This window comes from Argiope bruennichi, chromosome 2, assembly GCF_947563725.1.
Source record: "Argiope bruennichi chromosome 2, qqArgBrue1.1, whole genome shotgun sequence".
Classification (NCBI taxonomy): domain Eukaryota; kingdom Metazoa; phylum Arthropoda; class Arachnida; order Araneae; family Araneidae; genus Argiope; species Argiope bruennichi.
The window spans coordinates 44316971-44378409 of NC_079152.1; the positions used below are offsets into that span (position 1 = coordinate 44316971).

Here is a 61439-nt window from a genome sequence, read left to right on the forward strand (position 1 = left end):
ATAATTTAATTTTTATAATACGTTCAAAAAACTTCATTTGTATTTAATAACAGTTTCTATAAAAGTATTTTCTCTTTCCCCCAATGGGAAAATATCACTTCATTCATTCTTAAGTAGGAAACATTGAAGGATTTGACTCCTGTTCTAAGATTAATCCATTATGAAACTGTTTTATGATCTCAGAAATTAGAAAATAGCAGTTTGTGTTTACAAAAATATTGTTTTCATAAAAATTCTATATAAATTAATATGTTTGAAAATTTATTGGTAAATAGTTTATCGTTTGTAAATCGCATTGCAACGGAAACGCTTGTTATTAAGCTTCCAAACGTGTCATTCTTTTTTGTGAGAACATGATGTTTTGGTTAAAGGGATTTGAAGCTCGAAATCGCGTAGGCAATGAATAAAGCATAAATGGCAATTTTCATTTTCAATTTTTTTCTTGGCTGGCAAAAAGGTTTGATGCTCTCGTAAACCGGTTTAAACTGGTTAATGACTTAAATTAATTAAGACAAATAATGACTTAATAATAATGTTCTCACATGATAACTTGAAATTTGCGATCGTAGATTTCATTTTTTTATTTTTCAGCTCTATCTGTTTCAAAACAAGCATAATTAAATCTTTCTTTTTCCATTTGTTTATTCCAATGGAATTCATTAGTTCTCAAATTAAACCGGAGAGTAACCTCCTGATTATAGAAATAATTTCTTCTTTCTACGTATAAAACAACATTTTTCTTTGTATTTTCATCCACTTTATTTATTTTTATATAATCACGCCATTTATATAAAAATTATATATATAAAATATATATTATTATATATATATATATATATATATATATATATATATATATATATATATATATATATATATATATATATATATATATATATATATATATATATATATATATATATATATATAATTAAATCTACATTAACCAGATAATAACCATAAGATTATTAAGAATGAAGGTGGTGCGATGCAAATGTATTTTAAGTGAAAAATTCTTATTACTAAATATTGATAATATTTTGAATAATATTGATATATGATATTGATATTGATATAAAAGTAAATTATTTTAACAAAGTTAAGAAAGAAATTGTGGTGTAGGATGATTACTTCAATAGGATTTTTTTTAATTATGAAAGATTTAATTTTTTATTTGAAGATTGAAATCAAACTAGCTATGAGTGACACTGCAATAATATATTACTTTAAAAGTATTCCATCATAGGAAAAGATAAATACATCCTTTTTTGTTATGATTTAAAACAATCTTCTTAAAATGCTGGTTTCAGAATATTTCATCGTTTCCTATAATTTTATGAATAACAAATTGCTTGTTGTAAAATAAAACATTTATTTTAAACGATGTATTAGAATAGAAACATTGGAAACAACTCACAATTTAATATAAAAGGGAACAGAATGTTTTACTTCTGGATATTTTGATCAAACATATATTTTCCATATCATCAACACGATCTGAATTGCAATTTTGTTTGCCTCAAATACGAGGAAACGAAACAAATACGTTTTTAAAAACATCCATTCCTGAAATTGTGAGTTGCATAACAAATAAGGAGAAAAGTGTTAACATAAACGTCATTTTCAAAAATATAATCTAAAATCATTTCCTATAAAGTTTCTTTTTTGTACGTGAGGGAAATACTTTACTTTGAAACCAAGAAAAGGAATATAAAAGTAACAGGTGTTTTTTTTTTTCTGTAACAAGATGTTTTGCAAATGTTATAAAATATTTCATGCTTAAAATACCATTTTGATTCAATTTTTATGGCCTGAGCATCCAATACATATATAATTATTCAAAGATAAAACGTCATATTTTGTGCTTTCATAAACCCAGACAAATCTTATAATTTAATAATTATTACAAAAGAGTTTGTAATTTCCAAATTCATACATGAAGTAAATGCTTTTCTTTGATGTTGGATTTTAAAAAAGTTCACAGTTCTCAAAAAAAACTTATTTTATTGATGTTGGTGCATCTGCAAAATATAATTTCCATAATTTATTCTCTTTTTACTTCGTCTTATACGATTAGAAAGTCAAAACTAATCACCAAAGTATTCTACCACTAGTTTATGATGAATTCTCATTTTATATTTCTCCGAGTTCTCAAGACACAATTCTGAGTAGAATTCGCCCATTTTAAATACACATTAAAAATGCATTAAGGTTGATGGAAGAAGCTTGTATGCTATAACACAAAATTCGTAGGTGATTTTTATCACATTTTAAACGAATTTTTTTTAAAAGAAGTCCGATTTTTTGAGTACCCCTCTCCGTATGAAAACGATGGAAAAAAAATTTTACAGAGCTGAATAGATAAAATTTGGTATATAATTTATCTTTAGAATTTCAGATTTATATAAAATCTTGAGCCAAGTCCGTTGTACTAGTAACCGTCGGTCCTAATAAATAGTAATGAATGTATGGATAGTACTGATATAAATTAAATTTAGTTTGTCATCTTATGACTAAAAGTGATGAAAAAAAAGGGATAACTAAAAATATATCATCTATCCAATCAAATTGTTCTTTTCTGCCTATATCTGAAATTTTTAAATGGCCCTTTTTTCTTGCAATTTAACTTCAAATCCTATCTGATAACATCTTATTTATTGTTATTGATTAACACTAACTGCGCCAATTTCTTTCTTATGGTCTCAACGGATATTCCAAGTTTTATTCTTCTGTCATTAACTAGTTTAATGTATTTTTTAAACAAACTCACATTTCCTTGCTTTATTTTCTCATTAATTTGTTTCTTCATATTATGTTCATTCTTTATTTTATTTTCATTCCCTAGATTCAGTCTCATTTCCATTTAACAATCGTACAAGCCCTGAGTCGATCTTTAATAATCTTTTATAAGAAAAATCAAGTCGTGTAATCAGAATTCATTTTGTAGACGCCCTATTTAACATGGTTATATTGACGTCTCGCTTCCAACCATGGGCACATGACAAGGACAAGAGCTGAGTCGACATATCCCCTCTTTAAATATCTACACTGCACCAGAGGGAAGTGTACTGTACTAGCTTATACGGTGATTATGATTATTCTGCGAAATCCAATTTCAAATCGACACCAAGCCACCAAGAATCTTGTGAGTGTCAGATCTTTTCATTCTACTTCATTCTCTACTTCTTTTAATAAAAATTTTATAAATAATACATTACTCACAAGATCATTTTACTAGCCAAGATCAAATCTTCCGGGAGGAGGCACCTCGAAATCAGGATGAGATGCTTCCGGCATGGTGGTTAGATCTCGCCACCTGGAGGGTACACAAATAGTTGGGGGATCTGACTCCTCCCATCGATGACGGGATGTTCTTCCTTTGGCGAGGGTTGTACCGTGGCCCGTGATGGCCATTAGGACTCAACCACAGTTGCTGTTGCGGCGGTCCGGTCATTCAGTTTTATGGTTTAAATCCGTGTGCCTTCGTGGCGGGTCGGAGAGTCAGATGGCTGACTTACTAGCCAAGATCAGCACCAACATTTTTTTTTTTTTTTTGTTAATCAAAATTTCAAAAAGAAATATAATTTAATGGATTAATTTTAATAACCAACAACTTTCTGAAAACGGAAAAAAGTTATTAAACTTCTTAAATTAAAAGTAAGTGAGGATACCTTGTTTATATTATCCGTCTCATATGTGTACATATATTTTTAAAGTCTCATACTGCTACAATAAGTTTATATATCATTATTATAGGAATACAGGATGTCCCAAAAAAGTGAAACAAGCTTTTATTTCCTGAACTATTGCAATCAATCATATACTTCCAGTTGCAAAATTTTATAAAATAGGATACCCAAATGTATGAAAATCTTTGACTTATGTAGAGGTTGAGAATAAAAAGTTTCAAGAATTAAATTTTTGTACGCCCCCCATAGGAATAAACTATCAAAGAATAAAATGTTTTTCTTACACTCGTCTATAAACTCACTCAATTTTTTGCTTGTTTGTTTATAAAATTTACTAACATATTAATAAGCAGTATTATTGACCTAGACCCTTTATTCATACCTCAGGTGTTTGAGCGAATCCTTCGAAATCCCTTTACAAAGGATAATATATGTATCAAAAATTATTATTAAAACAGCGGAATCATAATGTATCTGCATAATAATGAATTTATTAATTTGCTTAAATTTTAACAAATATTAAAATAAAACATTAATCGAAATATTTTTTAAAATCTTGTTTAAAATGAGTACCTCTGATATCTAAACAAAATAGCATTCTTCTCACAAAACTTGAGAACACGCTATCGAGTTTATTACTTGCAATATTAAGACAAGATAAGATATTCATCGGCAAAGATTTGCCTCGAGTACAGGAATGTACTATGCACAGAATATAAGTATTCCCATAAATTAAAGTCAATAGGAATCAAGTCAGATGATATAGGTGGAAATTGAACACATGGTTTTAAACTAATCCACCTATCAAAGAATTCAACAACCATCCGCCGTTTTACAGTTGATGAACACGATAAGATGGAGCACAATCCATTTGCAATTACATCTGTAGAAGTGCAATCAAACATCAAAGAGTTTAGACATAATGCCATTCAAAACTGACTGAATATATCGGTCATCTTCAACATACTATTGTACAAATTGGACTAATCAAAAAGTTTTTCAAAATTCCACGCCACACATTTATTGAAAATAATTACTAATGGTGAATCTTATGAAGAATTGATTCTTTTTTCGTTTGAAAAATGGTCATTTTGACGATCGAATCTCCCATCTCGATTAAAGCGCCGTTCGTTTATCCAAATTATATTTCTGAATATAGAAAAATTATATTCCGCTTGAAGTGATTGATCTGATAGTCTTGCCTAAACTGAGGGTCCAGTTGTGATCTTGATCCGATAGTCTTTGTTCATAGATTCCAATAATTACGATAAAGTATTTTCTGCACTGTTGCTTTTTACATGATAATTCCTCAACTGCCTATTCATTGACTAGCGTGAGGGTAGCTTGAAAAATAAATACAGGCAAATCCCATTTAACTACCATCTGTCATAAAAAGTGATTCATAAAATGCAAAAAAAATGACTTTCTTAACGAGCGACGTTTCACAGAACGAGTGATGAAGACCCTATAATGTTACATTCTGGATTAACCTGAATCAATTTGTGTTGAACGCGTGTTTAAAGAGAACCTTTATACTTACATGGAAGAATTTTTGGCCGGATAGCATTGTCGAATGTGACTTTGAGGGATTTGGGTAATTGGCTATGGATTTAATTGAATTAGAGGTGGATACCAACAACATGAATGAGCTGGTGAAATACCGAAGAACTTAGGGAACGGCATTTTATACCTGAGAAAAATGATCAAATGAGATTTGGTCAGGAAAAAAATTGAATAATAGCTAAGAAGAAAGCTAAACTCCTAGAAAAATAAGGAAGATAATGAAAGCATGGGAAATTATTGCATCTTACGTTCAGAAGCATCGCCTTAATAAGGCATATCTGTGCGCTATAATTCATTTAGCGATAATGCTGTGTATAATTTTCAATAAATTTCAAGCGTTGTCAAAAGAAAATGAATTTTGACAGCTTACTTGTAAATAAAAAAGCATACATTATAAATGATAAATTATAATAAATTTGTATCAGCATTTCTCTTCGGAAGGGGGCCCATCGCTCTATTTTGAATGGATTCTTACAGATATAGAAAAAGTTGTTTCATATTACGAATAAGATTCGGGAGGAAATTACGCTCGTTAAGGAAGGTTTCACTGTAAGTCAAAATATTACTTTCCATATCACTTGTATAAGGCTCACGTCTTCCCCGGAAAAGTTAGAATCTTGTAATTTGTAATCACTAAATTATTCTGTAAATATATTTTCTAGATTGATGATGTAAATATGGAAAAACTATGTTAGCACTCTTCTGCAGCCAAACCGGCATGACGATTACTTACAATATAAATCATCGACGTATCAAAACATTTTTCTTTATTAAAATATATCATTCTATTTGAAAAATAAAATCCCATGTATAACTGCAAGCAAAACTTTTCCTTCTCTTTTTTCGGTATTCCACAACTTTTCCGAGATACATTAAAATTCTATTCCTAAAATTTCGATATAACGAATGTTCATATCAATTTTTGAAAGCTGTAAAATATAATGTATAATTCCATCTAAATGTTTAATAAGCCCCTCTAAATTTTTAAATAAGCATATCTCAGCAACTTTCTTAGATAGAAACTTGAAACCTTGTATATGCATAGAAGAATGTAATAGATTGCATCTTTTACACTGTGGGGGCCATATAAAAATTTAATTTTTTATCTTAAATTTAAGTCTGCACAGAAACCAAAGGGTTTTCATAGAATTACCTAGCTTCTTTAAGGAAACTTTGTAATTGCATTGCAATATTTAGGAAAATAAACGCTTTTTAAATTTTTTGGAACACTCTACATAGAGCACTTATTAGAAATAGAATAAAGGCTACACATGTCTAGAATATAAAAGGATCTGCGATATTTATATCCATTTTTGAATTCTGATTAAAACAACAGACGTAGAAAAGTAGCCGGTAGGCTTTTATGCGGAAGAAAAAGATTAATAACAAGAAATGTTTCTAATACAAAATTTGTATGAGTATAATTTACAGAACTATTTTAATAATCTTATTAAAAACTGGTATACGATTTATATAAAAATTAATTTTAAAAATTCAATTTTATATTAATACATGTTTCGTTCCGCTTTTATCTATATACTATGCCTATATTTATATCATTTTTCTACTGCTTCGGGAAAGGAACTGTAGAAAGACATAAGTTTACAATAAGCCCTTTTATTCGGCAGAATTCCGAGCCTAATGAAAAAGAATATAGCAGAGTTTCACGTTTTACTTCCAGCCAAATATCGCAGTTTGCCAAAACGCAGAGCCAAGATTTTGATAAAACTGCCTCGGGTTTATTCGGGTTGGTAGCCCGAAATTGCAAGCGAAAATTCACGCTGCTTTAGAGCTTGAATCTCGGAAGAATCTCCACCCATGTGTTTTCATGGCCACATTCAGGCTCCCTGTTATGTTAAATCAGGTGTGTGAATATTTTTCTTATTCTGAAATCAGAACTTCGCAGAATCATGGTCGCCATTACGTTGCGCGGAAACGAGACGTCTTGTTGCATTTTCTGCTGATATAATAGCCATCGGGGAAGCCAGAAAACGTTTCTGTATTCTTCAAAAAAAATTGTTTTCGGAAAGCAATCAAAATCCGCTACGAATGGGAATCGTTTTGTAGTTAGTGGAATTTTTTCATGTCTGTTTCAAATGTCAAAAGATTAGTTTATTATTTCACTGTTCCATATGTGTGTTATAATACTGTTTCAATTTTTTTTTCCTCTGTTCTATATGAGCGTTATTATACTGTTTCAAATTTTTCATCATATGCGGTTAAAAGACAGAATCTTAAAGAAAATAGAAAGAATCCTAAATAGGAAAGAACTAAATTTAAACACCACTGCTTTTCTCAGAAGTTAATCAAGGAGGTAAATGGGTAAAAACTCATTTTAAATTAGATCAAGTTAGTAATAAGATAAAATTTATTTCAAAATTTAATAAATAAATATTTTATATAAATCCTTATTTTAGAAACTCTTTTTGACTATCATAAACATTATTGTTTTAAAGCGAAATTACTTCCCTGATAAGTTTAAACTGGAACAACAACAAAAAAATACTATATTTATTTTTTCTATTTACTTTGAATGTTTATTTTTTTTTTTTAATTATTTAAGTGACATAATTCCCTACTGAAATGTTTCAACTTTATTCCTCAATATTTTACCGAATTTGTATTGCCCTCTTTTAAATTAAGACCTAAAAAGATTTAATTCAGACATACATAAACCTTTCATCTTTCTAAGAATTTTTTGTTTGCTTTAGTAAAATTGGAAATTACGCTTTTTTTTTAAATTTTTGATTGAAATTTCTGAAAACATTAGAATTCCTGTACAGAATTTTAATTGACAAAATTTAAAATCATACCTGCTTAACTTTTTTTTAATAATTCATAAATAGTGAATTGAAATGTTCCTTTCAAATCCAACTACATGATAATTTAATGTCTAGAAACAAGAACTTGTCAATTAGCAATTAGCCTATTAATTAAAAAATATATTTCTTCTTTCCAATGTTTAAGAGCGAATATCGGGTCACAAATTGTATGATTAAGTTTAATTTGAGTGATTAAGTAATCTTACGAAGCACTCAAGTCAGTAAATAGTCTTCTTCTATCTCCATCATTTTTTAATACTCACGATTGTGGTAGTAAATATTATATACTAGATTATTTCGGAAATTCACATAAAGTGGATGATTTACCTATAGGTATATAATAGACAGTTCGCATTTTAAAGAAACTATTTAATTGATGAATTCCTTTTCACATTTCAATACGTTTTTAACTTAATCAACACACTGACGATTTATTTTTAGTAGTTTTTTTAATATAATTTTAATATTTTTTAATTTATTTAATATGTTCAGTAGCATCCACACAATATACAGTAGACACTCAGTATTTGTAAATAAGATATTATCAAAGGGAACATATTGAAGTGTACGGGAAACTGATTAATTATTTTTGTAAAAATATTAATATTGGCCTAATATTTTATAAATTTCTAATTGTTGTCCTTTTCAAATTTATTTACTTATTATTAACTTTATTAATAACATTTTTGAACGATTTGTAATTGGACTCCCTTTAGCGTAGCGGTCTTAGGCAGTTATTCAAAATCTGCCAATAAGTGTTTGTAGTTATTGATGAGAGAAAGATGTTCTGCAATTAGCTTGTTTACTGGATCAATTGCAATTGAGCACTGAAAGAGGAAAAATTGCAAATAAAAAGTGTGTATTGTAATATGACTTTTATGTGTAAAAATTTTTTCGGAAGTTTGTTGTCATAGCGATCTATACGAAACATTCCAATCAAACGCCAGAACAAGATAATGTAGGTGTTTTATTGGTTTATAATAATGGCCGCGTCCTCGTAATTTAGATTGTCGTAGAAATTCTGCTCTGTTCAAATATATTTGATCATTCTACCTATAGTTATAATTTGTTATTAAGTGACTACCTTCTGTTTGTGAACATAGAGCTTGAGTAATTTTCAAACCTTTTTGAAACCTCTGAGAAAAATCTTAATTTAAATAACGATTAGTCTAAAAGTAAAACCCTACTTTAATTAATGTCCTTAGTGTTTGGCCTTGACTCTCAAATGAGTTTATTATCTCCGAATTACCACTCTGTTCGCCATATAATTATACGGTCTCGTCACTTGCAAGATCATATTATATTTTTACCAGCATTTCAACTAAGAATATATTTTTACCTGTACATAAGTCGTTATGTATGTAAGATCAGTGTTTATGAAAATATGCTATACTTGAGACAATTACGCACCGAATAGAACTCATGAAACAAAATTATATGTCCATTTACAATTTGAATTTCAAGAAGTTAAATTAAAAATTTTCTTCAAATTCATGCTCTTTTTTAATAAGATTAGAATATTGATTCATCTTGATTGACGTCTTTCAGCTGGCAAGTGCATTTATATGTTTATATTACACTTTTGGTGAATAATAGGTTCATCGGGAATAATGGTTTTCTTTTCTTTCAGTTAAATATTTTTTGCATATCTTGATTTTCATAACTCCCTCAGCTAAATATTTCTGCCATGAAATTGTGTTAGATATTGAAGAAAAGTTATTTTAGCACATTTATTCTATTTTCAAACATTGTGTCTGTGAATCATCCTATTGTAATTAACCCTTAAAAGGATAATGGGTAAAAAGTCATCCCATGTAAATTGTGGTTTAACACTAAAAACATTGCATGTAACTCTGATTTTTCATGTTATCATTTATGACGATAATACGCATAACGTTATAATAACAAAGTTCACTTTTGTTATGTACTTCTTTAGCCGTGCAGCAAAGAAAACTGATCTGGAGTGATACCTGATGGGCAAAAAGTCCATAAAAACTTTAAAAATGCATAAAACCCTTAAAATTAAACAAATTTTTTTAAAACGGATTGCAGATTTAACATCGATAAGTCACGAGATTTTTTTGGTAAAAAAAATCAATTCTAAAAACAGCCGATAGGTGACGCTGTCTGCAGTTGGAAGTATGCAAATGAGACAGGCGATTATAAATACTTACGCTCTTCATCCAGAATCAGTTCTCCGTTGCATGTTATATAAGTAAACAAGGATGCTGTGTGGAAAAGTTAAAGCTTTGTTGGTGAAGCTGTTTTACCTGAACCAGGAATCAGCGACTGTTTCATTACATAAATTCCGACTTCAGAAAAATGTGAAAGGACCTTGAACAGTGGCAGGCCTCATAAAGTTTGTTCAACGATTTGAGGAAACTTGATCGTTGAAAGATCGTGTAAGGTCCGGATAATCAAGTCTAAAACAGACACTTTCGGAACGCGTTGCAGCCGAAATGGAAACATTTTCGTCATAATCCGCTATTCCAGGCAAGGAATTCCTGATACAGACGTTCAGGGAAGAGAGAATCATTAGTAGACGTTGCAAGTTTTCATGGCCTTCTTCACTACCGGATATGGCACCAGTAGACTTTTTGCTATGGGAAATTTAAAATCTCAGGTGTATCGATCCGTCCACCCAATTTGTCTGAATTGAAGGATTCAACCCCCCGAGAGATGTCATTAATATAGCCGGACATGTTGCATTCTGCCGTTGCTGGATTTGTGACATGCCTGCAATGGGGTATCACTTGTGGTGGTGGACATTCTGAATACATATTGCAATAATAAATTATTTGATAACATTATTTTTGTTATTTGCGTATCTACTCTTTCACTTCTGTACGAAACGTAACCTATCGGCTGTTTTTTGGATTAATTTTCTTTTCTTGCCTAAAAAATTCCCGTGACTTATCGATGCTAAATCTGCAGACCGTTTTTTAGTTTGGTTAATTTTTAATTTGGTTAATTTTGATTTTATGAAATTTTAAAGTTTTTACGGACTTTTCACCCATGATACCAAAATTGCAATTTTTAAAAAAAATTTTAGTGAAGATTAAATTTGCTGTTAATTTAATTGCAATTATTCTAGCATCATAATGGCAATTTTTATTACTAATGGGACAGTTATAATTTGACGGATAAGGAGATAATTACTTCAGAAGTATTTTTATCCATTCTATTTTATTTATTTTATTGCCGTGAAAATAATTCTATGATATGGTGCCCCCCCCCAAAAAAATTACATGTGAAACGGATGGTTTTAACGATTATGAGGACAACGTAAGCAATAATGAAGGAGACAATGTAGAGGATGATAGTGTGGAGAAAGATAATGACGTGGGAGAAAGCTCTTAAATTTTAAGTGATGAAAAAAATGCAAACTGAAATGACTATTGCATGCAGCGAATATGAACTCGGACATCATTCTTGCATTGTGCAATGTTACAAATGGTATTGAAAAAACATTACAAGGCAAGATTACCTATTAAAATTACGATTTTCTCTCATTGAACCATTTATTAAAGTGGGTTTAAAAACGACGAATTTTTCACAAAAATGAAGAAAACAATATTAGAAAATAATTTAAAAAAAGGTTGAGGTAACAACGCCATTATCAGTATCAACATTTAAGCAAGATATTGTATATGAACAAGGAAAGAAGATAGAAAATATAATGAGACGTAAAATATGTACCAAGTTCATTCGTTTCACAAAAGGCATCGCAACATTATTTGCAATGACTGCCAAAAAAAAAATTAAATTTTCTTGAAATACGTATTTCTTATAATATATCTAATTTCAGTTACAAGTCTTTATTAAATGCATAAATTAAAATCCATTTAAATCAATTTTTCAAACTTTTTTGATAAACCTGGCGCCTCTAAATAAAGGAAAATATCAAAATGTGTTTATATCCAAATAGAAATGAGGGACAACAAACAGTTGACGTGAATCAAAATATTGTTACAAACCTGTGAATTTGCTTCCCGGCACGAATAGTGTCATCGTGGGAAAAACCGTTGTACGGTCTGTCCTGATCAGATGCCTCGTCAATTGGCGACTTGGCAATGAATTTGGCGACTTTGGCGATAAAATGGTAATACTGGAACGTTTGAGAATTTTCACGATCCATCCAGTAAGAACCGAGATACACCCAAATACGCCCTGATTGGTCTGGAAGATACTAACCCCGCCTCCCGAAACTATAAAAGACAGGCACTCTCAAGGTGTGGAAGTCTTGTGTGAGAGTAGTCTGCGTCGGAGAAGTAGTGAGTCGGCAGCTAAAGCGAGAGAAGACAGCGAGAAGTTCAGCCGTTGGAGAGACCATAGAGCGAATCTCCGACAATCCACTCTCCTGCTGGATTCTGTCTGGCTGCTTCGTGTGCTGTGGACAATTATTACTTGTGGGCTACTGCCGTCTGTGGTGTGCTACTGTGTGCTGTCCTGTGTTCGTCTCTGCTGTAAATATTGTCGTCTGTTCGCTGTGCTGTCTTCGTGTAAATAAACGTCGTTGTTTTCCTACTGAGGCCTGCTCATTGTGTGTTCTCTTCACCATACACCCACTATCAAAGCGAACCCGTCAATAAGAAGAGAAATCCGTAACAATATTTATAATGAGTCCAGTGATAGACATTCAATTAAAAAATATCGGATAGGCCTGCTTAAAAAGTATATGTTTATAAGTTATTTGAGAATACCCGAAACGTAATGGTGTTAGAATAACTAGAATCACTTAGTACCTAGTATTGAAGTAGTAGCCATAAATTTCATTTCTTTATTACATATTTTATTAATATATTGTCCTTACAAGACAGAAACCCCAAAACCCCAAGTATATGCATATTCATATTGTCATATGAATGTACATATGACAATGTGACTGTTTTTCATTTATCTGAGCTAATGAAGTTGTCATATTTTAATAGATACTTTGTCTTATACTGAGATATGTTTCTTTATTTATAAAACTATCATCAAATAAAAATGAAAAAAATTCATTTTTATTTCCTATCCTGAACTTCAAATAGTCAGAACAAGGATTTTACTATCAGACTTAAAACGAATTTTCAGAAACTCAGTAAGAAAAATACAAAAAGTCTCGAGAATAATATTTTATTCAAGAATACAAAAAAATCATCTAAGCTAAGAAAATTTTCAGTAAATAACACATCTCAGAAGATAGAGAAAAACCTTGATATGTTTTGAAGAGTAAGAATATGATTCGATTATATCAAGATCAAACTGCGAGAACTATTTTCTGTTATATAAATGATGAATAATAAATTAAAAGAAATGAAAAGTCTTGATGTTGCATCTTACTAAATATTTCTGTTGCAAGAAATTCATATACAAAATTCCTTCTGATTTCTATGCAACACAAAAGAAGCATCGCATCCTTTTTTCTTTTCAACGAAAAATGTTGAAAATTTGTATGTAGTTGTATTCATTAGCGATATCAGTTTTTCAGTTTTCGAACTTGTGATCTTTTGTTTCCGGAACGATCTGCTCGTTTCCTGCATTTGGGCTCGGTTGCTTTTCCGTCTTTTTCACCATCCAAATCTCATTGATTCTATGGAAAAGTTGGTAGGGAGGATCATACCAAGCAGTGTAGTAGTAGCTTTTATCTATGCTGATGTCTTTTTTCACCAATTCGGCCAATTTGTGCGATTCCTCCAGCCAATCAGTTTCTGTTGCTCTGCCTTCGAAGACTCTAAAAGAAATATATCCCGTGAATATATTTGAAAAATCTGAGTATTTCTTATTATTACAGAAATTGCTATTTCTACAGATACTAACGTGAAAGTCAAATATATATGTATATCAGTGTTTTCCCATTTTGCAAAGTAACATTATAAATTGAAAATTATTTTAAAATTCCATTATTCTTTTCTTTAAACCGCTATAAAATAAGGTCTGTTGAATAATTGTTTTATATTTAATGCAATTTATTATCTCAAAATTCAATTAGGATTTAACTATAATAAGCATGTGATAAGGATTAAAGATTTATTTTAAAAGCTCATTTAAACACTGAGTCACATATTATAACTTGTCAACATATATATATATAGTCTGCAAAAAAAACTATCACAAAAATAATATGACATTAAAAATAAGATCAAATAGTAAAATAAAAAAAAAACTATCATTTTTACGGAAGTAAAATGACGAGGTTGGAAAATTTTAAGAAGGATGTCTTTTAGAGTTTTTGATAAAAGTAGCCTTAATGCTTTGGTTACTAACCAATTGCGATAGAAAGACGTGCAACGCACTTCCAAATACCTTTGTCACAGAATCGCCAATGACGAGCTACACGCAGGCAATTGTCAAAGAAGTACAAAAGAAGTTCACGCCCCATCCATTGTGATTGTTTTCATAAGCACAATCTTACAACGAAAATGAATTCATTTAAAGATATAAATCTTTTTTTACGATTTCTATAAGGTATCGATATTTTGTGTGACCTCTCCACGAATTTCAGCAGACTATTTTGATACGCTCAAGGACCGCGGTGGCCTGGTGGTAAGGTCTCGGCTTCGGAACCGAAGGGCTTCAGGTTCGAGACCCTATTCCACTGAAGAACCGTCGTGTAAACGGATCTGGGGCATGTTAAACGTCCTCCCACTAGTGTGGCGTGGTGTTGAGAGGGGGTACCAACTCAGGTGTCGTCCTCGTCATCTGACTGCGGTTAAAATTACGAGGTCTGTCCCAAAATAATCCTAGTGTTGCTCTAAAACGGAATGTTAATATAACTAAACTAAACTTGATACGCTAACCTCGAATTTCTAGCCATCGCATGTGGTTAATCCCTTAATTGTCGTATGTTTGCCGTTCTGATTATCATTTCTTAAATTTATAAGTTGAAATTATATCGTTAAAAGACGTTACAACTCGACACAAAAATTTTATATTATCCTCAAACATCTCAAATATTCTGTGGATTTTTCGTTGAATGAGTAAAAAAACTTTTTCTCGAAATAGGAAGAGTCATCTAATTAGATAACAGAAAATCAAAACAAACGGAATAAAATGTGGAACTAACAATGGCAGAACAACAAAACAATGAGCAGTGACATATTTTGAATCGAGGGATCAATTTCCTCAACAATAAATGCTTACGTGTGGGTCGATTGGGATCAATTTTTAATTGTATAAAAATTGAGTCAAACTTTCTTTTAGGCATAGTAGGTCAACAATTAGATGTTTAGATTCAAAAAGTTTATTTATCTTTTCAAGGCTCCATTGATTTGCCACCTCGAGAGAAGGTTGGTTTTAGCGTGCTTTTTAATATCGTTGAAAAGAACAAAAGAATTAGATCCTTATATTGTGGTACTCCGAGACTGAAAAGAGGATCAAAGATTTTACTCTGACATTGACCATAAATAAATATTTAATTTATTTTGTTACGAGATATTTCTAGATGATTTCGATTGTTTTTATATTTATGCTTCATAAAGTTAAGATGATTAAATGATGACGCCGACCATGACATTTTTGAATATAGACATGAAACAGATTTTTTTTTAATCAACTGTTTAATTTGTAATAAAAACAATCCGTTCCATGAATGTGATTAAAAATAATGGATCTTTAGTCAAAATCAGAAAATACTCTAAAATTTCAGAAAGTGTATTCCAAATCATATATTTTGAAAGTTGATATTTGTTTTTGATTTTTGAACTAGCATTGCGCTTTTACTGTTTATAATTTGTTGCTCCTGCAATGGATTTTCCTCGGATTTATGCTTGAGTTAATTAATATTTTTGAGTTTTCAGTTGTAATGCATGTTCTTGCGAATCTTTTCCGCCTACTTTTATACACTTTACACTCTATTCTGTAGGTTAAACTGTTAAGAATTAATTAAATAAGGGAATGACATTTGATGAAATCTATTCTCGAATCCAGTTCCAAAATCGATACTCCTCCACTATGGCACTGAAACTTTAACTGAAGAGTAGATTAGGGTAAGATCAATTTCCAATAAATCAACAAAGTTCGTTTTCCGAAAAAAATTGTGTAATGTTTTAGTGCCACATTTTAATTTCTTTTTATTTTCAATATTAAAGCTGAACAAAATCTTGATCTTAGCATTGGTGAATTATTTAAGTAAGATTCTGTTAATGAATCGAAGAAATATTAATGTCAACGAAGGAACAATTTCCAAATAAAATCGAAAATTACGAATATTGTGTACTACTCTACGTTCAATCAAAAACTAGTGTATTTAAACTTTCGTTGATTTGCTGATGGATCTATCTAATTTTTCGAATATGGACCAGTGGCAGATATCCAAATAGGCAGTTAGATAGCTACCATGAGCCATTAATCTGAGAAGAGACCGTAAGTATGCCGATTTTTTAAAAAAAATATTTTCTTATTTATCATATAAAAAGTTATTTGTAAAAATAATCTATGGAAGATAAATTTCTCGATAATATTAACACTTTATCAAGCATAATTATTTAGGTACCTATATGTTCCATTATGATTACTTAGTTATTGGAATATTTATAAAATTAGACATCAGCTTCAGTAATATTTTGTAGAAATGTAGATGCTGTACAGTCTGGAGTCATAATAGATAAATAAAAATAAATGCATATTCACTATGTTAATAAAAAAATGTATATTAAACTAAAATAAAATAAAGCATTTACATGTTAAAAATGCCCTGAAATACGAAATCAAATTAACCGTCTTATTGAAAGGAGACTTCATAATATTAACTGCATAAGCCCACAAAATAACTAAACTCTCCTTTAATATGAATTTTATTAAAACTCTACTGAGCATATAAAATCCACTGATTATACTATTAAAAATCTAATGATATATAGTATAATACAATCTCCTGTTGTTTGGGTTTAAAATGAAAGTATTGTCATGTTCACTGAATATTGACTAATTTTCTTGAGTAATTAAGCAAAAGAAATTATAGTAAAAACTATGAATAATTTATGTATGTTGTAAATGTATTATGTTTACTATGCATTAAGCTTATAAATAAAATGCATAATACATTTTCATGGATTATTCATTTTATATTTATTTAATAATACAAGTGATGTATATTATAAAATGTTTGTAATTCCAGCATGTAATTTTATGAAAGAAAAAATAATAATATGTACCTAAGAATATTTAAAATCATTTATTTTCCTGCTTTGATATGTTTTTTTGATCATATTTACTAATAATGTGACAATCGGTAATAAATAAATGATCAGCAAATGTATTACTACATGTTTAAATAAAGCAAAAATAAATTATTTTAACAAATGCACTCATTTTAGGCTAAATGCCTGAATTTTCACAATTGGGTTTGCAGATCTATAGTCCTAAGTCAGTAAATATTGTTTTAGAACAGGCTATTTACGGAAAGAAAGTTGTTTGTCAATGTGCTAGATTTTTGAGATTTTATACACTTCTGAATAATCGATGGAAATACAGTATTTTAATATTTTTAGAATTTAATTATCTCTTATTCGATTAATTTTATTAAATTTCCATAATAAACCAGTGGCGCCACCTTGTAGTAAATTGTGGAAAATTGAATTTCGAAATTCAATTTTCTAGTTTATTTATTTACGAATTAATGATAAAATTTTTAAAAAATAATTTAATCAAAAAATTATCTTTTTAGTAATATTGTTTTATTTTTATTATTTTTAGAGATTTCTTTATCACATTTATTTGAAATTGAACTCACATATTACATGAATATAATAATCTTTATAATGGCTGAATATAAATTTATTTGAATAGCAGAACCACTAATGCAGCTAAAGTAACATCGATTATTCTTGTTATAAACCAAAATTATCAAAATATTAAATATTAAACGAACGGCTCACTTGGATTTAAATCGTTTTATTGCTGCTAACAAATTAGAAATCGAAATTCGAAAACAAGAAAATTAATGAATGTTGATAAAATATAAATTAAAAGATGATATCCACTGTATCATCATTCATCGCATGATAACTTTGACTAACGGACAATTATCTCTTGTGAACTCTACTAATGGAAATTCTATTTAAAGGACAAAATCAAAATCTATCCAAACATTGCCTAACATAAAAAAAGCATTTGCTCATAAAACCACACAAAAAAATAACATGCACCGACTTTTCCAATGCCATTCATCATTTAGATTAACTGTTCGAAGTATTAACATAATAAATCAAGTCTTTTGATTACCACGGATGGAAATTTTCATGTTTTACTATTTTTTTTTATTTAATAATCATTTGCTCGTAATTTTTATCGTCATCTGAGAGTGCTTCGTATTAATAACTGAATGAATGAATGAATAATTGCTTTTATCTTGTGGTCGGAAGTGATTTTATTCCATTACTTCGTATGCATTGTTACACGAGAGGGTATCATCAGTTTTTCATAAGCAGTTCTTTACTTGATTAATTTATCGAGCAAGGAATTAATCAGTTACTCAGTGGCAGGTGTATTTATGCAGATGACGCTGATAACATTCATCTATTTTAATTTAAAGTGAAAAACTGATCAAATAATGATATTTTAAAAGAATACGTTGATTAATGAGATTTTGTTTTAAAATATGTATAAATTAAATAATTCAAAATTAATGCAAAAAAATCTCTAGTGCTGGCTATGGCCTAGTAGGAAAATCTCGGCTTGGTTACAATTTCGGAGTCCAATTCTATCAAGTAACCTGTCTTCTAATGTCTCTAATGTTAACTACATGTCTCTAATCACGCACGTTAAAACTTAAGCCGTAGTCTAAACGTCTTTCCGTTAACGTGGTGTGGAAATTTTGAAAGATGAGTGCTATTCAGGCATCCTCGATATCTGACCAATACTCAAACTTATAAGATCTATACCAAATTAGCTCTCTTATTATTTGTAAATGGGACGTTAAAATAAAAAGTCTAAACAAAGCAATAAACATAAGCTAAATATTACTAAGCCTTTCATTTCGAAAACGGATCTATAACTTGGTTAATTTCTAATTTCCGACTTTTGCATTTCATAGAAACTCTGTATTTTATTTATCACGTCACAAAAGTATATATATATATATATCAGTATAAAATAGAAGTGGCACATTTCGGTGAGTTTTGAGAGGCAGTCCATTCACTTGCTTAAGTGAAGTGGTTTATATTTTGGAATAGAATGAGATTGTGTATTTGGACCTCTTCCCTTTAGGTCAGGTATCAGCAATTTGTGGTTTCAAAATCTCAAGAGTCCTTAGGTTGATGTGGTGCGGAAGTTTGAAGAAAGAGACCGGGTCTCAAAATTACAAAACTGGTCGCAAAATAGTCCTTATGTTGTTTCCAAATAGGAAGTAACTGAATTAATCTATACCGCAGCCGTATCATATGAGAGCGTAAGTGCAGCTTTTCTTTAGTAAATAATATGCATATAATAAAACATTAATATTAAATATAAGAAAATTTTATCGTATTATTTGGTGAATATTGTTTGAATACTTTTCTATCTGCCCTTAGCCTTGTTCTCTTTCTTTTGTTGTCAACAATTACCTAATTTCCAAAATCATTAATTAAACCAGCAGGATAATGTAGCAGATTGTTATGAGCGAGAATAGAACCTGGGACCTTTTGGTTCGCAGCCGAGTAACAAGACCACAAGACAAAAGTAATTACTCGTGTTTCGTAGCTGTTATCTGGCTTATAAGCTTTTCACCACAATAGTCTCGGATTGAAACTTTCTTGCATGTTCTCTGATAAAGGCATCATTCCCTTCCCTTCATAAAATTTGTGAAGATTTAGCAAGGCCGTGGAAGTGCTCAGAATTTTATTTTTAGAATCCAACACATAAGCGTATGCATTGAATATAATACGATGAGCATGTATTTTCAGATTTAGCACATGAGTGATGTATATAATAAATATAGCATAGAATATTTACTGTATCCAGGTTGCCTTGGTGATACGGCCCAGGCTTTGTCTCCGCTTTAGGTTCAAAATCCGTATCCACTTAAGATGTGTCTCGTAAAGATTCTGGTGCACGTTAAATCATATGTAAGTCTAAACACGGAACGAACATAACGTCTAAAGGCTTTCAAGTTTGCATTTTAGACGCCTTTTTTTTTTTTTTTTTTTTTTTTTACCGACTAACCATAACTACAATCACACATCAGGCTTGATTTACCTAAGTTGCTTACGCTTAACGAATGTACAAAGTGACAGACACAGACGGATCGAGTTCAAAATTTGATTCAGACATATACAACAGTATACCGATATATGGGGGCCTATATATTTAATTAGTTTTGATTGGCGCTATGTTTCAACTAAGGGATGAGTTAGCTTTGCAGTACACATTATGTACAATTTTTGCCAACGAACTCGAAAATTCTGGCTTTCATTCACAAGTGATACACTTGATCATATAAGCACAAATCTTGTATCAAATCACAATCTTGTTAAAAGAATGCAAATTTGTATAGGTGTTGAGAATGAATATTTTACAGAATTTAATGAAATTTAATTAATTCGTTATTTCCCGATTCTGTCTTTTTAATAATCATTTGTGATATGTATATAATCTTTAAAATTACAACAAAAATCACACCCGAACACTAGTAAGAGGTATGAAAAACTGGTTTTGATCAATAAATTCGCCCTTTAATATTCCAAAATAATTTCCAAATAGAAGCATGAAATTCCTTATAAATGAATGTAAGAAAAATATTTAATTCATTGAATTTTTTTTCTTTATGAGAGAAAGTATAAAAATTTAATTTTTCTAACCTTTAATTATCCTTATATGAGGAAGTTAAAGCATTTTGCACATTTGAGTGTCTTATTTGATGAAATTTTGCAATAGGACGTATACGTGTAATTACAGGGAAACGCTATTCTAGGGAAATAAACGGTTATTTCATCTTGGGGGGAAAACCCAGTATAATAGGTAGGTAAAACAGTTTTGATTATTTAAATAAACATACAGTTGTTTTATAATTGTTTTCTTTAGAATTGAGGATTGTGAATACTTTTAGCTTTTAAACCAAAATAGTGTAAATACGAAGCATAAATATTTGACAAATGGGAAATCGATAATTATAAATTTCTATTAATCCCGGTATCTAATATATCAATATTTTCCTAATGCTCTCAGCCAAAATACTGCCACCCCAGACAAAGGGTGGCTCTAAGGGTGACGATTAGGACAAATGTTTGGTTTTGCTGTCCCTAGAATGGGCCCTGCATATAATAGCTTAAGACGACATTAAATACATTTTTTTTGTGTGCTTTAATTAATTTTTTTCAATTTAGACAAATATACAAATCAAGAATAAAACGTAATCAATTTTTTTTATTTGGGGAAGGATCAGAAAATCGAATCTTTTATTTTATTTATTTGTATGTTTTTTTACAGAAGTTTATTATGCTATAGTTATATATCATTGTTAATATCATGTTTTGGTTTTGGGTAGGATGATTGAAATTATTCTATTAGAAAATCCAACTCTAATAAAAGATTTTTCTTTAAATGGAGGCCTGGTGAAGATTTGATTCATCGTCGTACATTAAACATTCACATTTCATGTGACGTAAAAGTCTGAAGAACAATGAACCGGTTCAGGTGTTACTCCTGTTATTTACACGACTGAAAATAAGGAAGTAGTAAAACAGTCATTATATTTTTTTTAAAAGGACCCTTAATCTAACTAAACATCTAAATTAATTTCTGTGGCTCTCTTATCCGAAAGAATTCTTGTGGTTTTAATCCTCATCTTTAATTTTAAACAAAAAAGAATGGAAAATAAGTATTTCAACTCATTTTTAAAATCATTTGCAATCATTACTGAGAACATTTACGAAAAAAAACTAAAACATTTTTTGTGAATGTTTTCATTCTCCCAACTAAATGCAAAGCATCTGAAAATGTAAACAAAAATAATATGCGGAATAAAATCCAAAATAAAAATAATAAACTGGATGTTGAATAAAAAAAAGATCAAAACATTCTAACACAAAAGAATGGCAAATATTTCATAAAATGAATGTGCGGTGCTTCAATTGCTGAAAAACGTTTCTTCTCTTGTAATCCTATTAGCAACAATTATGCAAGGAAATATTTTCATGTTTTTCGCAACAAATATATTTACCTTCCATAATAAATTTCTTTGAAGTCTGCTTCACTTATTTCTTAGCTTTGAAAAGTATAAATTCGCATGAAATTACAGAGGTGCATCTTTTTTAATTACTACCATTTACAACTTTTGTTTAACAAAAATTTAATATTACATCAGAGTGCATTTTAAAGAGTAATTCGAGACTTTTACAATAAATAAAATTCGTGAGAGCTTAAAGTAAATATCTAAAACGGCATCTCAAACATTATTCCGTTTTGAAATAAGAACTGGAAATATGATAAGGAAAAAAGATAACTTTTCGAAAATATATTTTATTTCTATCAATATATATAATGTAGTGTCACTTATTTGCAAAGTTTGAATCTAATCTTTATAAATATTTAAAGGGAATTTTTAAAATTCTTATAAAATATTAATTCAAATATTCATTTTGAGAACTCAGACAAAACTTATTCAAAAAATTCCATTCACATATATCTAGTATTTCAATCAGTTTTCATTATATTATTAGAAATTTATAAGTTATTTTCATTAAAAATTCCTTTTATCCAGCGTTTGCCAATATTTACTAGATATTATATTGTAATAATATTTCTTAAAACAATGTTTTTTCTCTAAAAATTAATTTTAGTTTATTTTAAATCGCTAGTTATTTTCTGTAAAATAAAAACTGGTAAATTACTAGTTCTAACTAGTTAACTTAGTTTACAAGCAATAAACTATAAAAATTAACTAGTAAAACTATAAATTATGCATTAAAATACTGTAGAGAATTTAGGAAATATTTAAAAGCCAAAATACGAAAAAGGAATACGTTGAATGCCATTTGACTATCTTTTAATGAACTAATTGGCGAAAAAAAAAGAAATTTGAATAAAAACTTTAAATTGTATTTTTTTAAATTTTGAGGAAAATATGTTAATTGTCAAATAAAGAATTTGCACAATAGTTAGTGAAGAGTCTTGGCTTTGATAAGAGTTACATTTCATTTGAGTGGAAATTTCAGGGATTTATTTCGAATGAGATGATAAAAGAAATATTTGCTTCAGTATTTTTTTTTTGTTACTCTATACGAATAATACATCGAGATGTTTAAATGTTAGAAATTTTGCTATAACGAATAAGTAACTTGCAAAAAATAATGTTTATAAAAAACTGAAATGACGAATTTATTAACAAAATGAACATTCTAAATGTAAAAATCATTCATTTATATTCAATCCTATGGTCATAGATTGCTGGGTTGGTCTTGTTAAGCCAAATATAAGAGGCAAAAGTGGAAAGAGCACATATTTTCTAACTTCTAATTAGCATTCCATATATTTGCTCCAATTGTTCCATTTATCATGAAACAATTTAAGCCATCTGCTATGAAATATTCTGAAAGTACATGAAATATTCTATAGTTTCATATATGAAACTCTATGTGAACGTTTCATTCTATGATAAGCGAAGATTCGCAGAGTTCCATACGCCAACAATGCTCTATGAAACGCTCTTGGCGTACGAAATATGGCAACCTGTTTATCAAGAGACATCCAAAACATGTTCCTTTAAAGCAATATGCTACTGTTTTGAATGAATTAAGTTTTTAAAGGGCAGCCATTGTTTTAGTAAAAGTACACGAAAATATTTTTTCAATTCAGGTTATTTTCAGAAAAAGTGATCTATTTAAAGCTTATTAAGTTATTATTATATAACTTCCGAAAGCAAGGGTCTTATATTCTTAACCTAGGTCAGAAGACAGCAAAATTGATGTATAAGCTCAAAATTTGATATTAATATGAGCTAAAACGGAAATAAAGTAAAAGTTACTGTAGTAAATCAATTTGGCGCAGTTTCCACGAGATCTTATTGTAGAATATATAGAAGGCTAATCGCGATATATTATGCTCTTATAAATATTGGAGTCATAATTATCCGAATTGCCTCCTATATTTGAAGGAAACAATTTTCTCTCCAGATCATAGATGATTTTTAAGGATATAGCTATTGCATTCAAAATATGAATTTCACCAATGTCTGTAGAAATATAACGCTTTATTTTCTGAATTTTAATTGTTTCATTAGGTTTTAACGATAAAAAATATTATTAATGTATATCATTTATTTAATATAATAAAAATAATATCAGTAATAATATAAAAATAAAATTGTGTTTAGTTAAATAAGCATAGGGTTAGGTTTAGTTTGGTTATGTTAACGTCCCGTTTCAAAGCAACACTAGGGCCGTTTCAGGACGGACCTCGTAATTTTGAACCACGGTCAGATGACAAGGACGACACCTGAGCTGGCATCCCCCTCTCCACACCACACCACACCAGAGGGAGGACGTTTGGCCAGGACGGATTTAACGCTTACCAGACCCGCTTACACGACGATTCTTTGGTGGAATCGGGTCTCGAACTTGAAACCCTCAGGTTCCGAAGCTGAGTCCTTACCACCAAGCATAAGGTTAGAAAAAAAAGGTATGTATAAAAAGTGCGCTAGCTTATCCTGATTATCATTCCAGTGACTTGTTCTCAGAGGGTTAATAAACAATTACTTGACTTTAGAAACTTGGCAGCATTTAAAATATATCGCTTTAAACGTTTTCTTTCGGATTAAGATTGCATTAAACAATTAAAGTCAAGGATGTCATCTAAAGTGCTAATCAGGAAATCCATTTTCCTCTTTCGGCAACCAATGGATGGCCGGATGTATTTTTACTTCCTTGTGTTTGAAGGGGAAAATATTGTATTCTTTAAAAAAATTTTTTCTTCTAGAGTGTGACGGATCTCCAAGTTTCCGTCATCCCAAAGTCAGAAAACCAAATTTTTTAAAAATTACATCTGTCTGTTGGTCTGCTTGTGAACATGATACTCAAAAACGCTTTGGTGTCAGGAAATGAAATTTGGTATGTTGGCTTTACACCAAATTTCAAGATTTCTGTCAAATTTTGAAAGAAATTTTTTCAAAAGAAATCCATAAGTATAAAGATCTAGATCTAGAAGTTACAAAGTGTAAAGATTTAGATGGATAAAAATTGGCGTTTAAAATGTAGATATGTATATAATTTTGATCTAAATATATCCAAAACGTCTGTCTGTCTATATTTTCTCGTGAAAGCAAATGTGACAACTTAAGACCCAATGATTTAAATCGATTAACTTGGATCTGTGCGACTATCCACATCAATTGTAAGGGCAACAACTTTATACAAGGGGGGGGGGATAGTACTTTTGTTAGAAAATATGCTAGAAAGTTTCGGGAGACCATTCCAGCACGTTCTCTTTCAAATTTGACATTTGCGGCTGATAATACGGCTGATATGTAAATGAAATATACAATGGATAGGTAATAGAATTCCCATTAAAATAGTTCTATAAAGATTGCGGACATTTTTTAATAAGTGAGTTGAACTGTCCTGGTATGTGCAAGTTTCCTGCTGCAGTAGATTTAGTAGTCTGCTACACAATGTTAAAACAACAGAAAACAATGTTAATAAATGTTAAAAAAAACAATGTTAATAAGCTTTACCTGACTGCATAACGCATCGGGGGATCCTTTTCAATAAAGAGGGCTGTGTCCAGAGGATAGGGGGCAGTTTCGGCCATATCAGCAGGAATGAGAAAAGACATAATGAAAATGGTAGCGCATGTAGCCCCGTGGCAAGGTACTATGCGGGTGCGAATAGGAGTCGTTGTATTCATCTTCATCCCTATAATGAAAGCAAAATTTTAAGAATAATTTAAAGTAATTATTATCTATAATATAAAAACCCAGCAACGTAATAATAATACCCAAAGAGACTGGGTATTAAAAATCCTTTAATCTCCATTATAACTGGATGCTCAAATCCCATAATTTATGTTAGCATAAAGCAGCTCAGATATATTTTTTAATTTTAAATTGATTTATTTGTTGTTATGCAAATAAAGCTAAGCATGAATAAAAATTTGTTACGAGATCGTAAACTTCTCATTTTATTTGTATTTTTATTTATTTTATGAAAGAGCAAAATTTAATAAGCTTAGTTCTGCAATTTTTATTGTTTTATGTTTAAGCTGATTCATTGCGTTCTTACTTTACTGACCAATTGTAGATTTGTATTAATATTTTAATTTGCATTTGGAATTGCATTTTTTTTTCTGTTAGTGGATCACTAATTACATGAAGCTTATTTTTTGTGATTAATTTTGATATGAGTGCGCGTGGACAAAATGGCCATATTAGAAAACGTTTTGTATATTAAAAATATATAAAACTATAAATTTACATCCAGAGTTTACTGAAAATATTTTTTTTTATTTCTTAAGCACTCTGCAAATATGCATGAGAATTTCGAGTACAACTTTCTTTAGTTAATTGCGATAATCAGATTTGAGATATTATTAAAAGTATAACAGTCTGTCTAAACAGACACGTTTTTTAATAATAAACATCTGAGTATGAAAAATAATTAATTTGGTGATAGTTAATGATAATAAGAATACGCCACATGATTTTTATTGATAAGGAGAATTACACGTGATTTTTTTAAAATTTCACCTCAACGACCTCAGGGTTGTGAAAGTTTTGTGATAGTTTCAGTTTCGAACACCAGAAAGTCGCATAGAGGAAAATGCAAGGCTATTATCTACGTCATCCAAAGTTAACAGAATTGGTTAGAAATCCATATAGCATTAAAGCACGACTTAAATCTAGTTTAGTCAAATTGATCTATTGACAGATATAGAAAATTGTGTAATTTTGGAAAATATGTTCAAAATAACTTTTTCAACTTTTATTTCTGTAAACCAAAAAGTATAATTTTTTTATTATCGTTATTTTCGACTTTTTAATCTTTATGATTCAAAATTGTGAATAACATGTAGTCTTGAAATCATTTTTTTTCTGAATTTCAATATCAGATTTCGCCGTGTGTACTAAATCAAAATTTTAATCAATCGATTAAATGATTGTTAAATTCTGAAAATAATAAAATAAAATGATGTATTGTCATCGACAACACACATCTATCAATTACAGAATTTAATCATACAAATAAGCAAATTTTAGCAAAAAAACAAATAGTAAAATGATATTTTATTTTTAAGAAATAAATAATATTTTGGTGGAATTTGTTTCCATAAAACATTAATTAAGGAACAGTTTTCACCAATATTTTTGTTCCTATAAAATAAAATAGCAGCATTTTATAATTATAAGTTAAAAACATCATACAAGGCCAAGTATTATAAACTGATGCATAATTTTAAAAAGACGAGCATGTTTTATTTAGATGACCGAGCATACATAGTTTCTACAAAAAATATGCTTTACTGCCTGTTTATCAAAAAGCATCAGTTTCGAAGGATATTAAGTACACATGAGTGATCTTTTCCAAATTTATGGTATGCTGCAGATTTCTTTCAAACTATTCTCCTGAAACATTTTATTCCTTGGAACTTTTCCCTGTACTTTTGTTACTTTGTTCAAACTGTTCTTTTGTAGACGTAAAAATTCGAAATTGTTTGATCTTTCCACAGCCATTTTTTTTTCTTTCTATGTTTTGAATTCCTAATTTCGTTTTGGAATCCTTACTATTTCAACAACTTATTTGATTTTTTAAAAAAAGAGTACTCGTGATAAAATATAAATATTTTATCATGAGAATAAATACTGAAAGCAATCCATTGGTAGAGGAGATATTAAAATTAATTAATTTTTTTTCTCAATCAGTAGGAATGTTTATTTTTCTAGAAACAATGAGGGTTGTTTTTTTTTTCAAGAAAAAAAAAGCAACACACAATCAATGCTTTTTCCAACCCAGTGATACCATTTGAGATCATCATAGTATTCTGTTTTTAATAATCAACAGATATCAGCCCTTGTATTTAGATACTAGATCAGTATTTGAATATAAATAATTAATAAATGACTAATTATATATAATTTATTTGAATGGTAGTAATGAATAGATCTTATGAAATACATATTTCTACATGAATTATTGTGAATTGAAGTGAAGTTTTTTGATAGTAATTTTTTTAATAATAAATAATTTTGACTGGAAACACTTAAGGATTTGGAATATTAAAAAGATCTGAGAAAATAAAGTGTTTAAAAGAAACACGATTGCAAATATTTTAATGAATGAATATTTTTAATTATGAAAGAGAAATTAATTTTCAGTATACCAAGTTCCAATAAAATGTATACCCACTGAAGTGAATCGGGGCATATTTTAGCTTTACTTTAAAGTTTAATTTCATGGTTACTTCCAAAAATACTACACGTATTGTTTCTTAAAGAATGGGTGAATTCTTACAGCATCGAAAATTTATCATTAAAAAACATTGATCATAGTGATAATCTTTTGAATTTTATGCAAAATATCTTCTGGAACTTTTCATTTGTTGCCGATTACCTTTGATATATTGCCTTGCAAAAATCAATTGCCGAAAATGAAATGAATGATGCCGAAATCATTGGGATTGAAATAAAGTGACCACACCGTCTGTAGATTTGCCCTTAAACATAATACCCCTTTGGACTTAAACAGAAGTAATACCATTTAGTTGTAAATGATACTGAAACCGTACTACTGTTTTGATGACGGATGTGTTACAACAAATCTTGAAGACTCGATGCCGTTAAACCTTTAAAAGACCATTTTTTTTCTAGTCATGATATATTAAAATACTTTTAGGACTTAGATTAGCTTAAGAAAAGTTATTCATTTCAGCTTATGAGATAAATTTAATTAATTAATTTGGTTAATTAATAATTAAATAACAAATCAAGGCTCACCATTTTGAGCGAGATAAGGAACTGAAGCATCTAATTTTCTGTCTGAATCAAAAATTTGTCAGAGTTTACACCAACCTACAGAACTGCATACAAATATTGATGAATTTGATGCGAAGTATACCACCCATGACCCTAGAAAAAGTCATCTCGTCGGATTGAGAATTTTTTTTGTATGATCGCTCGATTCTAGCTGAACAACTAGATGCTCCGGCTCTGTTCGGTTTACAATTGCAAAATCTTTACATTATTAACAAATTTTGTCCATTGTATCAAAGTTTAAACTTCGGTATGCATTGATGTTGACCGCTGGTAGTACGCCTTCGTTTGATATGGTGAAAGCTTATAAGTCAGTTAACAGCTACGCTACACGAGCAATTGCTTTTGTAGTGTAGTCATGTTACTCGGCTGCGAACCACAAGGTCTCAGGTTCTATCCGGAAACCACCACATTGGTGACCTTGGACGATGAACCTTCAACCTTCGTACAGCTGTTGTGGCGCCATCTACCCACAGCAAATCAAAGTCGTCAGATTCACTTGACGCAGCAACACAAAAGTCGTCAGACTCACTTGACGCAGCAACAGCAACCACTCACCTACACACGCTCTCCGTAACGCTTGGCGCTTCTCAAATGGGCATTAGATTCAATGGCTAATATATCACCATTCAACAGCCATATCGTTCGTCTCACCTCCGACTCACTGAAGGGAGAGTCTGTGGTGAAAGCGTATAAGCCAGTTAACAGCTACGCTACACGAGCAATTGCTTTTGTATTGTGGTCATGTTACTCGGCTGCGAACCACAAGGTCCCGGGTTCAATCCTCACTCATTCCAACTCACCATAGTATAATCGGATTTACATTATCCATTCGAGAATTCGACTTGAACAGTACACTTCTTGTCTTCCAACTTTTTGAAGTATAACAAAAGTCAAACAGGTAAGTATGTTTAACTAGAAAACTTACTGTCTATTCATTTATATCATGCTATTATTCTGTTGACGGATATGTTATTTAACCATGCTTGATCAAGCAAGAAAATATTAAGTCAATTTCGTTACCTTTCACATTATGTCCTTGTATGTAACCAAAGAGCTTCTTATACATTTCTCTATTGGCTTCAGACAGGGAAGGGCCTTCAGTTGACGTACTCACCCATGCAGTGGCCGGATATTGTCTTTCTTCATATCCCTGAAAAATGAATTCCAGTGAATCGATACGCATATTTCAAATTATACAAAACTGAGTATTCAGATCTTAAGGTAATGTATTCAAATCTTTAGGTACATTATGGATTAGAAATTGCTATCGCATCTATAGACATATATTTCTATAAGAATAGGTTAAAAATTTCTCAAATATTAATTTAATTATTTATTAAAATGCATTCCTACTGTTCCTCATATAAAGTTCTTTTCATGAAATACTGCTTTTCGTTAATAATACAAAGATAAATCTTCTTGATTTATAAATATTTTAATAAAGAAAATAGTTCATCATCAAATAAGTTGTTTCTTTTATTTTAAACTTTACAAAATCATTGACGCTGCTTTAAAACTATATTTTCATTATTGTATTTATGTCATCCCATATATTTTGGATATTTTAATTTAAAATATGTAGCCAAAAGCATGTTATATCAAACATTTAAAAAAAATGACATTATGTTGGCATTTTTATTTTGTAATTTGTAACAAATTAACTGTATTATCGTGCCAACTGATGTTTCAATAGTACAAACTTTTACAAAAAGCAAGATTTTCTTAGGATTTTTTTTTCTCGCTTTAGTTCAAGGGATCAAGTCCAAATTAACATGTTGCAAAATAAGGAACTTTTTTCAAACAGTAAAGTTAGAAAAATAATCATTTTATTTGAAAAATAATTGTAGAATACATATTCATCACCTTATGACCTTACGAAATTATTTCTATTTTACAGAAAAACTTGATTATTTGTTGTCAATTGAATTACTTTTTTGTTATTATTATTTTCGAAAGCGAAAATGGAACATTGCAACTGTGTTTTCCCTAGCTGATATTTGAATAACTTAACGGGGACTAGTAATACTTTCTATGTTTATTTGTAAATGCTTGATTCATTTGTCACTCTAAGGCGAAAAATAGAATTAAAATCTTTTGAAACTTGCGTCGTTTATCATTTTAATCAACAGTTATTGTAATTAGAAAAGTTTACTGCAAAAATAAAGTAAAACTTCGTACCCCTGTGTACACATATTAAAGTTAATAATTTATGATATATGTCCCACCACGCGCGACTCCATTCATTCAGAGTAATTATAAACAAAGAACGTTGAAGTAAGATAAACAGTAGAAATTATAGAATAAATGAAAGCTGTTATCCATATATAAATATCAAAATACAATAAAATTTCTTGAACACCATGACTCTGATAAGAACACTTCTTAAAATTGCTCTTCTTAATAAGGAGTTGTCATCTAATTGGCATTTGTTAATTCTTAAAATCTAATAAATAATGAAATTCCTATATAAAGTATTTTTAACAGAAAGAAATTTAAAAAATCGGTGTTGAAATTTAATGAAAAACAACTTTTGAATATCATATTTTTAACAAATAATTTATTCCAAATGAACGATTAGAGCCTTTTCTTTTATTTTAGTTAGTATTTTTCTTGACTTTCAAAGTATAGTTTATATAAAAAGCGAGACAAGACTTGTTTGACTTTTAAAAAAACGTTTTTTTTAATTGAAAACTGTTTTAAAATTTCCTATTGACTTAAAATTTGATTTCAAACTTGATTACTCATTTTTAATGGCTGTCCTTCATATTCCAAGATATAAACGCATGTTTAAGAATGCCAATCATAACCTTTGTATCATTCTTAAAAAATCATTAACTAATGAAAAAGTTAATTTTCAGCGTATTTTTAAAATTATTTGAAAAGAAGCACAACAAAATTTAAAGCGCTTTTGGCGCCTAAGGCTTACTAATTTCAATTAAAAATAAAGTTACAGATGATAGAAACATTCTAAAATAATTTTGTTTCATTAAATATTAATTATTTAAAAAAATTGTTTGTTTACGATATCATCGGAATTCCGTCGAGTATTAACATTAAATAAATTTTCATCTTCTCGTGCGGCATTTAAATAAAATACTTTATAACGACTGATACGATATTTTTTTATTTTAACCTTTGATATAAATATTTGTCATTTATAAGTACTTCATATCTGGCTCTCAAAAACTGGTCTAGTAAATGTTTAATGAAGTTTTTGTAATATATAAAAGGTTAATTTTTTAGTAGGGAAAATATGAAAATTGCATCTCAGGGTAAGCTAAGTATATCAAATAGTATCATAGTATCTAATAAATTTAATTCGGCATTCTTTCACTCAAATATAAATTTGTGTTTTAACCAGGAAATTCAAAGGATCACTATCTCCAGAGATTGCAAGTTGATATAATTAGTCTTAGGGTAGTGGTGTCCAACCTTCTTTGATTCGTTGCTCCTTTTTTTGAATACATATTTAACCATGGAGCCCTAAGTAAAACTTCAAGGGTTTTTTTTTTTTTTTTTTGCGAAATTATCGACAAATTTTGAATAAGTTAAGTAAGAATAAATGAAACATATTTTAGATTTCAGGAAATAGTATTTAATTAATAAAATAAGCTATGAGCTGGATAAGCCAGTTGATTATTTTATATTTTCTCAAATCGTCGTATTAAATTAAATATGGCTACCTTCATTTATATTTCCACTTTGATTTTTGAGGGATATTTCGAATTTAATTTTTAATACCAATTCAACTTTGCGCAGATAGGAAATGGAGTTAAAGTTTCCTAAACTGTAGCACTTACGAAAATTTTATAATCACTCAAGAAGCTCCTGTGAGGAAGTCTAGGATTTCTGCGTTGTATACTTTGGGCTTTAATTTATTTCTTTACCTCAAAGAAAATTTTTCCCAAAAAGATTATTTCCAATACAATTAACTGAAAAACATTTTCAGATTCTTTTAAGATAAAATAAAAATTTATTAAAGAAATTTTATGTCTTTTTATAAACATATGTAAATTTAGAGCAGATAAAAGAAATTCATCATTGATATCATATTTTGCAAGTTTTTCTAAAAATAAATTTAAAATTGGAATTAGCTTTTGGATTTCAAAATATGCTGTGATCTATATTTTATTCATAGTCATGAAATAATATTTCTGGCCCAAATTCAGAAATTTCGTTTTAAACTAATAAATATTTATAAGAATGAATCAAAATTTCTCCATATTTAAATATAAACAGATCTCAAAAAAAAGAGTGCAGAAAAAAGAATATTTGGTTTTTATAATTCGAAAGAATAATAAAAACCAAAGTGCATAATTTATTCTAATTTCTATGCAACATGATTTCTTTTGATGAAATTTTCAATCTTCGAATTTGAGTGTTTTTAAAGGCGGAATTTGAAAATAATGCAGTATTTCATAAATATTAAAATGTAGAAAAGTTGATATGATAATATGCCAGACATTAAAAATGCTTGCGATAAAACTTGAGTGAAACATTATATGCATTTTAATAAATAAAAATTTGCTACGGAAATCTAAAATCAAATGCATCTCAAGTACAGATAAATGTTAATGAATTTTCCTTTTCAAATGCAGTTTTAAAGAAATTATCTTTTTTCAAAGACAAGTTAAATAAAAAAAATTCAATAATTGGTCATAATATTGTAAGTATACCTACCAAATGCCTGCTTACAACTTGATATTCTATACATTCAACCCCTCTTCTAATGCATCCGCAATAGCAGCCTACAATCTGCAAAATAAATATTATAAATGATAGAAAACAAATCAATTTTAGAAAAAAAAGTAGAAAAGCAGAAAATAGAAAACAAAACAAAGTAGAAAATAGAAAATACCTAATACTTAAAACTAAGTAATTAACTAAAAAATAGAAAACAAAACAAAGTCGAAAATAGAAAATAACTAATACTTAAAACTAAGTAATTAACTAAAAAATAGAAAGCAAAACAAAGTAGAAAATAGAAAATAACTAATACTTAAAACTAAGTAATTAACTAAAAAATAGAAAACAAAACAAAGTAGAAAATAGAAAATAACTAATACTTAAAACTAAGTAATTAACTAAAAAATAGAAAACAAAACAAAGTAGAAAATAGAAAATAACTAATACTTAAAACTAAGTAATTAACTAAAAAATAGAAAACAAATTAATTTTGCAAAGTATAGGGAAATACTTTTTAAAAGATGCAATCGATGCATTCCATGTAGGGATTGCAATACCGGACCAACATTTCAATACCGGTATTCGGTATTTTTTAAATCTTAATACCGGGATACCGGTTTTAATACCGGTATTGGAAATTTTATAAAAAGAAAGAAAACACAGGTGTTTTTTTTTTGCCAGATTTATTAAAGAGTGTAAATATCACAAAAAAATTGTAACTTATAAATTATAACAGTATATAAAGAATCCCAAAAAAGAAGTAAAGGGACATCTTATTTATTTAAATCACAAAAAAAAGTGTAAATATCACTATTTAGTCTGTGGTACTATTACAAATTTTTGAAATGTGATCTTAAAAAACATAACGCATCAATTCAACTGTCATTAAACCTGAAAAGTAATTTTGTGTAAAAATTACCAGCTGTCGAAAACGCTCTTTCGGCATCTACTCTAGTTGGTGGTACTGTTAGCAATGCGTGATATACTTTTTTCAAGTATTTACTTCTAAATCCCTCATCTTCAAATAAATCGATTCCTCGTCGGATGGTTTTGGATATAGCTGATTTCTGTATTGTATTTTGGTTCATTGATTATTTTTTTTTATTTCTCTCTAATTCTAATTTTTGTTCAAGATAATTCCTTTTCACTATCGACATTAGTGACATCATAATCTTCGATAACTGAAAAGAATTCTTCTGAATGTGGATAGGTTTGTGGGTAAAAAAAAATTAAGAAAATTTACTCTAAACTGAATCAGATTTGAATTGGTTATTTTCTTTTCTTTTTCATTTTCATTTTTAAAATCATTATAATTATGTAAATACCATAAAACATTTTCTATTTCGGTATGCCTTTCTTCTGTGCAATTTTTCAATGTAATATATAATTCTTCAGATAGTGACGTGTGCTGTTCTTTCATAGACTGCAACATGAAATTTATTGTTGCATTAGCTGTTAAGAAATTAGAATCTCTTTGACATAATGCCTCAATTGTCAGTTTTATTGGAAGTAGAGCTGATATAGTTCTGGATATTAAGTCGAATTCACTATCCGAAAAATTAATTTACAGGTTTAAGTCTATTATTGCTTTTTGGATTGGATTTATCAGTTTCAAAAATCGTCTATAGTTAGGAGTAAATTGTTCCAACGTGTTTTATAATCTAATATTAACATACATTCTGTTTTATTTTCAGTTAGTATATATTTTAGTAATATATCATTTTTTATAGGGAAACGTTTAAATATCTTAACAATTTTTTGAACTTTATAAATTATAGGAAGTAATTCTTGATGGGTTAATATTTCATCCTCATTAGCAACATCTTCTTCAACAATTACATTGTCATTATCTTCATTGTCAATATCACTCTCACTCTCTTCAAAGTTGGAATCCGAAGCTTCTATATATCCAGTATTTGGATTCTTCTGTTCTTTATTTTTTTGGTATAATACATCTATTACTCCTAATTAAATTCCATGTGCATAGCACAACTGCTGATATGCACCAATCAACTTTCCAACTTTTTTCATAATTGTTGCTCCATTAGTCGTTATGGATACAATATCTTTCGGGGATAATTCATGTTTCGCTAATTTAGATATAAACAATTGATTAAGACATTAATTATCTAATTAATTTCGCCCGTTAAGGAGACATAAAAACAAAAACGTATACTATTTTGCCATGTTCGCGATCCCTGAACATATAGTAGAGACAATTTTAAAATTTTAGTAAATACCGAAAAACCGGTATTTAAACTTGTGAATACCGGTATTACAAAATTGTACAAATGGCTCAAAATACCGGTATTCGGTATCCCGGTATACCGGTATTGCAATCCCTAATTCCATGGCTTTTATGAGTTTCAACTTTCAGTCTATTTCATGGATTATATCATGAAATACATTGAGCGACCGAAGATTTAAAAGCTCACCTATCTCAAAATTTGAATTGTTCTTGCAACATTTGTCTTGACATAAAGCACGTTTGTGCAACGATTTGGAGGTTTAGGTGCTGCTTACTTCCGTATCGTTGCTGACTTTTAGAATTTGTTCATCGCCATAAAATTTCTTGATGAGCATGGCTGTTTCCAGCAAAACTATGCATTCTGTCACTAGGCTGGATTTTTAAACCAATTTAGCAAGATTTTTAAACCAATCTTGCTATATTGGTTTAAAAATCATGATTCCGAGTTTTAATTATTTCAGTGGTCTTCTCGGGCGTTGAATATGAATTCAATGGAGCATTTATGGAACGAAGAAGAATCTCTATTCATAATTCGGAAACTTCGCCATTCGAAAAAAAAAAGGAATCAACTGCTATCATATTTTGGTACGAACTTACTTCTTATAAGAAAAACACTTACTATAACGATGTAAAATTAATGCTTTTGAAATGAATTCGTAATTATAAGCTTTGCTCAGACTATGAGGATGATATCTGAGCCGAAACTTCCCTTTCCAGACTTTCGAACCCCTCCAAAGAGAGGATGTCAGATGTCCTACCCTCGATGTCAGATTTAATATGCATCAGATCTTAAAAACGGCAGAGGTTTTGGGCCTAGACCCCTCTGTACTTGAAGCCAAGACCTTACCATGAAGTCACCACTACCCTGTCAAATTTCCAAATAAAAACTGATGTGACAGTATAGAATTATACTGTTATAGAATTATAATCATCTATTTGTATTAAAATTCAGTGGCTTCTACCCAAACCATAAGGGACTGGTAAGAGAATATCTGGATTGATATAATGAATTATGAATAGGATAAAGAGAAGAAGCAATATAATTGCAATACATAGCATTAATATATAAGTAATAAAGTAAAATAAAACATAATATTACATGTAGATAAAGAATACTATTTTTGAAAATTCTGAAAAACATTGATAAACTGTTATCTTTACTGAAAAATTCTTATTGAATTAGAAATACTACTTTGATTTCTAAAACTCTATTTAATTTTTGAAAATAATTATGTAATTGAGGATCGGTTTCAATATATACTTTTTAAAATATGACTGTTCGAAAAATATACATTTCTATAAGTTGACTACTGGATTATCAATAATCTGTTGGTTAACAGTATAGATTCGTTTTGAACAATTTATAATAGTGAACCCGAGATCAATTTACCAATCTGTAACTTGAATTGATAAAAGTGACCCAGAGTAACTAAATAGTACCTCATGTAGACTAGCAAATATTTATGTATTTTTACTTGGAGGAAGACTTCCAACAGCCATCCGGATCACAGTGAACAATTATTTGTAACAGTCTCTCATGAACTGAGAAAAAAGTGAATAATCCTAATCAAGAAGCTTGCCTATGAATAGTACTAAAAATATAATACTTGTGTTGGTTTTGTAGATTGATTTAGATGTAGTGGACTGGTCTCATGAGACTGGTCGAGAGTGATAGTAATTTTTCTATTCGAAAGAAGGAATAAGAATATATCCGGTGAATATATTTCTATCCGAAAACATAAGCCCATATATTGTATATTCTTATTGCAAGAAATAATAAATGTATCAGATTATAAAATAATTGTAAAAATACATAGTTAAATTCATACAAACAGAGTCACTGGCTAAAGCAATAAAAATAGATGTCAGTCAAAATATTTACTAAAAATATATAAATATCCAATGTGGTATTTTATGAAAATCATTGTTACAATATACTCCCGAGTATCTGGTTCACAATTATCCGGCTTCCGTATTATCCGGCCTAGTTTCTTTTATCGTAAATAAGTTAACATTGGCAAGGCATTGGAAGCGAGCGTCTGATACGATCCTCCTACGTGTCGTATGCAAAATATAAGTTGTGACAGGAAAAGAGAAGCGTTCAGCTCGTTGGTTCATTGCTTCATCAGAGTGTAACGGACCTCAATTGTTGTTGCTCTTCCTGATTATAACTGCACTGTACGTACAGTATTCGTAAATTGTTCTTGGGATATGCTTAATGTGTTTTTAAGTGTACCACAGTGAAGATTACAGAATTTATGTTAAAATGTGAACAATTTATGTGCTTTTACTTTCTCTCTAATAAATTCTTGAAACGTACAGTGCAATATATAAACATATATGAACTACCAGTACAGAGCCTTCTATTTTAACTGAACACGTTACCGACAACTGCTTTTATGATTCACCAGACCGAAGTCATGTCCACGTTCTATGTGGCTTAAGATAAGTAGACGACTTAATACTCAATAAGAAGTGAGAAAATACATATTGTAACAGTGAGTTGTATTTTAAAAACTCAGACTTCTGGTATTGATAAGCAAAGAAATGAATTCATAGAACTTCAGCTGCTTTTTTTTATTATTATTATCCGACCTGAACTTCCACCACATTAAGCTGTATACTCGAGAGTGTACTGTATTTGAAAAATATGACCTTTTCCCGTTGCAGGTAAGTCATGAAGCATCTTTTGGAACGAGAATTAATGCAGTATTCGAACTTTTATTTCATGGCAAACATGATATTCAATAGATTTAGCTTCAGTATAAAAATTCAGTATTCAGAAGAACACAGGAAAAGAATGGACACAAATTTTTATTTTTTCAAAAGGATGAGTCAAAATAATAAAATTAAGAAGGTGTACGATATTGCTTTAATTCGCAAAAAAGAAATATTGCAGCTTCAGAAATTTTCTTTCTGATACTAAGATCCCTCATATAAAACAAGAATAATATAATCAAAAAGACTTCAAAGAGTTTTTTTAGAAGATTATCGACAGAGAAAATTAGCCATAAAACCATATTAAGAAATATTTAATTTCTTTTGTCATTCTTGTGGAGATAATTTCTGTCTGCGAATGGCTTATTGCAAGTGAAGCCATTTTCTTGATTAATTTAATTTTCTCACTCTTCTGTTATGTGGATTCTTGATGAAAAAAAAAGTTGTTCCTCTCTTTCCGGAAGAGCAGCCAAATTATTCGCTTGAATTTGCTTTTGAAGAACGAAATGATGCATATATACAAAATAAAATATTAATAACTTCAAATGAAAAATGGTTATAGTATTTAAATAGAATATATATGATAATTAAATATAAACTGCGAATGTTAATAATTTTATAAAGAGAAATGAACTGCCATCTTTATTATTTCTTTTTCTTTTATTATTTGCTTTGATTTTCATATTTCAGATATAGAAAAACTTAATTAAATTAGAAATTAATTAGATATAGAAAAACTTTATTAAATTAATAAAAGTATATTTAAAAATATATTTATGTGCGTTTTCAATTTCTTTTTGTCTTTAATGAGTTTTCTTAAAAAATAATTATAAAAATTATGGAATTCTAAATCTTCTTTCTTTAAATTCATTACCAGATGGTGCCATTCATGTGAAATTGGATTTTGATTAAAATTAATCCTTCAACCGAAAACTAACTTCTGAATACATTAAATATTATATTTTCATTTGAAACATTCAGTTGAACAAAATTCTGTAAGTGTAATATGTTATTTAATGAAATGAAAAAAAGGGATACAAAATTGCATTGGTTTTCCATGTAGATTCAGAGCATGTCAGAAGGAACCTCACTGTCAGATATCATTCAGTTGAAATGATTTATTTATTTATCAACCACATGCTATCCAACAGTTTACGATTATTTGATATGAATTCGAAAATTTTGGAGAAGAATTGTCATAAGAAGAGTTGTCTTGCTTATAATTAAACATAACTCAAATCGGAATGCCTATTCCCCAATAACCCTACAATGGCTTCAAAATAGAATGTAATTTAATTTGAAACATCACTGCGACAGAATAAAAGCAATCTATTTCCATTCCTCTCATATTCTCTTACATCATTTGTTAGTCAACAATAAATGCAGGGGGACAAAAAGAAAAAGCTTCCCGAATGTTTATAAAAATAAATAAATTTCTATGAATATCCTGTAGACGACGCGATTACATTAACATTGAATGAGGTTATATGCAAAAATTTTAATTAAATGCTTTATTGTAAGAACGATGTATTTTGGGGAAGTACTCAAAATATATTATTTTGTTATGTATATCGAATGTACACTGGTCAAAGCTGTATATTAATTCAACGAACGCTTAAATGCAGTGCTGAAAGTTTTTCCAGAATCCTACTATTTATAAATAGCATTTTTTTTTTTCGTATTGTAAATTCAGAGTTCAAGAAGAATGTCAGTTGAAATATGACAGAGAGATCAGGTTAAACCATTAATTATTAGACGTTTAGAATAACAGTCTTCAAATATCACTCAGATGAAAGGAAAAAAATATTTCACATATTTCACCGAATTTGTAATACTGCTTCTTTCGCAATATGTTTCCTGGTAAAGAAAAAAGTTTTCTAGGTGTTGTAATAATAGTTTTGCTAAACAGATACTTCGTCAATGATTCTCGGCCTTGGGTGAAAAGTTGGCGACCATTTGGCGAGAAAAATGAAAGTCCCTGAATATTCGGGAATTTTTATGATATCTCCATTAGAATTCGAGTTCTATCGTTTGTTTTATAGTATTGGATACCCTCTCATGGGTGTTATAAAAACACAGGCAAAGAGCCAATAGTGAGTAGTCGAATATATTCTGTTTTTGGAATATTAAGCGTACTATCTGTACGCTGTGTGCTGTGTGGTTGCTTATTAACATTGAATGTGAAGTTGATTTCTGTGAGTGCTGTTTTGTGGATATTTCATCGATGTTTTGATACCTATGTTTCGTATAAATTAAAGATTCACTATCCACTACTGTTGATTTTGGCGCCGTACCCTCACAGGAAGGACTTTTCCGTAACAGTATTGCTCCATTCGCTCAGAGATCTTATAGTATATTACGAATAGAAAAGTTTACAGAGTACGCAAAAGTGTACGCATTTCTCGTACTTTTAAGCCTTTATCATTTAGAGAATGCCTCGTACGCATTAAATGGTGTGTCTTAAGTCTATATTTGTCGTCTGGCATGGTGGGGAAGTTCAAAGGCTGGAGGTCGACTAAGTATCACTCTCACTATCTTTTAGCACATTTCAAAAAGTTTAGTTCTGTACCAAAATGTCTTCTAGTTTTAAAATTAATCGTTGATTCAAATTATCTTAACATTTATGAAGACTTCAGTACATTAAAAAAGTAAGATATTTCTCTTTCTGATTTAAAAGGCTGTAAATAAATTTAAAACAAAGGAAACTTTGAATAAATTCAGTTATTCCGAGATAAATAAAATGAAATTTGAAAGTTAGAGCATGTAAATAAGAGATAATTTACAAGATTAGGCAATACTTACCATTGCAGCTCCTATCAAAATGAAAGAAATCGTATTCTTCATGACTGGAAATCTATATTTCCTGAAAGAAACAGTAACAATAAGTCATAAATTAAGCCAGCCTCTCATAGATACAAATTCATTTTATACTGCTACAGCGGTTAATTAACGCTGGAGAGAACTCCAATATCATCGGCCGCAAAATAGGAGAAATAATTCATTGCTTTTAAGACAAAAAGTACGCTTGTTTGTTTTTTTTATCTAATTCTCATTCTCTGCGTACTTAAAAATTAAAATGAAGATTTTTTTACTCACTTTAGCGTTTTTAAATATTCAATTTATTTGGAAATTTTCAAATTCATTGCATCCCGTAAACTCTGTCTTTGGCATTGGTAATTTAGTCATGAAGGCCTGAACATATTTTGTCTTTCTTTTTGATAAATAATCTAAATCAGATGTATCGTCATAATATAAATAAAGCATGCGTGTAATATAGGATAAAACTAGATTTAACTAGATTTTTCGGCTTTACTATTAAGAGAGAGGGGGGAATTCAATCTAACATTGGATTTAATGGGAGCTCAGATGCAGACATATTTTTATTCACCAAATATTTCTATTAGTCATCAAAAATGCGATTGGTGTTTGGAGTTAGATAATAGATTATTTAGAAATTCTAGACAGTAAACTGAATGTGAAGAGTCTGGGGTAATAATTTAAATCTCTTTAAAAATAAAAGTGCTAGGCGCAGAAATCATTAGCAACGAAAATTTATATATATATATATATTAATTTTTGCTTTTTCATATACGAAGTTATTGAGAAAGCATTATAATAAAAAAAAGATTAAAAAATTCGAACTCGAGATTTGACGGATTTCTACATTTCTTACTTCCCTAAGTTCGAACAACACATTTTGAAAAAATCTTTTCATCTGGCTGTCTGTGACAATGATAACTCAAAACACGCTGTGACAATGATAAACAAAATGGCTGAGAAGAAGATACTTTTGAATTTTTATCTTCGAAAAATTCCATCACGGGAGGCAAAATTTGTGTACAAGAATAAGTGATAACAAATACGTCAGTCTACATCGCGACACAAGAGCAAAAGAAACCGCGATGATTTTTACAATAAGATTTTGATAGGAATTTCTTTGACACGTGTTGATTTAAAGTAGGGAAATATAGGTATCTTTAAAAGAGTGTGCTAAGCATTAAAGATTTTTATCCCTTTACTCAAAGCGTGAGAAAATACAGAAGTAAGCATTTTCATTGCAGAATTGAGAATTAATTAAATGAAAAAGAAGAATTGTAGACTTAATTAAATAAAAAAGTGGAAATTGGATCAGGAAATAAGAGAACATTTTAAAATGAAGTTAATATGGGTAAAATTAAGATAAAAATTAGGAAATTAATTAAGATTTAAATTAAATTAAGATATATATATATTCCACTGATTTCAATAGGGGCGAAATAAATTTGCTGACAGCCCCTAGCGCCTCTGTTTTTATGATTATCTTTAAAATTATATAACCTATATCACGCTTTTCAATTAGTTAATTCGTTAGATAAAATTTCAAATGTTTTTACATACTACTATATTTTTATTGATATTAATTGACTATTGATATAATTATTACATTATTATTTACTTTTTATAGTAAGTTTAACCCTTTCTAAGGCCGTGGGAAGTATGCTTCCCACCAAATTTATCAATCTTTGTATGAAATTATATAGGTTGGCATAAATTCTGACAAATTTTTTTAGAAAGACAGAAACTTAGATGCTTCAGTTCTTTATCTCACACAAAGTGATGTGTCTTGGTTTGTCACTTAATTATTAATTAATCAAATTAATTAATTAATCAGATTAAATTTATCTAATAAGCTAAATGAATCCCTTTTCTTATTCTAATTCCAAGCCTAAAAATATTTTAACATAATATGACTAGAAAAAAATTGCCCTTTTAAGGGTTAACATATCTGATTGATAATTAAGATAAACTATATTATAAAAAGTGTTTTTTAATTAATTATTTGTATTTAATTGGTTTCCAACCTCAACCATAATGTTTTGGGAATGGATGAAATAAGAACACTGTAGCTTTAAAAAAAACAGGAAGCTCTGTTTAATGTTGATACCCATCTATATTGCAATGCCTATAACAATTATAAACTTATGCAAAACAAATGCTACCGGAGAGAAGTATCTGCCTGCTCTAACTTGCTGGGGGGGTTGTCTCAGATAAGTGCCATAGCAGGTAAAATTCCTCTTTATAAATAATTAAGATATACTCACGTTTGGTCTTAAGTATACACTTAGGTCGAGTGCTCTACAATATCTTTTCTGATTAATTAATTAATATTAACTTAGATTAATGAATTATGCTATAGATTAATGATCGAAGGAATATTCTAAACTGCATACTCTAAAGCCTTTTAAAATGATAGACTTTAAATTATATTAGGATATGCTTCAATGATTCATGCTTCAGAATTCAATTTACATAATTATTTAAAGTAATTTTTGAATATAGAATTTTAAAAGAATTAAAAAATTATATTTTAGTGGAAGGATATAAGTATTTCAAAGGAGCATTTTAATGAATACGAAAAAATGTATAAAATAAAAATAACTTTAGATCCTAATTATAAGAAAAGTAAGCGAGTAAAACTTTTAAACCGATACTTTTAAAAATAACTATATAATATTCCTTCAGACTTCTTAATCAATATGGAAAAAAAGGAAGCCAATTATCTGAAAAATATGCAACTTGGAAATTTTCAATTAGAATCCGTATCTTCAGTTCCTGGCTTTATTCGCTTAAAACACATTTACTTAATACATTTTAAAGAAAGAACTGACTTTACCGGTCGAAAATATTTTGAAGGGAAAAAAAAACCCTAATTGTTAAGAAATACCTGCAAAATCGACAAGAATGAAAAATGGTGAGGAAATTACTCGCCCGATTATCGATGGAGTTCGAATGATGCGATAATAATGATATCAATTAGCGAAGCTCCGAAAGAAGGTTTTGATGCAATTTAGCAAATTTTTCTCTTGAGATGAAAAAACAAAAGACTCAAATAAAATGCACTCTCGCATTCATTTAAAAAGAAATAAGAAACTTTAGATTTCGTGCGACAGAAACTTTTTTTACTCCACTTCAAAATTTCTTTCCTTGTAATTAGAGAATTATTTTGAAGATACGAGCAAAACGCGATGCAAAAGTCTCATATTTCGGAGATATGGAATGTCTCATTAAAATGACAGTTATGAAACACTTTTTTAAAATTTAATTTGCAAAAAAGCATAGGAAATATTTGGTTTCGATAATCAATAAAAGCAATGCAACTATTCATTACTTCTCAACAATCAATGCTTGCAATGCAAAAAAATAAATTGATCCATTCAATTTTATCAAAAATATACTACATATTTCCGCAGTAACATTTTTTGAGCATTTCCTTTTTTAATATGGCATCAACTAATCAATATTTTGACACCGATAATTCCATGAAAAAAGATTTAATGAATCATTTTTAATATTAATTCGAGTTTGTGAATTTATAAGTGAAATTCCGTTAAATTGAAATAATGAAGAAAATTAATGATTTAATCAATTTGCCTGTGCAACACAAAATTAATTATCATTATTTCAAAACTTTTAAACTAAAATTAAATCCTCAATAGTCGTCTAAATTCGACGCGAAAATGATATAGAACACAAGCATGTTTATTTTTCTATTGCCTCCAAGTTGAATAAAAAAATAACGAATTTCCGAATATGTCATCTAATTATGTAGTTAAAAAATTAAGATTCAGGTGGTTAATATATAATTCGATTTTTTTTAAAAATTAAGGTTGTAGCGGGTATATAACTCTACTATCTCCTCTTTCGATACAACAGATGCCGTTACTTTATTAACATCTAGTATATTCCCCATTATTCTTCTTGGAGTCATTATTATATTGTATTCTAAGTGAGTGCCGTGTATTTTCGTGTTCGTGTTTGTTTTATGAAATGCAGAACTTAGAAAATAATTAAATAACTGTTCCTGAAACTTGATTATTATTTTCATCTACCTCATAATAATAAGTTATAAAGAGTCCCGTACCTCTACAAGATTATATATTATTGTTTTTTTTTTTATATTTCACACTAGGCACCTTTGGCGACGAATTTAGCGACGAAAAATTTCAAATAAATCTTTGACTGAGCCTGTCGTCCTCAACAAGGTATATTTGAACTTCAAAATTTCATCTTATAATGGAAGCACACAAAGCACCTTTTTAGGTTTAAACTCCAAATTATATGTTACCAAAATCCATATGGATAGTACAGATAATCCATAAAATAACCAAAAAGAGATAACAAAAATGCTTTGATATTATTTTTATACACAGTTAGGGAACAACAGCCTAACTATGGCTTGATAAAGAGTACATTTCTGTATATTCAAATTAGCAAAGTTATTTTTTAAAGTAATTCTCCATTTTTTGCTTTAGAATATCTTTGTTTTTATTTGTGATGATTGAATTCTCTTAAGAATAGCTTGATATCAACAATCGTTGATTATCCAGAAAGCAAATAATCCATTTACGATATTCGAATCTAAATAATAAAACATAGAAGATAAAAATTCAGGTTTCGTATATCAAAGTATAAGAAAATTTGTGACACTTTTTTGAAATTTTTTTTAAAAATTTAAAGTTTATGAAGAAAAAAGAAATTGAATAAGCAGAAACGTTTCTTCCAGTATTTAATATATCTTTAGTTTATTAAAGAACCCAAACTCTCAATTACAAAAATTTTGAAGTTATTTTTCTCATACATAAAAAAAAAATGTGGATTTTAATTTAATTATATCAGGAAAATATACAAATCACTGTTTCTGATTTATAGTTGAATTTCGTAGCTAAAAGGGAAAATTAGGAACAATTCACATATTTAAGAATTTGGAGAAAAAGGAAGAGTTTAGCCCTTTTATTAGAGAAAGAATAGAGAATGCCTATTTTACCGAAAACGTGGCATAAAAAACAAAACATTTTACTTAAATATATGGAAAGAACGTTTCAATAAACATAACCGGTTTATTATAGAACATTTAGAGGTAAGGCACGCGTGAGGATAGAACCTGGGACCTTAAGGTTAGCAGTCCAGTAACTAACCGATTTTGCTAAAACAGCTGTTCGGGCAGAAGCGCTGTTACTGGCTTATATGCGATTCACCACAAACATTACTGGTTTATCATAGAGCGGAAATTTATACAGAATTGCGAAAATAATTTTTTATTATGCAAAAGAAAACTAATTTTTCTTTCTAATAAATATAATCCAAAAATTTATCATTATGACCTTCAAAACATAGAATCCCATAAAGTTACAAGCGATCTGGCATACCTCAACATTTAACATCGCATTTATGTACAAAATAAGATAAGCTCAACTCATGTGTTAGGTTAACCACCAACTGTGAAGACAGCTGGATGTTTATTTTTTAAAAAATAAACCGTGGTCTGAAGACGTGGATGCCACTTGAATCAACATCCCATTCTTTATAATTCCGTACCACTCTATTCTGAGGATTTTTAATCATCGGTAACGATTTGGAAGAAATCGGGTTCCGATTTCATTCACAATTTTTAATTCGCAAAGCATTGATTTTATAAAATCCTATTTCTACTGTATCTTTTTGTTTATTTTTCTTTCTTTCGCCTCACAGCGAGAGACTTTGACCACAAGTCAAAATAATTATAAATTTTGAAGATTGGACTAAACATAAGCAAAAGCCATTTAGAAGATAACTCTTTTGAACTTCATACAGTGTATTTTTCTATGATTCTTTCCAAAGTTATTGTCGAAAAATAGCTAAAAATGTCTGAATTCAATTTAATTTTTAAATAATTAAAATTTGAATTAATTTTTAAAAAAAAACTCTAAGAGTGTACATTCACAAAGTACATTTGTTCCATATTTGGTAGTTTTTTTATCATGGTATGTTTCTGTAGTTCGTCGACAGATCGATTTTCATTTTTATTAATATTACAGATTGATTTATTTTTCAGTTCTACATGCTAGTAATGTCGGTGTCCTTTGTTTTACGAAGGTCGTGCCTTAGCTAATTGTAAACCTGGAATCAGGAAATTCTAAAACCTTAGGCGTCCCTGTTATTTTGTCAGTCCAGTCATCCTAATGTTAATACCATTAACTCTGTTTTTAAAATGTTTTTAAAAGCAACGGCCTCTGTTATTTATCCCCAGATTCAGGGAATTTTGAAACGATGTACCACAATTACAATACCCTCTCCAAATTAAGTCATATAAAAACATAATTTAAATTGGATAACAATCTTTTTTTCGTCATAGGGAAACTACATTACATATACATAAAGAAGTATCAACATGTAACATGATTTATTTTTAAATACTCTCAAATAGAGCAAATTAATTAATTAATTTATAAATACGAATTTTCATAAATTTTTATTATACCTTTTTTTATTTCTCAAACAATCTTTCCATTTAGCAAAATTGGAAATTTACCCAAAGTTCTCCATAATCACTTACCAAATTTAATACAATGTTATATTTCTGAAAAAAACATCATGCATCGCAATAAACTGTAAATGGCGATATAAAAAAAAATGCTTTGTTTTCATGCTTCTTTTACTTCTAACAGATCAATAAATTGTTCCTATTTCTTTTTATTTGCTTAGCTTATGTTTACACTGTTGTTACTTTCTCGTTTTTTGTATGTTTGCTCAAGGCTAAAAGGATGAAAAACTTTTTCTTTGGTTTATATGCTTTTTTTAAACTTTCTTTAGTGCTTCAAAAACTGTTCTTTTTTACGTGTATCTACAGAAGAGAAAAAAAAATGGCGCTCCTTCCGGCGAACATTTCTTCTTTTTTTTTACAGAAGAAAATGCGCCAATAAAAGAAACAGGGCCTTAGAGAAGCATTTACAAATACTGAATTTGATTTAAAATATCATATTTTATATTAAATGCCAAAAAAGAATTTTCTCTAGGATCATCAACAATCTTCTTACCAATCCGTTAACAGAATTGTTCTCCATAGCTGCAGGCAAATTTTAGATACGCCATATTTCATTATAAAAGCTATTGAGTCGGTAAATGAAAACTGTTGATAATGTCAAATCCAATATCATTCTAACATGTAAACAGCTTTGTTAGCTGATGTTTAAGAGAGAATAAAAGAATTTCTTATTTTACCGTTTAAATCCTTTTAAAATGCTTGATAATTTCGTATCTAAGCAATTGATCGGAGTTTTGAAGGATTAATTTCATTTTTCGTTTGAAAATGACAAAGCAAAATTGTTTTCAAAAATTAATGGCCTCTTTTTTTTCGTTAGAATCTAAACAGTTTTTAGTAAAGTAAAACAGACTGAAAGCTTACATTTTAAAAATTCATGTTACTATAATATACATTTTTAGTTAATTCATGTAAAATTTTCTTTAAAGAGAATGAGTTATTAAATTAAATTAAAAGAAATCAGTTATTTGAATAAATTTTTAATGTTACAAAAATATTATTTGAATATGAATGAAATAAGCGATAAATTATCGATTATGAAAATTATTAATACCAATAGTTATCTTCGAAAAAAAAGGTAGTGAATTTTAAAATATTTTACAAAACTGAAAGATTTCTTCCGATAAAATATGTAAGAATAATATAGTTAAATTAAAGTTCTTCTTTACTGGTTGAAAATATAATTATTTGATTACATTTGATATTAAACAATATCACCAACGATAAAAAAGAACACTACAAGAATAAATAATACATATTAACATTCATTAGATTATTTTGAAATAAGTAATCTTTTAACTTTACAAAAAATTTTTAAAATAATTGAGGTTATCTGACAGGATAGTGAATTCATAAATTATTGTAAATATCTTAAATGATTATAAAATTTTCAAAACTATAATAAAAAATGCATCGGAATAAGCAACAATCAACTGCTTTTAAAATGATAGAAAAAGAGACACTTACATGCAAAGGAGCAAGCAAGAACCGAATCGACCGAGGTCTGTGTCCCATCAAAATTCTAATTTAATAACCGACTCTTTATATAGAGCAGAATGAAGAGGGAAAGAGAGGGATTCGGACGATGAAGGTCAAGCTCATCTTTTCCCTCTAACAAGAAGCCCAGTTCAAGTTGTCGACCTGACCAAGTCTATAACATAGCCTGCAAACAAGTTTGTGATCTTTTAAACTTGAGAACAGGTCGTTTCTCGAAATAAAACTAATTTTTTATACCGAAAAACGAATTAAATACTACAGAGAAAGAAATACAATTCAAAGAACTACTTAACGATCGTAAATAATTTACGATTGTTTTCGTTCTGCGAATGTTCTTTTTTTTTTAGAACTTTTTTTATTAAATGTAATTAAATCGTAAAATGTTTCCTTATACTTCCGCCGAATGTAGATGGCTTCTAAATGTATCCAAAAGAAAAGAACTGTTGCAATTAGTATAATGGAAGACGGTGGTTAAAATAAATTGCAAGGTATACAAACGTGTAAACACTTTCTAAAACCTCGACTGAAATAATGATGTTTAGACATGAAAGAATATTGAACTTTGAGATTCCTTATTCTATAAAGCGATGATGCAGCAACTTTTTTTTATCTGAATTTTGGAATCTAATTGGGCGAATTACCTTTTTCGTTGCTCTATTTTTCTTTCTAATGCATTATTATTCGAGAAATAATATAAACTATTTTTTAGAATCCAAAGAATTCACTTAAAGCATCTCGAAATTTTCCAACATGTCATTGAAATTTTTTTTAATAATAATAAATCGCATCATTAGAACCAAAACTTTACACACACACTCATACTCATTAAGATATAGGACCGTATTCAATAACACAACAACTGGTTGTTAAAATCTATATATATATATATCTAGTAAAAAGAAGAAATCGCCAATTATGCTATCATTCATCTTCATTTAAAAGATAATGGGTCCTGACTCATTACTTGAATAGGTTTTTAAAAGGTTATTTCAAATTTTCGCAGTGATCCATTTAAAAAACGTCATCTTTTCGACCATAGCTGTTACATTTCTGGAGCAAAATTCAAAATCTTTTCTTCAAATGTTTTTTTTTTAATTTAGGAGTTATTTAAAAGTTCTATAATGTTATATGATATATTCTCTTTTCCTTCTTCATTGCTCGCCCTTTTCAAATGGAACGAACATATCACATAATGTTCATAATATTGTCCAATATCTTATCATACATCTTGTGTTCTCGCATTAACGTTATATGCCACACAGGGTGAAACAAAATTTTTCCTCAAAATACAGACAAACCAGAATTTAGTTCAGTATAATCAGTCTGTTTTTAAGCATCATATGTGTTTTTGAGAGAGACATCTTAATTCCAAGCCATTCATGAATAGAAAAGAAGAAAAAACATAAATTGGCTATTCCCTTTCTAAATTTTCAAGCGCACCACGCTTACCTTCATATGGTCACATATCCGAAGATCACATATTCGGATTTCGAATATGTGACCTTCTTGACCAGAATGAAAATCTTACACGAGACCACCGTGGCCCTGCATCAAAGAATCATCTGCCGAATGGCTTTTTATATACTATGATTACAAAGTCTCAAATGCAAAGTTTGATTGCTGACCAGAATGAAGATCTTACACGAGACCACCGTGGCCCTGCATCAAAGAATCATCTGTCGAATGGGTTTTTATATACTATGATTACAAAGTCTCAAATGCAAAGTTTGATTGCTATAGGAGTAACTATGATAATGACTCGTTTCTACGTCACAGCTATGATTACTCATTCCCATATAAAAAAATTATTAATGTAAATAGACCTAAACTATATTAAAGTTTAAGACTTTTTTTTGCTTTTTTATCCTGTGTGACTTTTTTATTTAAATGCCTTAAATTGTATTCATAAAAAAATTATAAATCTTCTTAAAATAGAAAAATTTTTTAATACGACATAACAAATTGAATATAGTAATATGAAAAATTAGCGACTGACTTTTAAAATATTACTTAATATTTTAAAATAATCATTAATAAATGCTTAGTGATCAATGAAAATAGTGAATAAAACTGTTGTAGCAACTTTTTTCTGGGCCTTCTAAATTAGAAAAAAAATCGACATTTATAGGTAATGTATTTCCCTTTTGATTTTCCTTGAAATTAGTAAACATATTGATTACTTATCTTTATTTGTTATTAATATTATATGAACATCGTCTCTTACGGAACAGCACGACATGAAATGCTTTTTAAAATATTTGCAAATTCGCCGAATAAATTATTTATTTTGTAAATGATTTTCTGTTGAAATCAACCTTTTTCTTCTTTGCTCTGCGGAGAAGATACTTCAAGGTCATCAAGCATGACAAAAGAAATTCACTGGCTCTACTTTTATTTCGTCCTGAATTTTAATTATAGTATTTCGTGTTCCGGAAAATTACAAATGGCACGGCGTTTCCTTAGCTTTTTTCTTTGCGTTATGTGATAGGGAATGGAATTTAAAATAATTGTTTGCTTTTCTTGAATTAATTAACATATTTTACTTGCATTTCAAATTTAGTTATCGTATGCATTCATGAAACAGTCGACATTCATTCATTCGAAAATATTCATAACAGAGTATAACTTTTTAGAATAGAGAATTGTTCAAAATTTATATTGTTCTGGAGTCGATAAAGTCACTCTGCATTATGACTATATATCTGTACAATATCCGTAATTATAATATTAAGGTAATCCATATCATTTCACTACATTCGGCAAGCCCTATCTTTTGCAATAGAATTTTCTTCCATTATTAGATAAATCAGATCATAAACTTTTATCTTTATACCTTGATCGACGCAAAATTGTTCCTATGCCTAATTTATCTGCAAAAAAAGTTCCTCGAACACTAATGTGCAGGATGGTTTAAATTTAACTCTCGGTACTTAGAGACTCGTAGTTTCATTTCTATTGAACGGATCCGAATGAAACTTCATATTTTTATTATTTAAGTAGTGGTGCTGAAACTTCCGCCAAAAAAAATAATAATTTGAAATTTTGCCAATTGATAGCGTTGTACTGCTTAAAACCGTGAGCTAATGAGTAGCTCATTTAATTTCATCATAAAAGCAATACGTATGGTAACCAGCGAATGAAAAACTTAAAGAAAAAATCCCATAATAGTAAATATAGTTGAAGACCTGATTTTTAAGTTTAACCCTTATGTTCATTTTGTATAGTATACCATACATACAACTTTATAAAAATATACTACCATTATAAAATAATTTCTTCAAAATTTTCAAATTCTGTGGAGGAAAATTCTGATAATTAACCCTTATGTTCATTTTGTATAGTATACCAAACATACTACTTTATAAAAATATACTACCACTATAAAATAATTTCTTCAAAATTTTCAAATTCTGTGGAGGAAAATTTTGATAATTAACCCTTATGTTCATTTTGTATAGTATACCATCCATACAACTTTATAAAAATATACTACCACTATAAAATAATTTCTTCAAAAAAGCAATCGTGCCACGATAAGGGTTAAAGAAACCGTTTCTCTGGTTGTTCCTCATGCAATGAAGACAGAAGTGGTGGAGGAATTGCAATTGCAACAGCTGAAGCATCTGCAAGTTCTGCGAATGCCAGTGCAAGTGGCCGCTCGATAGCAAGAGCACTGAACATTCCATGGACAAACTTGAGCATGATTTTACACAAAATTCCAAAGTTGTACTCTTACAAGATATTTTTAGCACAACGATTGAAACTGCGAGATTGCTCTGTACATCTTGATTTTCTTTTGCATCTTCTTTCTAGACTGCAAATAGATCAGAACTGGCCATCATATATCTTATGGACATACAAGGTTCATTTTCACTTAGCTGACGCTTTGACCACACAGGTCTGCCGCATGTAGATCCTACCTACGTTTTACGAATATTTTCATAAAATGTTGTGCTTACAGTAGAATCTGAATAATCCAAGATTTTCAATTTGAATTTATTGGACAATCAATTTCTTTTCCTTAAGTCTTTTTTTTAAATTTCATTGTTAAAATAATGTTTAAATATCGTCTACAACTCGAATTTCTTTTGTTGAGTTAAAATACAAATTTAAAAATTGTGACAGAGTTATTTTTTATTTTTGAATTAATTACGTCTATATCTCGTGTTCCCAACAATCGTAAATGGATTATTCTAAGGTTTTTTTCCACTCGAGAACTTAAATGCAGTCAGTGTAAAGTGCATTAAAATGCATGAAACGTTAAAAAAAGGTTTCTTACATTTTTAGAGTATGTTAAACTCATTAGATACGAATGTGGGCGTACAGTTTAACTTTTCAACTTCCATTGAATTAAAATTAGATATTTATTTATTCGACTGAAGGAATACTTACAAATGGAGCTGGTATCTACAATTTCTATGAAATATTACATTGTCACTCTGACCTGTAAAATATTTATCTGACATTTTTGCCGATGTGCTACATGCAGGTACGTCCGTTCAATACCCAGCTCCTAGAAGCCATCTGAAAAGTATTCTAAATGAATTCAGCCTACAGCGATGGCAAGAAGAATGGGACAATGGCTCAACTGGCAGAAACATCCATCAAATCATCTCGAAAGTGTCCTTTAACCCATCATCTTGGAATAGGCTTGACATTATCTTTGCAACTGGCCATGGCCCTTTCCCTTCATATTTCAAGAGATTCCATATCAAAGGATCGGATGAATGTGGCTGCGGCGAAGCAGGCGATCCCCTTCATTATGCCACTACCTGCCCTCTTACCACATCTTTTCATCTCAAAAAACCCACCCACGACCTAGGAAATATCTGGTGGACCAACGTTATGAGAAACAAGATGTCCAAGATTAAAATTAGAAATCTTGTGCGGTTCCTACAAGAGAACGAGGAATTGATTTCTCCAGACCCAAGCCCAGTATAAATTTTCGTTTCATTTCTCAACCAAGCTCTTCTCCAGAATATATTAACTTCAATAGATTTCATCTATTCATATTCCCCACCGAACACCTCCTTAATCATTATAATATTGTATATAGTTACTTTTTATGTGTATTGATGATATTTTATGTCTTTTTATGTGTATTTTTTTATCTTAATAAATACTCCCACGTATATCCTTTCAACCGACAGGGAATCCTAGAGATTCCAAGTTCGGGGTTATTCTGTGGCGAAAGAAAAGAAAATGGTTCGTGTAGTGTTTGAATTAATCTCCGAAAATTATTATTGTTTGGAGAAATGACACTGCAATTCAAATACTTAACAAATAGGGAAGCTATCCGATATTTAACAGGAAAGAAATGCCCATTTGACATTATTGGGTACAATAAATTCTATTATTGATAAAAAGTAAGAGTTTATAAGACCTGAGATGGTCACAATCCTCTCGGTTACTGTATCTTAAAAAATAGAGAGAGTCTGGTTTTTCCAGCAGAGAGAAAGACAGATGCGTTACTTTCATTAAGAATCTATGTTAGTGAGACGTTTCTATTGAATACCAGAATTATACTCTTTAAATTTTGAAATCTTATCATACTTTTGTAGATTCAAAGTAATTGCGTGTTTGTTTGTTAAAATTATACATTTATTAGTAATATTTTCTATTTTTTTAAATTAGTCAAAAATATTGATTATAATTATTATATTCCTTAAAACTATTTATTGTCTATTTATTAATTTTTTAATTGTTTAGAAATTGTTACAAATAAAAAAACTCTCTATTGCCATTTTCAATTTAAATATTTTTTCGTTTTCATACTAATTTTTTATTCGAATTTTTAAATTTATCAAATTTTTATTTCCCAATTAGTTTTAAATTACTCTATGTATGAAAACTTGTAATAATTTTTAAATAATAGAGTACAGATTTAATCATCTCATATTTGTTTATCTATTGAACATTTTTTTTTGTTGTTTTTTTATATACAAAAGAGAATATTGTAGTAATCAAGAAATTCCAATTCCAGATTTTGATGAATTTCCATATTTCAGACGTCTCTGAATTCATATATGTTTGTCTATGAGCACGATACTCAAAAACACTTTAAGCTATATGAGAGAAATCTGGTGAGTGGTTTCTACTCTAAATTTGTAGAACTCTGTTGAATGTTGTACGAATTTCATTCACAGAAAGTCTGTCTGTCAGAGTGTTCGGGTGCAAATGAACACTATAACCACAAAATTTAAAGGGCTAAATGGATAAAATTTGGCACAAAGTTTCAGCATCTAACATATAGATTCTTGTAAACTTTCCAATCAAATATATAAAAAAAAATTATCCGTCTGTAGTTTCTCATGCATGTAAACACAATGATTTAAATTAATGAAATTTGGTATATGAACTTGCTACTGCAATTGTAGCTTAATATCCAATTTTGGTTCCAATCGTTAGAAAAAGGGACAAGTAGAATACAAATTAGATTTTCGAGTACTTGTATATTAATCGCATGTTAATATACAAGAAATATCGTCAAATTTCTGAATCTCTCTAAAAAAATATCGCCAAATATCGAACAATAGATTCGCTAAAAATGCTAGATTCAACGATCTATATTTTGTAAATATTTTTCGCCACTATCGTGCAAGTTATTCGCGGCCTTATTCAAGGTCTTCAATTTTATGCAGGAGAGGCGATTAATACCTATATTAGAAAATATGCGAGGAAGATTTTAGGGAAAGCACTCCCATAACTATGTATTAATGCGATACTGTATTATTATATCCGCGACTATGTATTATGTATTAATACGATATTATATTATAATTAATTGAAAGCTACCCTCAGAAATTAAAGTAGGACAATGAATAGTCTAAGGAAAGATTCTGATCATTGCTCTTCAATATTGGTTTTTGCGGAATGAACATTTTACAAGACTATTTATTGGTCAAGCCGGTAAATCCACAGTAGTTCAAATGCTTTTCTAGCCCTCTTTCAGTTTTATTTTATCATTTGTTGAATTTATCAAATTATATTATGCTGACAAGAAATTTCCTATTGATCGTAAAAGAAGACACTCCAAGACTTGAGAATATCTGCTATAATCATAGACGTCTCCATACTAGCTGTTTTCATCTTAATGCAAATAAAAGTCATTATGACTATTTCTGTATTGTATGCATCTTCTCTTAACCCTTTCAAGGGCCGTACAAAGTATGCTTCCCACCAATGTTATCAATCTTTGTATGAATTTATGTAGGTTGGTATAGTTCTGACAATTTTTTTTTTAGAAAGACAGAAACTTAGATGCTTTAGTTCTTTATTTCACACAAAATGACGTGTCTTGATTTGTTACTTAATTAGTAATTAACCAAATTAATTGTTTAATCAAATTAAATTTATCTAATAAGCTAAATTAATCCCTTTTCTTATTCTAATTTCAAGCCTAAAAATATTTTAACATAATATGACTAGAAAAAAATGGCCCTTTAAAGGGTTAAACGAGAAAGTCGATTTCAACCATACTTTGCACACTTATTGTTTAAAACGAGAGACAAAATACCGTAAAATTTCAAAAGTGCAAAGGTTAATTGAAAATTCAATTAGAACTTAATCAGATTACCCTTTTTGTGCAATACCTATGATACAAATTATCTTATGAGACATATTTTAATACCATCTTTAACTTCAAAATTTTATCTTTTCAGTGATATGAAATTCTTTTCTGTGCAATTTTTTTTTTTTTTTTTTTTTTTTTTTTGCTTCAGTCTTTACTGATTTTTTTTTTAATTTAAGCAAACGATTTTCAAAAAAAGTAACAATAAGAGTCAGTTCTATTTTACCATTGTTTTTGATATGTTTTGATGATCCCACCTCTATTTTATATCTTTCATTAATTTTTTTTATTGGTAAAATATTTACTTAACGGTACTTAAAAGTAAACGAAAGAAAGATCCGATATACTCTGCATTTTCAAGCGATTACAAGTGGCCAAGGCTCAAAGGCATTGGAGATGTGCATTTTTTGCATTAAAAATATTATATATGAAAAATATATAAATTTTAATTTCGAATATAAAAAAGTATTTTAATTTTTTAAGGACTGAAGAAAAAAAATTCCACAGAAAAGAATTTGATATCATAGAGAAGGTAAAATTTTAAAGTTGAAGATGGTATTAAAATATATCTCATTAGATAATTTGTATCATAGGTATTGCCCAGAAAGGGTAATCTGATTAATTTCTAATTAAATATTCAATTAACTTTTGCACTTTGGAAATTTTACGGTATTCTGTGTCTTGTTTTAAAGAATAAGTGTGTAAAGTGCGGTTGAACCAAATAAAAATTCGAGAGATTTCTCCTCTCAACTTTCGCATACATTTTCTCTTTAAGTACTGACAGACAAAATGCGTTACCGTTGGCTGATATATCCGAAACTTTAATGCATATCTGCTGTTTGATATAAATAATATATACCTTTCTTCTGTTTCACTCTTTACTTGTTTCATTTATCTTGTTGGAACATACGGATAGACTAATTCATTTAGAGAGATTTTGTCCGAATTTGAAATTTATAAATTTAATGCAGAGACTATATGGCATATGTTATCTATTTATCTTTTTATATTTGTCATTTATAAGTTTCACATGCATCTATCGATGGATTTGGTCTAAAAACTAAAGCATATCCACAATTTTAGAGCAAAACCAAATTCCATCTACCTAATTCGTTGTATTTCTGAATTATCGTATTCGCATCGCGACAACTGAAATAATTAAACTTCTGTGGCTTCCTCAGGGAAGTTAAAAGAATTCTACGTAGGGGAGCTCTTATCTTTGAAAATTGATGAGATGCTGATCTCTCAGGTAAGAAGCAAACGTTCCTACACATCGCAATAATTCATCGGAGAAGAATAATTATCTTTTAGAAGGAATGTTTTGAAAGATTTCTTTTTGAAAAATTGGTGGGATGGTGATGCCAGAGAAGAAGCAAATGTCCCTGCACATCACAATAATTGATCGGTGAAAAAATCATTATTTTTTTCGATGGAATGTTTTGATCGATTTCTCTTTTTTTTTTTTTTTTTTTTTTTCCTCTCTCTCTCTCTCTCTTCTTTGCATTTCTTTTCATTCTGTATTTTTCCCCTTCTTGCGGCTGCATTTCTAATTTTTATTGTTAACAAAACAAATGCTTTTACATTGTGCTGGTTCTTTGCGCTGTACAAATACATTCGAATCAATCTTAAAAGGCTAATTTGCCATGTCCAGAATTAAATTGTTAACTGAAATTCATTCTCATATATGGAAAAAAATAGCAGGAGTGATCTCACTAAAATTTTCCTTATAAAATCTATTCTTCTAAATACTCTTTAATAATGATATTATCTCCCTTTATTCCCCCCCCCCTCAAGAAATTTTAAATCTTAGGTAGGGTCGTGAATCCTTGCATGCATGGACGAATAATAGCTTCTAAAATCGATCTTCGGTAAGAATCTGGAGTTTATTTTATGAATCTAGGGTGAAAATTTTGGAAATTAAGCTGATATACGATTAATTTTCAAAAACTCAAACATATGTATTTAAAGCGATTTTTTTCTAACTGATTGAAGTCAAACTTTGACATAGAATTATATTTGTAATAACAGGATCACTTACAACATATTATTTAAGTCATTAGGGTTTTGAGTAATTACGTTTACATGCTTGCAAACGATACAGAAATACAAATTTTGATTTGAAATGAGAAAACACCAAAAACAGATAAAAGCAAGTCTGCATATCGCAGGAATGATTTCATCCGCCATTGAATTCGGTAAGCCTATTTAATTCCTTCAAACTGACAGCTTTTCTTGCATTCACAATTTAAAATTTAAATTAACCGATAATATACAAATTTTCTAATAACTTAAAATATCAAATACATAGTTTCTTGTTCAAAGAAAAAGCAGGATGGTAGTATAATTAATTAATATAATTATTTAATGAACGATAAACGGTGGTATAATTAATGAATAAGAATTTCAATTCCTTGGATTAATTTATCTTGTATATATATATAATATAATATAATATAGTAACCAAAAATATTAGCATTACGTAATTAAAACTTATAATTGAAACAATCTAAAATTAAAAATATTTTGGAAACGAAATTAAATTATTTCAGAATCGCAACTAAAAATTATTTCTGATTCTCAAACTAAAACTAAAAAAAGAACAGAGAAAGCACCATTGTATTATTACTATATATATATATATATATATATATATATTTGCCAAACTTGCGCTTGTTTTAATAATTTACGGTAAAGAGAAAATATGCTGTCGAATTTTGATATTACTTCCCAGACATATATTTTCTTGTATAATTTTAGTGATAACTAAGGGAAATATAAATAGTATAATTCCATTTAATAAGGAGTAATTTGCATTATTAATTCAAAATTAACAAAGTGAAAGATATTGCATTGAACTGATAATATTCTGCTTGTTATTTATTCATTGGAGACATATGCATATGAATTTTTATTATATCACATTATCTCATCCTTTGATTTTAAAGAATGTATAGATACTTATCAAAGTTGAATAAATTATTCAGATGCCTTCAATGAAAATTTCAGTTTCAGAATTTCCTATCATAATAGAAAGAACTGGAATCTATTCCATTTCTATCATTCAAAACTAGGCAAACAAGGAAGACTCGCTATCTTCAAACATGTTCTGCAAATGTAATTTTGTATTTCTGTGTCATAATACAGAAAATTATGAACGACATTTGAAGAAGAATTTTGAAATTTCCTAACTAAAAACATTTAGAGACCAAAATTATCTTCACGACTTTGGGAACAGCTAAATGATTAATATAAACTACACTTAGGGATACAAAGAAGAAAAGGTTTTCGGAATGGTTCCCAAAAAAATCACTTAAGTATCGATTTTTTTTATTGGTTCATATGATATATTGAGTCTTTTTAAATGTGCCTGCAAAATTTTAGAGCTGTGTCGTATTTTTTAAATTTATTTATTGAAGAATTGTTGATGTATGACGCGAGAAGAAACAGTATTGCAATGCCTACTTTTCAAATCGTATACTGTAACGGAAACCGTAAGTAAATGAATTGTTACTTCTTATATCGCTCGCAAATGTATAATTAAACTGAAATGAAGCAAATCGCAGTTTTGTCTACATACGATTTTCCTTCAAGAATTATAGTTTTTAATTACAGTTTATTTGTTTTTTTAATTTTGTTTCGTTCATTTACAATTTTCGACAGGCTAAGATTTTTTAAATAATGAAAATAAGAGCGTTCCTATTTTTATACATGTAGTTAATTTCGATTTATAACAGAAATATGCATTTAATCAGTTCTGATGTATGTATTTATTTTTTTTAATTGTTATGACTAAGATTTCTGAAACATTGATCTTTCATAAGTTTTTCTTTATATATTCATTACACAGGCATAATATTTATTTCAATAAATTTTTGCAATTTTTTTTTAAAACAATGTAGTGTAGATAAAATTTTGAAAAAAATCACATGCAATTTGAATGGATTTTATATTATGGTACTGATGAATGAAAACAGTAAATTCATTTTTCTGCATATTGAGTTTTTGCTTATATACTTATTTTTCAAAAGTTAAAGATTTTTTTTAATTGAAGTAGGGGTGCCAAATTTTTTGTGTATGTTCTAAAAAAAATGTCTTGCAAATTTGTTGATACTATGATTTAATAAGAAAAAATATATCAATTTAGCCTAGTTCGGAAGATGAGCAAGGAATTACAAGAATCATTTCACTGATAGTTTCCTTTTTTTATGAAGATGCATCTAAAATTATTAGATATTTAGCGATATGTGATGCGCGAGGATAGAACATGGGACCTTATGGTTCGCAATCCAGTAACATAACCAGAATACAAAAGCATATGCTCGTGTAGCATAATTGTTAACTGTCTTATATGCTATTCACCACAGAGATTTTAGAAAATCAAACGGAAAA

At 29.2% G+C, this 61439-nt stretch overlaps 1 protein-coding gene across 1 annotated transcript; it reads right to left on the reverse strand.

Annotated features, from left to right (window-relative positions):
* Positions 1-13221: 13221 nt before the first annotated feature.
* Positions 13222-49576, reverse strand: LOC129961684 (heme-binding protein 2-like). Its single transcript, XM_056075218.1, has 6 exons — positions 49451-49576; positions 41449-41509; positions 33675-33749; positions 30015-30144; positions 25701-25881; positions 13222-13790 (listed from the first exon to the last, which is right to left on the reverse strand). Coding segments are annotated over exons 1-6 (696 nt in total). The 5' UTR covers positions 49453-49576; the 3' UTR covers positions 13222-13543.
* Between the last annotated feature and the right edge of the window lie 11863 nt (positions 49577-61439).

Excerpts from the sequence above, each read along its gene's own strand:
- LOC129961684 (XM_056075218.1), bottom strand. Across the intron at positions 30,145-33,674 it reads AAGTTGTAAGCAGGCATTTG|GGATATGAAGAAAGACAATA; the intron begins GTAGGTATACTT and ends TTCATTTTTCAG. Across the intron at positions 13,791-25,700 it reads CCGATGCGTTATGCAGTCAG|AGTCTTCGAAGGCAGAGCAA; the intron begins GTAAAGCTTATT and ends TATTTCTTTTAG.